We start from the raw sequence: 72,089 nt of genomic DNA on the forward strand, positions 1-72,089 counted from the left end.
ACTTTCAGTGACCACAAATTACTCTGGGGATTAACAAGCACGTCATCCCGCATTCTCTCCAAACCTTCCTAGTAATAGCTAGACTAGGCGTTATCACAAACCAAGCGGACGTGTGACAACTCCTCGCGTAGCCGGGTCCTGGATAGTCATGTCATGACAAGGTCATAGGAGGAGGTCGGTTTCCATTGCCTCAAAGCGGCGCTTAGTAGGGAAGCGAGGGACAAGCGGGAGCACGGGTCTTGGATAGTCATGTCACGACCGGCTATTGCTTGATCGGTCTCAGTCAACCTGGTCTCCAACTCATATGCCCGACTTTTCTCTCTGGATTCCCCTGCACGAGCTTGGGCATTCTCAGCCTCCAAGTCCTTCACCCTCTGAGACTTAGCCTTGAAAGAGTCAAACTTATTTTTCAAAGACTTGGAGAGCTCTGCATATCTCCCCTCCAGCTATTTATATGATCGAGCATCAGAGTCGTGCTGTTTCCACAGCCTCAAGTTCTAGGTCCAGAGCCTATCAACTCCTTCAACTGGCAATAGAGGGAGTCCTGAAAAGTGTCCCTCACTTCCATACTAAGTGCCGCTTTAGGCAATGGAAACCGATTTCCTCCCATGACCTTGCCAGGTCAGACTTGAGTTGGGCATTTCGGTGATGGAGCTGGAGTATCCTCTTCTACCTCTGCTGGCAACTGAGTTGCACCTTCATGAGGACTTCCTCTTTTCTCTCTCTCTCCTCCTTCACATGGTGCAAAGTCAATCATGCTAAGGATCAGAGTGCCCGATTCTCTCCTTCTAGCCCATTCAGGTCATCCATAATGAAGGTCGCCAACCACTCCACTCCCTGCCATGAAAGTTTTCAAGTTAGTACAAAAAGAAAATAAGCCGACAAGACTTAAAGAGGAATGTGATGAGTTAATAATTAACCCTGGAAAAGAATCCCCTGAGCATCCCAACCATCTCTTGCACAAGTTTAGAATAGGCCTCGTCTACCACCGACCTTGGGGCAGTATAATCCCTTCCCTCAGAGGGACTCCTGACCATGGCACCATCGCCCCCCGGTGCATCAGCGCCCCCAGGGAACTCCGTCGAGAATGGACCTCCCCAACCTTCAACTTCACTTTCATCTTTTCTGGCATGCTCAGGATCCTCTCCTACCCCTAGGCCCGTTGGAACTACTGGAGTCTCACAGACTGCAAACGCACTAGTGCCAAATCCGAGGAGAGTTACCTTGGTCTCCCTCGGCCCTCCCACCATTGCCTCGGCAATAGCTCCTGTCGATGCCAAGGCTAGGATGGTGTCAATGAAGGACAATAAGGCCCCAACGTCTATCAAAACACCCGGGACCTCACCAACTTCACCACTATGAGGATTTTGGTTGACAAAAGAAGCTCAACCAACATCCTCTTTTGGGACACGTTTATCTGGATGGACATTGATCCCAGCAGACTACAACCATTGCCCACACCATTCAAAGGGTTCTCCAGAGATGCAATACAACCCTTAGGTGCAATAACCATACTAGTCACAACGGGGAAGGGATTGTAAACCACCACCGCAATGACCGACTGCCTAGTGGTCAAAGCCCTCTCATCCTACAACACCATATTGGGGCACCCGTTCTTGAACAATCTCAAAGCAGTCACCTCTACCTTCCATTTGAAGATGAAATTCTTGATGGAGGCAGGAGTAGGAGAAGTCTGAGGCGAGCAAGCCCTAGCATAGGAGTGTTATGTACAAGAGCTTAGGTCGAAAGGAGCAGCAGATGTCCATACCGCTGACAAGCAAACTCAAGATGAAGGACCCCCTCCACCACCAGTCCTTCTTAACCGCAACATAGAGATGTGGGACTAACAAACTTGCTACAACTAGAAGCCAGAGCTGCTAGACCTAGTGACATTGCACCCTAAATGATCAGACTCCAACCCGAGGTCTGAGAGGCATAGAAGTAGTTGCTGGTCAAATATAGAGACATGTTTGCGTAGAGTCATGAAGTCAGTGTTACCACTCAGTATAGTGTCAGAAGGGCAATTTTATTTATTTGAAATAGTTAGAAATGCCAGAATGTGATATGGTCTACGCCATTAGACTTAGAGGAATATTTAGGATTTTATGGTGTAATAAACTCATTTTCAATTTTCAGATGAAACGTTGTGTGAAAACGCATTTTGTTTATTTTAAGGCACTTGGGGGTTGAATTTCGATAAACGAATTGCATAGTTAGTTTAGTGTTTATGTTTAGGACTTTTTAGTGGAAAGTTTAATTTTCACTTTCACGGAGTGAATAGTAACCTCAATAGTAGCACCTAGTAAAGTGCTTTCAAAATCACAGTGTGGAATGTCCAAATTAGGTTAGAGAAGTTTTGTTTGGAACCATGAGATGGATTGTGAAGCAAATCAAGGTGTGCGATCTTGCCACCTAAGCAAAACTATATTCCATCCAACCATCCAAATTGTGCCAAACTAAAAAAGGTTTCAACCCTAGTGAAACCCTAAATGTTTGGAATCCAATTGAAATCCCAAAAGTTTTGTTGAAACCGAAATCCTAAACGGTTTCCCCAAACCCTAAAGTTGGCCTCCAAACCCTATTTGATCTGATTTATAGCATTGTGTTTAATCACTTGATTAAATTATTTCCACATACTATTAATTTCTCAAATGCATGTTATGACATTATTATTCAACCATTTAAACTTTGAAAATTTGATTGGGTCAAGAAAAATTGGATTTGGATTGATAGCATCTCAAAACCTAACCAAACCCTCTTTAAACCCCGAATGAAGCCCAGTTGCATAAGGCCCACAAATTTTTTCGACCTTGGAAAAGCTTCTTGAGGAAGTTTCCACCCGCCCATGGCAGACCATCCACTGCTCCTAACAGCTCCAAAGTCGTGCATGATGTGAAGGCCAAAGGCCCCTTCACCACCACCTTTCTCTTAGAAGTTTCCTTGGCTGAAAACCACTCATTATTTGTACCTTTTCGTGACCTAATCATCATCCATCAAGGTGTCACTCATGCCCATACTTCCCTTTGTAGAAGTTTATTAAGCGTGCAAGTTACCCTTTCACTCACTTCACCCCCTTTTCATTTCCATTCGTGGAGAGAACACTTATAAGCTCTCTCGAGCAGTTTTCTAAGTCTTTTGGTGTGTCATTTTTGGAACCATTTTCAATATTTTCTCACTATGAGTCCTTCATAAAAGTTGTTCATTTTTTAGTCTAGTTTCATGGTCATTGGATTGGTCAAACATTATTTTAACCATGGAGAATTCAATCTAGGTGATAATCTAGATAGTGTGTTGTATTTTGGAGTTTTTGACTAAGCTAATGGATAAATCTTGGTCCGAAATTTTTATAGAGTATTTTAAACATGTTTATATGAATTTTTGTTGGAGATTATTTGCATGAATAAATTTTTTGATGAAATATTTTCTTAGATCTAAAAGGTTAGAAACTGGAAGAGGAAAAACAATTTCTATTTTAAGAAAGTTTAGATCTTTTGTGGTCTATTCTTACTCCAGTGGCTTTGATAAATTTATTTGTTGATTTTTAGTCTTCGATATACATGTAATGATGTTTGTTTGAAGATTTTAGGTATTGATTTGTAAAGATATGATTTTATGCAAGAGAATACTTGGTTAGGTCAAAAGTTTGATGTTTTCAGCTAGATCCATGTTTTGGTTTATTTTAGCCACATGATTTTAAATTTAATGCTTGGATCTACTTTTAAACTATATTATGTTGTTTGTTTGAAGATTTCATCAAGGTATGTCACAGATCAAGTGTTTGATCAAAGCAAAGTTGAGAAACAATTCTTTTCTTGACTAAGTGTTGGAGTCAAGTACCTCAAGTGAGATTTTGTGATTTTTGGTGACTTTTATATGTTGATTCAAAACATGTTAGCTCTTAATAATGTGTTATGAGCATGTTAGAAGAACGTTTTGAATTTTTGGAAATTCTTGGAGAAGTTTTGAAATTGGTCAAACCTTGGAATTCAAGAGTTGTATTTTTTGTCAAAAAGTTTGGATCTTTTTACTAAAGAGTTTTGTGGTTATGTGAAGTGGATTTTTGTTGGTTGGGTTAAGCATACTTCTAAGTATAGGATGTGATGATCTATGTTGCAATATTTTGGTTTAAGTATGAGTGTTGAAGTTGGATAAAATTGCAACAAAAATCAAAGAGAAAATGGCTTTTGGAAGTTTCGGCCCTATGATGTTTTTTGTAGTTTTGTTTGGTTTTAAATTTTTCTAAATTGATATTTGAGTTTAGGACAAAATTTACCTGAGGAATGTAAATTTTGATGATTTTTTAAGTTAAGATGTGAAATCCTTAAATTAGGGGTAATATGGTCTTTTCTCATATGTAGAGAGAAAAATGGTAATTTTACTCTAAGTTAGCATTTTTCATGTTACTAAGTCATACTAACATTTAGAACTCATACTTACAGTTTATTGTGTTTCGTGCTTTTCCTTATAAAACGCTACGATCACGGTAAGTTAGAAACTCACTTACTATTAGATTAATGTGTATGTATGTTGGTAAGGGAACTACTATTTATGTAATTAAGTTATCCTATATGTCATGCTACATCATGTATGTCTGTTATGCATGTTATATTCTATCACAACATATGTATCTCTCACATAATAAATTCTGTCATGCAATATTTATTTGTTTTACAATATACTTGTCACGTAATGTTATTTGTTACATGTTAACCCATGTCACGTAATGCTATTTGTTACACGTTATGTCATGTTACGTAATTTTATTTGTTACAGGTTATGTCATGTCACGAAATATTTTTCTGCTACATATTATGCCATGTCACGAAATGTTTATCTGTTATATGTTATGCCATATCAAGAATGTTTATTTGTTTCATGTTATGCCATATCATTCATCTCACGTACGTGTCAAGTTACCTAACGTCAAATCATCTCTGATTTCGCTTCATGTCACGTCATGTCTCGAGTACAGATTGTATCTCAAAAAACAATATTTTCACGTTTCTCAGGTCAATTTCAATTTTCAATTTCAGGTTTAGTTTCATGCAATGTTAATACATGTTCAATTCAAGTTTATGTTATCTGTTAATTTATACTATGGTCAAGGAATATACGATCTACCTCGTATTGCGGTTAAGGCATGTGCTCTATCTGGTACTATGGTGAAGGAGTATAATCTACCGTAATACAAAATGATACTCATGGTGAAGGTGTAGGAGCTACGTGAGTTCTCCCATTTTCTTAATTAGAATGCATAATTTTAACTACAAGAGCTAGCATTTCCAGTTCAGTTCAGTCCATGTTTAGTTCAGTTCAGTTCATGCTCAGTCTCAATTTAGTTCATGTTTAGTTCAAATTCAAATCATGTTCAATTTCACGTCCAACTTTATGTTATGTTTAGTTCACGTTAGTTGAGTTCTTCTCATGTCAGCTCAAGTCATGTCAGTACACATCTTGTTAAATGTCAAGTCACGTCAAGCTTATTCATGATCATGTATGCATTCATGCTTTTACTGTCATGCATGCATCTTTAACCTGTATGTTAAGTTATCTGTTAACTTGCTGAGATTTTTAATCAAATCTCACTTGGTAGTCTCAACTACCATTCCTCCGGAATGGTAGACGATGTGTCAGGATCTGGAGAACCCATGCATAGGAGATTGGACAAGGTCTAATAGAATGTGGAGCAAATAAAGAGTTGATGGAGCCTAACCCCATTTCTAGATGTCAGTTTGGATATCATAGTTAAGCTACGTGAACGGCTCAGCAAATTAGTACAATAGTTTGTATTTCACGACTGTAGTTATGGAGCACTATCTCCAATACTCTTTATGTTACAGATCTGTTGGACAAGTACTGTAACATTTTTGGTACTAGTTATCACATTAATTTTATGAAGCATGTTTATCTTTTGGGATATATTATTCCTAGAACATAGTATTGCTGAAAGAAAAAAATTATATGTTGTGAATATTGCATATTGCTAGATGCATTGCATCCGTAATTGTCATGAAAGGGGCAAGTAACCTTATGTTCCATGTTCTGATGCTTCAAATTCCGTCAATTCCCGAGCAGAATTTGGGGGCGTCGTATCACACCACTAGAACCTTGATCGACTATACTATACATCTCATAAGCCTCATTTGAGCCAAAACATTAAAACATGCCCACCTCATCTATTCTAACCTAAAGATGACCTATTTAAACTATGTTTGGCATAACCTCACATCAATGCCCAAAACAAAAATAGAAAATAATAACTGCAACAAAGGGAAAAAAGAGGAAATTCTTTTCCTCATTTTAAACTGCCATGTAAAGCTAAACACTAATCCACTCATGGCTGACACTCTTACATAGTCAATCGATATAGAAATCATCGATTGACAGTCATCACCCATAATCCTAACAATCCCTTTTAATTTGCCTTTAGCCTTTTCCTCTAGCAGCTAATTCTAGAAAAAGGTTCAGAGGTTTTGAATATAACGACCTAGAGCCTAGAGGCAAACTTATTCCTAGCATTGACTGATATTTTAAACTGGTCACACCATTAGAACCCCATTAGATTAATAACGGGAAATGTTGTACCATGTCATAATCAATAAGAAGAGAACATGTATCATATTTATACACAATCAACTTATAAAAAGTAAAAAAAAAAAAAAAAGTCAACATAAATATTAAAAAACATAAATTTAAAAATTATCACAAAGAAAGGGGCAGTGGGATGGCCACAAAGAAAACTGAGGATGACGCAGTGAATACAGTGGTTGAAAAAATACAGGATGTTCTATTTCTTATAGTGCACAGTTTGATTGATGTTTGGTTGTTGGATTCAGGGGCTTCGTTAAATACAACTTCACATCGAGAGATCATGCAGAACTATGTTATTGGTGATTTTGTTAAGATGCACACAACTATTGAAGAAGTACTGGATGTAGTGGGAGTTGGAGATGTGCGCATTACTCCCAAACAAGAACGTGTGGACTTTGCAGAAAGTCATACATGTTCCAGAGCTGAAAAAAAACATGATATATGTGGGACAACTTGACAATAGCGGTAATTTAGTAGTGTTTTTTGGAGAAGCGTGGAAGGTCACAAAGGGCATGTTGGTCTTGGTGTGTGGTAAGAGAAATGATACATTGAATTTAACATCAAGGTCCAGTGATGTGCAGGAAAATATAGATTTGTGGCAAAACAGGCTTGGTCACGCGAATCAAATGGGGAAGTAAAATAGAGTCAGTTTTGTTGTTCCTCATGTATCTGTATGCCTGGGAAAATCTCTAGAGACCACGATGTAGAGCAAATGTGTGAAAGACAAGGATAGAGCGTATGTTGATCCAAGATCATCTACACCTACAATTGCTGCTAGCAGGGTTGCCAAGACGACCAGACCTCAAGAGTGGCATTCACCTACCTTGAATTTTATCCTGCGTACTGAAGGTGGTGAACCACAAAATAACATACCTTGAATTTTATCCTGCGTACTGAAGGTGGTGAACCACAAAATAACGGTAAAATTTTGCTAGAAGGGAGATCCATCAAATGGGCCTTAGCTGAGAAGCTAATTGGACTTCCATCATGGGAGGAAGCAAAAACTACACAAGAGATGGGCACATTGACTGAAGACAGAACATGTTGGAAGCAAAAGGTGGGATCGGTCGCCCAGATCAGAGATGGGGACCTTAGTAATAGGTTCTCTTATGTGTGCAAGGGTCAGTGCAAGACCATATATCCCAGTGCAGTAGGAATTGTAAGCCGCCCAATAGATGTGTTGACTGAGGGCAATGTACATGACAGACTGAAGTTGTGCTCAACTTTAGTTCATCGTCTAGCTTGCAGATGGGAGCTATGAGCTACTGAGGTGATAGGACTTGTGCTCGAGACAGTGGCTAGCATGTGAGTGAACCAATCTCTAAGTGGGAGATTATTGGGTTATGGAGCCTGGTTTTGTGAGCTGAGAAGCGCTAGGCAGATTGTTCGCTCTACTCGGTGCTTGAGCGAACCACGAAATAACGGTGAAATTTTGCTAGAAGGGAGATCCATCAAATGGGCCTTAGCTGAGAAGCTAATTGGACATCCATAAGGGAGGAAGTAAAAGCTACACAAGAGATGGGCACGTTGACTGAAGACAGAATATGTTGGAAGCAAAACGTGGGATCGGTTGCCCAGATCAAAGAGGGGGACCTTAGTAACAGGTTCTCTTATGTGTGCAAGGGTCAGTGCAAGACCATATTTTCCAGTGCAGTGAGAGTTGTAAGTCGCCCAGTAGATATGTTGACTAAGGGCAATGTACATGACAAACTAAAGTTGTACTCGACTTTAGTGCATCTTCTAGCTTAAAGATGAGAGCTATGAGCTACTGAGGTGATAAGACTTGTGCCAGAGATAGTGGCTGGCATGTGAGTAAACCAATCTCTAAATGGGAGATTGTTGGGTTATAGAGCCTGGTTTTGTGAGCTGAGAAGCGCTAGGCAGATTGTTCGCTCGACTCAACACTTGAGCGAAGCTCAGACAGATTGTTCGTTCGAGAGTGGGCTCAAGTGAAACTCAACATGAGAGTTCGCTCGTGGTGCGCTCAATGGTTGGCTTGAGTGAACACCATACAAAGAGTTCGCTTGAGGCTCACTAGATAGGCCGCTCGAGCAAATGTTGGACAAAGAGTTCGCTTGACACTCCACTCAAGCTAATAATCCAGAAGTTTGCCACCTTAAGGTTTCTAGTGCCATGAGTATATATATGTTATGTTATTTGTTGAATGAGCAATATATTGAGAACAAAGAGAGGACAAACGGCGTTTTTGTGAGCATTCTTGAGAGACAAAGGCCCTAGAGAGAGAGAGAGAGAGAGAGAGAGTTAAGATTGTAAGTAAAGAGAAACTCTTGTAACTCATTGTGTGTTGTAAATCTCCTCTGAATAAAACCTCCTGCAGCTCCATGAACGTAGGCACGTTGTTGAACCACGTAAATCTTGTGTCATGTGATTGATTCCTATATTTCTGCATTTATTATTTCACTGTTTGTCTCATTATTGTTGTTTGTGGGTGTAGCGTGTTGTTATTTTTTCTCAACACAAGGATCATCTCTTAGGCAATCGGACAACTCAAAGTAGTGGCCACCCAGGCCACACCACCGCCCCTATTCTTTTTCTTAATTTTTTGTGTTGATAGTGCATTTTTTAATCTTTTTTATAAGCTGATTGTGTATCAATATAACACATATTCAATTCTAATTGGCTATGAAGTGACAATTATGTGCCACAACAGCATCTTCCATCACTGAACTAACAGATCAGATTTGACGGAGGATCCAATTTGAAATATCAGCCTAACCTAAAAGACCAGTTTGAAACTTCTTAAAGGATCAACCAATTTATAAAATGTCCAAACCCAAGGGATATGTCCCACCTTATTTTGTCTTAAAACTTTTCTTGTTAAAAATGTCCAAGCCCATATACTCTTTATATTCCCTTCCAAAGACTGGTTCAAGGCGGTTCTGATCCAAATGTAAGTATCGAACACCAAACTTTTGAAAAGGACCGTTGCATTTTCGTTAGAAGTTGAGCATTAGCATTGGATTATGTAAATATAAATATAAAATTTGTATAATTTTACATAATTTTACATTTGACCATTTTACTTAAAACTTATTCCCAAATTGAATTATCTATATATTAGTCAAAATAATAATAAGATATTATAAATTTAATATTTTTTTAATAATAAAATGTTAATGCTGGTGGGAGGAAATGAAGAGAATAACAAAATAATATTTTTTTTTCAATAATAAAATATCTCAAAATAATAATAAAAAAATATTATAAAGGTACATGGGTGAAATGGAGAGAATTTGTTGGCAGGAGGAACAAACCGAGGGAAGAAATCAGAGGGAAGAGAGTGTGTTCGGATGAAAGAAATAGTTTTTTAATAGATTTGGTTGAGCTACAGTGAAGGTCAAATATAACCACAAGAGTTTATTTACTGTAACTGAAAATCATTTTGGTTTACATTTGCATAATTCAATGCAGGCCATTTTTATCTTCTATTAATTAAAAATTATCCATTTCATTTGCAGTTGCATAATTCAATGCCAATGCTCCCGTTTGATTTAGAGATTGAACCAAGGAATGGACCACACGGTGCCGGCATGCAAGTGGTTCAGCCCTCGACTTCGACCTGTGAGAGCTCTCTCTCTCTCTCTATTGAATGATGAACAACATTATAGAAAGTGATTTTGAAATGAACCATCGTAGGGACACAGAATCTTCTGGCGTGGAGAGAGGCGTCTTGATTCTTTGTCCACATTTTGTGCTTTATTTCTTTGGTAAGGTTGTGCCTTTTATTACTCGAGAAAATAGACTTGTGTTTGCATTCCATCCTCAACTTTTGCGTTCCAAAAAGATCAATTCTCTCTCTCTCTTTCCAACCTCAAGCTCTAGCCCGATAGGTCTAGGAAAGCTCCTTGACACTTGACCCAAACTATGACATGATCCACATCATCCCCCTCCCCAAAAAAAATAAAAAAAGAATACTGAGTTCACCAAAACTTGTAGAAATGAAAAGCTCGAAATATTGAGATAGGGACAATGTAATAGAACGTTCATATTATTTTAAGGATCAAAAAAGATATTGCATAGTGTTTTTTGAGTCCATCATCCAACTAGTGAGACGTAGAGAGTTACAGAGAAGTTTCCGAATTGTAAAGGGAACTGCAACCGAGACAGCCACTCTTTCGTTTTCCAAGACTAACAAACAATCTTACAATGCCACTGAGTGCATCTATGTAATAACAGTAGGTGCAGTTCGGCCAGTGAATTCCTAAATCTTGGAAAGCTTCAGTGCAACCTCAACCTGTAATTGTATGGATTAGGGTCAGCGCAAATAATAGTACAGAGCATAGAATAATCAGAGGTATGGATTAGGGATATCTCACAAGCGGAACAAGTGCTTCTTGAGAATCTCGGTTGATTTTTGAGGGATCCTTCTGATCATATTGCTCAATGTATAGACGAATTGTTGCACCCTCCGAGCCAGTGCCTGAAAGGCGGAAAATCTGCATGTGCATAGGAAGGTAAAACAGGAATTAGTGTTGTAAGCAACATTGCAACTATTTCCACCATTGCTTTTGATTAAGACAAGAACAAATAAGTTTAGGGAGCTACAGTGCAATAGTGTCTATAAGAAACAAGGTATCAACAACAAAGACCTGTGATCCTAGTAAACCATCATTTATTTACAAGAAAAGACCATCTCGATTTCCTAAAAATATTTTGAAAGCCAATAGTGGAAGTCTGTCAGTCAATGTTTACCACAGCTAGTAATTAAAATGTTTCTTCTGATGAGGTAATAAACAACGAACAGAATCCGTCTGGGTGCAACTTAGTGCTCAAAGGGCAGGCTCAGGATGAGTTGTGAACTCAGAAATTTTGGGTTAGATTTGGCACTAGGAGTTTTCCTGGACTACTGAATGCACGATTCTGGTAAATAGGGTCACATATCCGAAGCTACAAGGATAGGTCCAAAGAACCCTACCTTGGTGGGAATCCATGTCATTAAAAAAAATAGAATTATAAATGGTAGCAGTACGAGTCAAGTTACCAATCGGGATCCATCCTCAAATAAATATCGAATGCCCTGGTGCTCTGAAATGGAGCCATCGATGGGATCTTTATATTCAAATTCATCAGCATGGACAACTTTTGACACATCTGAGCGCACTCCTTTGACAATCCTATATGAATAAACATTAAAAAATCTTCAACAGGAACCATGAACCTTTTATGATGAATAACTTTGGGATAATATCCCCAAAAATAATACTTACTTCAAGGTCAAGGATGAAATGGATGTGTTGTAACGCCCCAAATCCAGATGGCCTGGAGAATTACTACCTGACACTTAAGAACATATTTTCCAACACAACTAAAATAAAACTCCAAAATTTTATTAGCAAAACTCAATCTCAAGTACTCTAAATAACCACATTGAAACTCTACAAAGTTATTATTGCAGCAAAATAAGCTAAGGAGTCCAAAATCTCCCGGTAGTCATAACAAACCAAACTAATAACTTCAAAAGTCTTACTAAACCCAAGCCCAAGATATAATTAAATCTAAAAGACATAAGACATCAGAATTCCTTCTTCTAACATCCTCTCTCAGCTTAATCATGCTCACCAATCTAATCCAGGTCCTCAGTTGGACTCTCCACATCATCTGAAAAATATTATGAAGATAGGGGGTGAGTTATCAACAACTCAGTAAGCAGAAATCATATGCTAGCGTGTAAACATGAGCATTTACAAAGTAGATCATGCAGAATAAAATATTTTCCAGAGTTATCATGCAGAACAGAACATATTTTCAAAAGTAACAGAGCGATGGTTTTAAGACAAGTAAAACTCATAGTGCTTTGGCATAACATAAACTGAGTATCATCATCAGATCAAAACAGAGCATCAAACAGAGCAGAGACCATGTTTCACCCCCGTGGTAGGGTTGTGCTAACCCCGGTGGCCAAATCAGGCAGAGACAGAGGTGAAATCTTTCCTTTATTCTTCTCGGAGCCCCGAGTGTGCACACAGGAAAGACCACAATAAAACTACTTTGTTTCCAAAGTGGGTGCACTCAGAGACAGAGAAGTTGGTACCAACCCAAACAGAGCAGAGCATAACAGAGCAGAGCAGAGCAGAGCAGAGACAGAGTCAGATACGAAAACCAGTACACCATGCCAAAGGTTTTCAGATGTTATATCAAAATAATACAGAGTATCAAAACAGAATCAGACAGTTTAAACACACTGAACACAAAAGCCAGAATATCTTTTCAAAGAAATGCACAACTTTTCATATTCTCAATATCGCTCATTTTTCAGATTTCAGAAATCATATGACAGAATTTAGCTCATGTCTACACAATGCATGTCAGAACATATTTTTCTCTTTTTCGTACAGATTTCATGAGTATGCAAATAAATGACCAAGGTTGGTTTTGTTTTTCCCAAGTTCTCATTTCACCACAAAAATATGTAAAGTTTTCATAAAATCAACCTCAGTCTCAAATAATTCGTGTAAGGTCTAGCATAGGAACCCCGCTTACCTGACTCCTGCAGCGCATTATCTATGACTTGAATACGGTCTCTATCCGTCTCGTCACCTATTCATAAAAATAATATAAACTAAATATTAAAGTCCAACAACACAAAATTGGTCTAGACAACTTAATACCCAATTTCTAGACCATAATTCAGTAAGTTTAATCAAACTCAATCAGCCAAATAATAATCCGGACAGCCCACACTTCGACCCAAAATATTCTATACCAATCTCAATATTGTCCAATACAAGCATCAAAACCAATGTCAACTCAAATTCCAATAACTCACACTTATTCCTACAGTTCGCAGTCCCAAACAATTACTAACAATTTAATCAGGACGACACTACACACTACTCTCTCTCCGTTCACAACTCCACAACAGGAAAAAAAATATCTCAACACTTCTAGATGTTAAAAGGCCCCAACAAACCCTTCTAAACATTTCCAATACATCAAACCAATAATCCAAAAATATATCGTCACTTCCTAAAAATCATCAATATTCACCATGACCAACGTCAAACTCAAAACACCAATATTTAAACCCGAAACAACTAACAAATTTCATAGCATAAACCAATCTCACACAAACAACTCCATCATCCAATCTAACCGATCCCCTTACTCCTCGGACTCAGTCCGGCACCACCAATAAATTAACAGTAAATATGAATTAGGGCGTAAATACATTTAAATCTCAAAAGTTCTTTGGGAAAAATACTTACAATGCTATAATATAATTTTTGAGAGATCACGGAGGTGCTAGAAGCGGCAACGCAGCAACAAAACAGTGCCAAAAGCACTGTGGCCATGGGTCTCAAAAACCCACTTTTGAACGGGTGTAAACGAAGACCCGAGATTGATAGGGTAGGGCTTAGGGATGTCGGTGAAGCTAGTGGTGGTGGTGGTTGGCCGTGGGTGGCAGCGCAATAGGCGGTTGAAGTGCAAAAATACCCAAAACGGAAATGTTGATGGTGGGGCTTCACCGGTGACAGATCGGAGGTGGGGTTGGGTCCATTGGGTTGCTAGAAGGTCGAGGATGATGTGGTGAGAAGATGGTGGCCGGGGGTGGCGCGACGGCGGCGTACGGGCAAGAAGTGCCGCGGCTTGGTGATGAGCGTGGGAGCTAACGGCGGCGCGGTTGGGGCTGAGATTACAGGGGGGTGGTCGCTGGTGGCTGGGAAGGACAGTGGGCCGGGCGGTGTCGCGCACGGCAGCGCGAGGCGGCTGGGCTGGGTGGAAGAAGAAACGGACAGAGAGAGAAAGGGGGAGAGTCGTGCGGCGCACGGTAGAGGAGAGGAGAAAAAGAAAAGAAAAAGAAGGAGAAGAAAAAAAAAAAAAGAGGAAAGAGAAAATGTAGGGAAAGAAATGAGGTCCAATCCTCATATCTTGGGTCATAAAAACGATCCAACGGAAACGATTTTAACACAGCAAGTAAAATAAAATAATTCAAACGCAGTGATTAAAATGAAAATAAATAATTAAACCCCACAACAAGTTAATTTAATTTGAGAAGAAATTTAAACGCATAAAAATAATTAATTTAGAGAAAGCACTTCAAAAATAATTTTCGTAAACTAAAAATCATAAAAATAACATAACTAAAAATCCAACAATTTTAAAACAAGAGAATAAATTTTAAATTAATAACAAATAATCTTTCAATTAAAAAATACACTAAAATATGGGGTGTTACATGTGTACACGTTACCCATATATAATTACGGCAGATTCATTGTCTAAAAAAATTTCACTGTTCATTTTAAACTGAAATCTTGAACCTAAACAAATATAGTTTTAACAGAAATCTACACCAAAGTTTCAGTCAATTGTATGGCCACTAATATCAATGGAATGATTTTCCGAGGTTGTTTGGACTGAGACTGTAAATATAAGAAAAACGTGTCACCAGTGTACCAAGTGTCGTGACAACATTCTGGCTCGTATGTACAGTATTCCAGCCGGTAGGTCAATACTCTATAGAGCGCAGACCACATAAAACAATTGTGTAATCTCAAAATCAGCACACATCTCTATACAAAGATCAGAAGTGGACTCAAGAAACATCAGCACAGCCAATGATGAATGGGAGATATTTACATGTAAGAGGAAAGAAGGGGTCATTAACAATGAAACATTCAATTTGAAAACTGGCCTGTAACAAGAGGGGCATATAGCTTGAGCCAGAAACAAAACAAAAAAACAAACTATTTAAGAGAAATTCTAAATGGAAGGCCATACACCACACCTCCACCTAACTAACATATGATTTATCTTTTTTGCCCTTTTATCTTAATCCTTAAATGTGTGGTTAAATAGAAAGATAAATATGACGAATCGCATGTTGGTTAGGTAGAGGTGTATGGTGCAAAGCTTCCTTGTAGTATTTCTCAGTAAACAAACAAACAACAAAACCACCCGGGACTCTTGTTAGGCCATCTTCTACGCACAGGTTATGAAAGCCTTTCGCCAAGTGAACTGCAGCGCTTAGACCAGCTAGAATCTAAAATACTTAACATCATGTAGTTTTAGTATCTAAAGGCAGGCACCAATTCTGAATACATAAATACTTCACATGCAGCAACCATGGAGATTGAGTACGGGTTCATGATTCTGAAAATGATAAAAGCACTGAGACCACATCAGCATCCCCCTTTTCTGACTAAAATAGTGTTATCACTACTTGATGTAACCATTAGAGAAGCATGTACATCTCAGAAATAACGATTTTTAAACTAGCAAAATGAACATACTCATTAACTTCTGAAAGGGGAGATTGCAGTTTGACCAAACATGCCATTAGTTCCTTGGCCGCACCTGCATCCACGTTCTTTAAGAAACAATTTAAACTAGTTAGAAAACAACCCCAAAATTTCATATGGCTAAAATAGGACATAACGCAACTCATAGTCCTATCGAGCGTAATAGTGGTGACCATAAGTAGTCCAATGCTGGTGCACTATATCTTTATTAGAGCATGTGCACCTGCCTCAGAGGATAGCATCTCACCAGAACCTTCAAGAATAAAATTCCAATGGAATGCAAGCATCAATTCTGACCAATAGGATTACTTTAGCATATTCTAGAGAAGTTGTGATATCCTATAAATACTAAATAGTACTTAGCTGTGTGTAAGAAATATGGTTGAGAAATCAGTATTACGTTCTCTGTGTACATTCCATTTTGATGAATTCTAGTTGATGAATTTTATTGAATATGTTGTGTGCAGTGCCTTTTACTCTCTGTTTTGGTTTATTCAACATGGTATTAGTAGCCCGATAGGACTTACGTCCACCTTCTCTTCTCCGATTCATCATGGCACCACCCAAACACTCTTCACCTAATCCTTTTATCACTAATTCTGCAGCTCAACTCATCACCATAAACTCTCCACTGACAACTATCTTCTATGGCATGCTCAAATTACTACATTTCTTAAAGGAAATCAGCTTTTTGGGTATGTCGATGGAACCTTACCCATGCCTCCCAAAACCATCAATGACTCTCCCAACCCAGAATATACTCCTTTCTCGCTGGTACAGTGCTCTCCCATATATTGGATTGCACTACTTCTCGTCAAATATGGCAAACTCTCCATGGTCTTTATTCTGCGCAATCCACAGCTCACCTTATGCACACGAAATTTCAGCTGGCCACACTCAAAAAAGGACCTAACTCTATTTCTGTGTATTTTCACAAGGCTAAGGCTTTGTCGGCTTTTCTCAATGCCGCAGGTCATCCCCTTCCTGAATCAAAATTTATCATCTATCTTTTGACTGGCTTAGGGATAGATTTTGAGTCGGTGGTATCCTCCATTACCACTCGACCAGATCCCCTCTCCACTTCTTAGGTTTACAGTTTCCTTGTAAATCATGAGTCGCGCCTTAATCACCAAACACAGTCCCTTCTCTCTGTTGCTTCTTTCTCGGCTAATTCCACCATTACACGTCTCACAAACTAGTTTTCTTCCGCTCCACCTAACGGACATCGTGGTCGTGGCTTTCGGCGAGGTCGGGGTGGTCGCTCCTTCAATCCATCCTCTCCCAATTTTTTTCCTCTTCAACACACAAATCGTCCTACATGTCAGCTTTGTAACTGTGTTGGCCACATTGTTGTCTCTTATTATCATCGTTTTGATCATGCATATCAGTCCGCCCCCCCTCCCTCATCTTCTGCTACTAATTTTACGAATTTTTCAAATCCCTCAACTTCTTCTAATAGTTGGTTTCTAGATACAGTTACCTCCACTCACTTCACGCCTGATTTTTCTAAGTTCAATCTGGATTCCTCTCCCTATCAGGGACTTGATCAAGTAACCATCGGTGATGGCTCCTCTCTGGCTATTCAGAACTCTGGATTTGGCTTACTCCCAACACCTTCTGGCAATTTTCTCCTTCGTCAATTATTTCATGTTCCATTGATTTCTATAAATTTATTATTAGTCCGTCAATTTTGTTTAGACAATTTTGTTTTCTTTGAATTTAACTCATTTGGTTTCGTTGTGAAGGATTTACATTCCCAGGAGGTACTTCTTCAGGGCCCCGTTAACAATGGTCTGTATGTTCTTCCAGATAATCAAGCCATCTCTCTTCCATCTCAGCATGCTTTCATTAGCGAACGAACTTCACCACATATCTGGCATTCCCAACTTGGTCACCCCTCTTACTGTATCACCTCCTTCATTATACGGCATTACAACCTTCCTGCCAACAACACCTCTACCCAGTCTCCTTGCTCGACATGTCTCCAAGCTAAATCTCACGCTCTCCCTCATCCACCCTCATCTTCTCGTTCTATATTTACTTTTCAGTTATTATTTTTAGATGTTTGGGGACCTGTAGCTGTGTTGTCCTCTAGTGATTTTCGATTTTATGTTTCCATTGTTGATGATTTTACCAATTACATTTGGCTTTTTCCATTACATGCAAAATTTGATGTTTCTACAATTGTTTTTTATCTTTTGTTAAATATGTGAGCAATACATTTTCTAAAAATATAATTAACATCCAATCTGATTGGGGTGGCAAGTTCCGCCCCTTTCAAGCTATTTTGCAAAATCTTGGAATTTCTCACTGAATTACATGTCCATACTCTCATGCCCAAAATTGTAGTATTGAAAGACGTCATCGCCATATTGTTGAAACTGGACTTTCTCTTCTAACCCATTCTTCAATGCCAACCCAAAATATTGGGTTGACGCCTTCCAAACTGCAGTTTTTCTTATTAATTGAATGCCCATCCCTATTCTTCATTTCACTTCTCCCTTTCAAGCTCTTTTTAAATCTCTCCCTGATTATACCTTTTTACGTGATTTTGGTTCGGCCTGTTGGCCAAATCTTCATCCTTTTAATCATCACAAATTAGATATAAGATCTCAACTGTGTGTATTTTTAGGATACACTTCTAATCACAAAGGATATAATTGTTTGCATATCCTCTCCGGTAAAATTTACATCTCACGTGATGTCCGTTTTGATGAAAATGTTTTTCCCTTTGCTTCCTCTACTAACTTTTCCCATCAGGCGTCCTTTCCTTCGATCTCACTTCACCAATTGAGTCTCTCGACTTCTCTCCCACCACGGGCCACTCTTACTTCCTCTCCTCACCCCACGGCCCAATCTAGCCCACAAGATAATCCTTCACCATTTAACTTAGAAGAATTCACTCCCTCACAAACTCAAGCTCATCAATCCCTTTCTCCTAACCCTACCCGCACGATAGACTCTCCCGATTCTAGTTCCTCTACTGCGCCGTCACTCCCGTCTCCTGTAACTTCACTTCCTCACGCTGCCTCTTCAACTCCTATTTTTCATTCTTCCTCCAATAATCATCACATGATTACTCGGTCTGAAGCCCAAGTTATTCGACCTCTATGACGCCACGATGGGACCATTCCTTGGCCCCCATCGAGACACTCTACATCTCTAACCGAAGCCTCCCCCATTCCTGATGAACCCAACTCGTACACGGAGGCTTCCAAATTCACTGTTTGGCATGCTGCCATGGCTAGTGAGTTTGAAGCTCTCCTCAGAAATCAAACTTGGATCCTCATCCCCTCTCACCCGAATCAAAATCTCCTAGGCTCTAAGTGGGTTCTTAAGACCAAACGGTTTGCCAATGAAACCATTGAGCGACACAAGAGTCATCTTGTCGCAAAAGGGTTTCATCAACAAGCCAGGTTTGACTACTCGGAAACATTCAGCCCTGTAGTCAAGCCGGTTACTGTGCACCTATTGATCTCCATTGCAGTGACTAGACGATGGCCTCTTCGTCAGCTAGACATACAGAATGCTTTCTTGCACGGGGACTTGGAAGAGGATGTCTACATGCAACAACCAACTGGGTTTGTTAATTCTAATTTCCCTCAAGTTTGTAAATTGAAAAAATCCATTTATGACTTGAAACAAGCCCCTAGGGCTTGGTTTTCAAAGCTTAGTTCGAAACTCACAAATCTTTGTTTTCGTCCTTCACTTTTTGATTCTTCACTATTTATTTTTACCTCTGCTACTACCTCCATTTATGTGTTAATTTACGTAGATGATATCATTGTTACTGCCTTAGATTTGTCTCTTATTTCTGACTTTATCTCCTCACTGTCCAAATTTTTCCCAGTAAAGGATCTTCGCTTTCTTCATTTTTTTTCTGGGTATTCACATCAGTGGAACAACTACGAGTCTTTTTCTACCTTTAAACTCATTGCCTTCTCAAATACTGATTGGGTTGGTTGTCCAGATGATCGAAAGTCGACAGGTGGTTTTTGTGTTTATTTTGGGTCCCATTTAGTGTCATGGGGCTCCAAGAAACAACCAACAATAGCTCGATCCTCCACTAAAGCCGAATATAAATCCATTGCAAACACTGCTTGTGAACTTTTGTGGATACAATCTTTGTTGAAAGAACTAGGGATTTTTATTTCTGATGCCCCAAACTTGTTATGTCATAATATTGGTGCGACTTACCTTTCGGTTGATCCTGTCTTACACTCAAGAACTAAGCATGTGGATCATGATTATCATTTTGTACGGAACCGTGTCACTAACAAAACTCTAATTGTTTCTTTTGTTCCAAGTAAAGAACAGATTGCAAATATTCTCACTAAGCCACTCTCTTCAGCACGTTGTGCTCTCTTACGTTCAAGCCTCACTATTCACCCTGTGCCGCTTGAAGCGCGAGGGGATATTAGAGCCTGTGCACCTGCCTCAGAGAATAGCATCTCAATAGAACCTTCCAGAATAAAATCCCAACGGAATGCAAGCATCAATTCTAACCAATAGGATTACTTTAGCATATTCTAGAGAAGTTGTGATATCCTATAAATACTGAATAGTACTTAGCTGTGTGTAAGAAATATGGTTGAGAAATCAGTATTACGTTCTTTGTGTACATTCCGTTTTGATGAATTCTAGTTGATGAATTTTATCGAATATGTTGTGTGCAGTGCCTTTTACTCTCTGTTTTAGTTTATTCAACAATCTTCAACAGTCACAAGCTTTTCACCACCAAGATTCTCCTTATTTTTGTGAGCAAGAATGGATAGCCAAGCCAAAAATGCCCAGATTCCATCCTTTTCATGTTTATGGTATGAGCCTGTCTATAGACAAAACAAAAGATAATGCAACAACACTGTATAAGTTTCTCAAAGTCCCAAATATTAAAAGTTGACAAGATAAAGGGAAATGCTAAATACAAACCGGTTTCAAAACTTTCTTCTCCACAAACTGAACATAACCAAGCATCCATTAGATTGCCAAAGAATTTCCAGCCAGTTGGTACCTATCAATTAATGGAAAAATAGTATTCAAGACCAATAACAAAGGATGAAGACATTCAAACTTAAAACGGTGCCAGAATGTACCTCGAAAAATTTTAAATTCAAATGTTTAGCTACAACATCAAGGGCAGTTGAGGTCGGCATGCTCCTACAAGAGGCAAAATCAAAAGATGATATTATTTTTTATATATTAACCGAACAAGAAGTATGCACTTCAAAGCACCATTGTATTGCTTTGCATAAATTACTGAAAAGTGCAAAGAGTGAAGATCTCCAAGACAGTAATATCAACCTTAAAAGATTGTGTTCTCTATATTGAATTTAATAAAAAAAATTTGCAAGTACTCTTAATGGTTCATATACATTACGAAAGGAAGAAAGTAGCTCAATCCCACACAATGTTATGAAATATGTTTCAAGTAGAGTATACCTTTTTGCATGGTATATTCGAGATCCTTATAATATCCATGACAACAATTTAAGCAAGCAACTGGATTTTAAAATTCTAACGACCTGATCCAATATTATTAAAGATAAATTATAGATAATTTCTTTGGGCCTAATTTAAGTTAATGGGCCAACAATTATAGAAGTCCAATTGAGGTTTATTAGATTATTTTAGATAGGCCACGGACCTGTAATTTATTCAAACAAAGTATGAAATTTTAATTAGGCTCAATAAATTAGTTAACACCCATTTAATAGAACAAGGGGGCCCTAATTAATTAGTAATAGCTCAAGAACCTTTCTAAAAGCTCATTACCTTATCTGATCGCACTCTTTATCATATGTGCTCCCACTAATCACATATTAGGAGTGACTTAATTTTACTAAAAAAAATTTTAGTGAACGGCATCAATTCTCCGTGACTGGAACAATAATCCATATCCCTGTCACAATTGACAACTTCAGCCGAATGCATAACACATGTATCGACATGCGCTGAATTTTCATTAAGTACTTCCTCTAGAGGCTATTCCTGAGGTTTTCCCTAATCACCTTATCAACGACTTTGTAAATGATTAACCGTTTACTTGGGTAATCAAATCAAATTTCACTAAAACTTTAGTTAATGTTACTGAATTTTCGTTAAGTACTTACTCACCTGAGTCTTTCCTTAATCACTTTATCAGCGACTTTACCATGATCAACCTCTTGCTGGGTTAATCAATCTGCACTGAAATTTCGTCAAGTGCTCACCCTAAAGCCATTCCTGAGGTTTTTCTTAATCACCTTAGTAGTGATTTTAGAAATGACTGAAATTTTCATTTGGGTATTACCATAACTCCAATTTGCTAAGCATCTCCAAAATTTGCTGAGTTCTGCATGTCGACCATGAGATTGCTTCACCTAGGTTTCTCTCAATCCCATTCTAGTCACATGTTCTCTGAACTTCTCCAGAGATTAACCTTTGGTCATCGAATCTGCTACCATCTCGGTCGAGGAAATAAAATTAACCTTGACCTCACCTATTTCCACTATATATAAAATATAGTGATAATGCACAATGTGTTTTCCCTTGAAATTCTATGTTCCACTTTTTTTCAATGAAATGACAGACTAATTATCACAAAACATATTGATTGGTTTTGTGGATGTACCCAAATTCAAGCTTTCAACAAAACATTTTATCCACACCGCATTACTCACTGTAGTACTAAAAGCAATATACTCTACTTTCATAGTAGACTTAGTGACATAGCCCTATTTCTTACTTAACCAAGAAACTGCTATTCCACCAAATAGAAATATATATCTAGTTATAGATTTTCTATCATCTACATCACTTCCAAAATCAGCATCATTATAATCGATTAATTCTAGATCACTATTTCCAAAATACAATTTCAAATTTTTGGTAACTTGTAAATATCTTAATATGTGATTCAGTGTTTGACAATGTTCTTTACCTGGATTGGATTGAAATCTGCTTACCAATCCTACTGCATGACAAATATCTGATCTGCTACTTGTCATTGCATACATGAGGCTTCCCACAGCTTGAACATAGGGAACTTTAATCATTTCACTTATTTCCTCCTTATCTTTTGGGCACATACTTTTATTTAAAATATGAGCTTTGCAAACAGGCATATATAAAGATTTATAATTTTCCATACCAAATCTTTTAAGTACTTTTTCTAAATATTTTTTTTTTTATCTAAATACAATAGATTTGAATTTCTATCTCTAGAAATTTTTATACCAAGAACATAGACGGTTTTCACCCATGTCTTTCATTTTAAATTTAGATTTCAATAACTATTTTGTTTCATGCATCATATCTAGACAATTACCTGCCAGTAATATATCATCAACATACAATGATAATAATGTTAATTTATTATCATTTTTCCCATATGTATACATAATGATCTAATGGACTCATTTCACATCCCATTTCCAAAATGGCTTGGTGGAATTTCAAGTACCACTGTCTTGAAGATTGCTTAAGTCTATACAGTGACTTTCTCAACTTGTAGACTTTCTCTTCATGTCCTTTAATTTGGAATCCTTCTGCTTGAATCATAAAGATATCCTCTTTTAATTCACCATTGAGAAAAACTATTTTTACATCTAACTGATGTAATTCCAAATTCATCCTAGCAACAATGGACACGATGATCCTTATAGATGTGAACTTCACAATAAACGAATATGTATCTATAAAGTCTACACCTGGTTGTTGAGTATATCTCTTGGCCACTAACCTTGGTTTGTACACTACCATCAACTTTAAATTTTCTTCTGAGAACCCATTTACAACCAATAACTTTTTTATTTTTTGGAAGATATGTTAACTCCCAAACATTGTTTTTGCTTATTGACTCTATTTCATCTTTCATGGCCTCAAGCCATTTATCTGAATCAATACTATTGACTGCCTCAGAAAAATTTTCAGGATCATTATCTAAATTTTCCAAACTGGTATTTAGTGTATAATGATCTTGAAATAATATTGACGATTTTCTGGATCTTTTATTCCCACTGTCTCCAACATCAATATCGGAAGATTGATTTTCATCTGACTTTCTTTTATTTCTATTATTTTAGATTTGACTAATATCAGAATTTTCATTGTCAAACTCTGTAGAGATCTGTTGATTCTCTAAATTATTTAATAAATCTATCTGATCAACATGAGTAATAAGGTTCTTATTTTCCAAGAAAACAACATCCCTACTTTCTATCAATCCTCTTTCAGAATGATAAAATCTGTAGGCACTTCCGTTTTCTACATACCCAATAAACCTGCATTCTCAGATTTTACCTTTTAATTTATCCCTTAGTGGCCTTGGAATAAGAGCTTGTGCCTTACAATCCCACATTTTGAGCTTACTTAAGTTTAGTTTATGTCTCGTCCATAACTCATAAAGTGTAAGAGGTTTTGCTTTAGTTTCAACTATATTTAATATATATATAGTAGTCGATAATGCTTCACCCCAACAATGTATTGGTAGATCAGCATATGCCATCATCGATCGCACCATATCTAATAGAGTTCTATTTCTCCTTTCTGCAATGTCATTTTGTTGAGGTTTATATGACATAGTATAAATATGTCGTTTACCATTCAATTTGCAGAAATTGTCTAAAGCTTCAAATTCTCCTCCTCTATCACTATTCAAACTTTTAATGGGCCTACCCAACTGGTTTCTACTTCTAGTTTAAATTCTTTAAATTTCTCAATTACCTCAGATTTATACTTGAGTAAGTAGATATACTCATATCTTAAATAATCATCAGTGAAAGTAATAAAGTACTCAATTTCTCTATGGGTTTTTGTTTTAAAAGGTCTACAAACATCAAAATGTATAATTTCTAGTAAATCCGTAGATTTCTAACTTTTTGAAAAAGATTTACTACTCATTTTTCCTTTGATACATGGTTCACATATATCAAATTATCTGAGTTTATTTGTGATATTAATCCACTTTTATACATTCTGATCATCTTATTTTTATTTATATGGCCTAATCTTAAGTACTATAAATATACACAATCTGTAGACACATTCAAATAATTAGAAATAGGTACTTTATTAATACCAACATTCAGTATATACATATTGTGATCTTTCACGCCTTTCACTAACACATTGCCCTTACTTATTACAACGGTTCTAGACTTAAACTCAATTGTGTAGCCTTTCTAATCTAGTACAGACATTGATACTAAATTCCTATGAATACTAGGTACATATAAAACATCACTAAGTAAAATAACGGAACCATTCACTTTTAATTTACATGTACCTTGCCCCAAGACATCGTAGTATGTATTTTTGCCCATATACACTATGTGCTCTCCTGTTTGTTTATCTTCAAGTTTGACAAACATATTTTGATCCTGCATATATGTCTTGTTGCTGTAGAGTCAACCCACCATGAATCTGACGCTGGTTCCACTAGCACTACTTTTGATACTGTCATCACAATTTCTTTGCTTTCTTGTGCTTTTCCTTTATTAGGACATTGTGATTTGTAATGCCCATTCTTTCCACACTTAAAACAGTTTCAAGAAAATGATTTTTTCTGTTTCCTTTTTAACCATTTCTTTTTCTTAAACTGTTTTGGTTTCATCTTGTTTTGTATAAAACGCTTGTCCTGAGCCATCAACAAATTAGATAATCCACTATCTTTATTCCTTCTCTTCATCATTTCTCCTTCAAGGACTAAAAGTAGTGGAAGTGATATCATTGTTATTTCATTTTCACTGTGTGCTAAGGACGTAACAATGTGATCCCAAGATATAGGAAGACTATTTAGTATAGTTGTAATTTGCATTTTATCAGCGAGAGGATGACCATCATCATGTAATTATTTTGCAATTAACTCCATTTGAAGTACATGATCGCCAATATCATCATTCTCTTTCATACAAGTCCGTTTATACTTATCCAATAATAACTATATATAAGTATCCAACAATAACTATATATAAGTATCCAACCTTAAACCATACTTTGCTTCAACTGTATCCATAATTTCTTTAGCAGTTTCATAGTCTTCAAATAAAGGAATAATGTGATCACTCATGCAATGCAAAATTAAAGCTTTTGCCCATGTATTGTGTTCTATCCATTTATCTTTATTTGAAACGTTGCTCCCACTTTCATTTTTACCACTTTCTACAATTTCTTCTCATGGCTTTGGTGTTGTTAATGTATATAAGGTATTTTCATGGATTAGAAGAAAATTTATATGCTTTTTCCAAGCCCGAAAATTTCTTCCTTTCTATCCCTGAGGGATCTATACTTTTCTTCGGTACTATAAATAATAAACCTTAAAAAATTAATCAACAAGAAGAATGTAGAAATAACAAATGTGTACTATTTAAATACAATAGTTCAACTGTGAAAAAATTAAAATTATTACAAACTTAATAGTAATACTAACCCTTGGATTTAATCCTAGGTGGCATCTTAGAAATTCTCCTATTATATTTTAAATAAGGAGAATAATGAAAGTAACGCCCCCATCGAGGATATCCACGACCTTTCCTTGATGTTTCACCTCTTTCAAAGAACTTATGGCGATAATTTCAACCAACAGGTGCTTTGTAATGTTTTGGCTTGAAATTTGGAGCATAACGGCTTTTGAACGGACCAAATTGGGCTTAAAATGATCTCGAACGGCCCGATTGAACAAATCTGTCACAAACCGGTTCAGGAAATCGAGTAAACCGGTTCAGCCAGTTCAAACTGGGTTCTAGAGAAAACCTGCAGTCGGCGGCTCAATCAACGGCTCGGTAAGTGGCTAGGCTTGAAGGTGGCAATGTCGTGTCTCTTCAATGCCGAAAACGACATTGTCGTTCTTCTCTTTGGGCTAAATGACAATGTCATTTAGCCCATAGGAAATTTGAAATTCCTGATCATTGGACAAAACGACATTGTCATTTGGATATATGGGCTGAACGACGTTGTCGTTTAGTCCCTCTCGAATTTGAACTTGATGATTGTTAGACGATATGGTACCATTTCATCTAAGGTCGTCTTCAACCTCACGCAGGGACTTTTCAGAATCTGTGAAACTTGTGTCTTCACTTCTTTCTGACCAGTTGGTGACCGGCGACGAAGATTCCGACGTGCTCTCGAGGTCCACCAAGTCTGGCGGCAGTGAGGGGCTCTGACGACGGGCCGAAACAATGACAGTGTGTGCAAATGGGCTAGATAATTCATTGTTTCTTTGTGTAAAATAATGCCAATAATTTTCTTCAAAATAATAAGAACTTACAAGATTTTGAAGGTTTCCAATGTACTCTAGACCCCCCACCATGATCTGAAAAAGTTTCTCTGTCGAATTTTCAAGCAAGCGAAGATAATTATAATATGTTAGTGCGGTTGTCAAACCAAGCACTTGCATATTTATCGTATTCACAATGCATGATAAAATTCCCTCTAACATGACCTTGCTCTTGATAACACTATTAATTTGGAGCACAACAGCTTTTGAACGGACCAAATCGGGCTTCAAATGGTCTCGAACGGCCCGATTGAACAAATCTGTCGCGAATCGGTTCTGGAAACCGAGTAAACCGGTTCAGCCAATTCAAACCGGGTTCTACAGAAAACCGGCGGTTGGCGGCTCGATAAGTGGCTCGGCTCAGAGATCGACTTGTGGCTCAACTTGCAGCTAGGCTTGAAGGTGGCAATGTCGTGTCTCTTCAGTGCTGAAAACGACATTGTCGTTCTTCTCTTTGGGCTAAACGACAATTTCGTTTAGTCCATAAGAAATTTGAAATTCCTGACCGTTGGACAAAACGACATTGTCATTTGGATATATGGGCTGAACGACGTTGTCGTTTAGTCCCTCTCGAATTTGAACCTGATGATTGTTAGACGAAATGGTACCGTTTCATCCAAGGTCGTCTTCAACCTCACACTAGGACTTTCCAGAATCTATGAAGCTTGTGTCTTCACTTCTGTCCGACCAGTTGGTGACCGGCAACGAGGATTCCGACGTGCTCCCAAGGTCCACGAAGTCTGGCGGCAGTGAGGGGCTCTGACAACCGGCCGAAACAATGACAGTGTGTGCAAATGGGCTAGATAATTCATTGTTTCTTTGTGTAAAATAACGCCAATGATTTTCTTCAAAATAATAAGAACTTACAAGATTTTGAAGATTCCCAGTATACTCTAGACCCCCCACCATGATCTGAAAACGTTTCTCTGTCAAATTTTCAAGCAAGCGAAGATAATTATAATATGTAAGTGTGGTTGTCAAACCAAGCACTTGCATTGTAATATCCCATATTTTTTTAGCGTATTTATTTATTTTATGTGGAATATTTTTTTTATATAATTAATTTAAATATTATTGTTCTTGTTTTAAAAATTTATCGAATTTTTCTCGTTGGATTTATTTTATAATTTTTAAGTTGTGAAATTTATTTAGATGTGCTTTGGTGTTATTATTTAATGTTTGTTTTTAAATTTGCGTTTTGCTTTAATGAATAATTTTATTGTTGGACTTTAATTGTTATATGTTTTATTTTATTTTTTTCTTTTTCTTTTTTTTTCTGTTTTTTTTCTCCCACGCACGGCACTACACGGTGCACGTCTAGCTCTTTTCTTTCTCTAGGGTTTTCTTTGCACCCGTATATTTTTCACACTTACACCCTAGACCTTCGAAACTACCCTGTGCCGTCGCTCCACCAGCCTCCAGAGTTCACCATCGTGCAGCCCCTCCTAGTTCAACGTCAACTTCCATCTCCACGCACATAAAACCGATGCCACCGTTAGCGTCCTTCACCTAGGCTCAACGCCTCTCTGTGCGCCATCGTGTCTGTCTCGGCCTCAGCCGCAGCAGCATGCCTTTACCGTGAGAGCGTCCCGCTCATACAAGGAGGTCAGCAACCGCGGGAAACCATTGCACCACGTGAGACGCTGAGCAAGTGGATTGCACGGCAAGAGACTAGCCCGCGCACGGCCAAAAGCCATCCTGCATCTTCACGGTTTTATCCAACCGTCTCCTGGAAAACCGCAGCCTCCCAAGGGAGTCAAGTCGCCGCTTGCTCCTCCTCAACGCTGCCATGCGCCGCCACCGTAACCCAGCCGTGAACCCGTAGCCTTCGATAGCCATCCCGCAGCCTCTGTTTTTCACTCCCGAAACAGAGGATGGTTCTCCTCCTACCGTGAGCCATTGCAACCTTTAACCACCGTGAGCTTCTTCACGTTGCGGCTCCAGAAACCGCCGGTGAAGTTTTCCGTCACCCCAGGTCCGCCTCTTGCCGCCCCGCCGCACGGTATCTCCCTCTCTGTTTTCTGTCTCTCACGTTGGTTTACTCTCCCGTAAGCTCTCTCTCACCGTGCATCTCTCTCTATCTTTCTCGTCCAGTGCATAGCCACTGAGTGCACCACCTCCCGTCGCACGCTGCACCATCGCACTTCACCATCTCGGTGAGTCCCTGCTGCCGCTACATGTTTTTCGTTTATCCTGTTGTTTGTTTATCGTCTGTTTTACGTATAGGGTGCTTATATATATATATTTATATATATATATATATATATATATGTGTGTGTGTGTGTGTGTGTATTTATAAGTAAAGTTTTAACTTAGGCACTTACTAGTTTTAACCTAATATATATTAGGAAAGTTCGCGGTTTGAGTTTCGGTTGAGAAGAAATTTTTGTGTGTTGAGTTTATATTTAATTAGGATTTTGTTTTAAGTTTTAATAAATATTATATTGTATTTTGATAATATTGTTAGTTAAAGTAAGTAAATTTATTTTTCATAAGAGGTGAGTTTTTCATGAATTATTTTAGGAAAAGTTTAGTAATCAATGAATTCTTTTTATTTATAAAATATTGTTGGTATTTTAGATATTTTGAATATTAATTTTTAATGAGTTCTATAAGTATCATAATACTTTTTCGATAAATTTTCTTCTCCAGTACGATTTCGATTAAGTGAATATTATTGGTCTTAGAAAATGTTGGTATTTTAGGTATTATGAGAATTTTAGGTTTTGAGGTTCTTAAAATAGGTTCTTTTAGCATTTTTAAGTTTTAATATCGAAATACGTGGTTGATTAGAAATTTATGGAAGTTACGTAATTATTTTATAAGTGACGATTAATATTTGTTCAGTATTTTTGAGGAAAGTTCTGAAAAGCTAAGAAGTCTAGGTAAGCGAGGTTCCTATGCTAGACTTTGCATTAAAATAAAATGAACTAAGGTCCTTCTTGGAAAATGTGCATGTTTGGTTATGAAAAGAAATCTGAAAACAACCTCAGATATTTGTTCTGCATTACTCATAAGATTCTGTTTAAGAAGAAAGTATTTTCTGTCATGACTGGTGTAGACATAAGCTTATATTTGATATTCTGTTTCTGAACTTTGAAAAAGAGAGCGAATATGAAATTTTGTGCATAAAGTATGTTTTGTGATCTGATTCTGTTCTGTTTTGTACTCTGTTATGATGTGGCATCTGAAAAACCTTTGGCATGACTTTCTGACTCTGATTCTGACTCTGATATGGTGATTCTGATTCTGTTTTGCTCTGATATGTGGCCCTGTCACGGGATATAATAGTGACCTCTGGCCCTGTCACGGGAGATAATAGTGACCTCTGGCCCGCCACGGGATATAATAGTGGTTTTCTGTTCTGAGTGCAATCGCTTTGGTAACACGGTGATTTATGTTCTGCTAGGCTTTCCGCAGGATGCACAACCCTATCACGGGAGTTAAACATGGTCTCTGTTCTGATATGATATGATAAGACGAAGTTGTTCAGTCATGTTGTGCCAAAGGAGTCTTTGAACATGAAAAGTTGGTTTCTGAATATGAAATATTTGAGAAGTCGCTCTGATTTTCTGATATAACGTATTTGTTTGAGATTTGCATATTGATACTGAAATGTTTTGGTTCTGCATTCCGAACTCTGTGAAAATGCTCATGTTTACACACTAGTATATGTCATCTGCTTACTGAGTTGTTGATAACTCACCCCTTATCTCTATTCATTTTTTAGATGATTTTTGAATAGACCAGCTAAGGATCAGGATTATGGAGTATCGGTGAGATGATTTTTAAGCATAGTGGATTACTCATAGAAGATTTTTGAGAAGTGGCGGATTTTATTAAGAGACTTTGTAGTATTCTGATGACATTATATTTTGGAGTCTATAAATTTGTTGATTATCAGGTTATATGAGTTAACTCTCCGGACCCTCGGGGACGGGGTGTTACATGCATATTTATTGTATTCATATTGCGCGATAAAATTCCCTCTAACATGACCTTGCTCTTGATAGCATTGTTAAATAATGAAGAACAAATGGAAGCAAAATTTTGGTAATATGGTGACACTTTTATGAGGGTATTTGTCCCACAAATTGGTGATCAATAAAGAGAATTGAGTGCATTCATTTGTGCACCAATGACCCCTATTTATAGGTCATCATGCACCGATTAGCAAAGGGCACAACTATTGGTAACCCAAAGGGCACAACCTTAAGAAGTGACACAACCTTTTGACTAAATCAAAAGGTTGTGTCTATTGACACTTCCTTAAACATCAACGTCAAAATACACTCACCGTAACCCTCCTCTGCATAGCCACCGTGAAACCCACTGCACAAACAGTCCCGTTTCACACCACTAATCATGCACTAACACCCCAAACCCAAGCCAACCACTATCGCACCACCCCTTCCTCTCCACGCCACAATCCACACATGACAACCAATCGCACCCCTGTTTTGCACACCCAAAAATAGAGAACTGGGCTCTCCAATCTTGGGCCACCGAGGAACCACCCAACTACGCCCAAGCCCACCATAAGCCACGGATAACCCTCACAACCAAGCTGAAAGCCACGCCGCATGTCCTCTCCTTCTATACCTCTCGACCAAACTCTCCGATCTTCCTTCGGAAGTTCTCTCTCTCTCCCTCCTGACGTCAATCTCTCTCTCTGTTCCTTCTTATCATGTATGATTGTATCATAATATTAGAATTTAGAAGATGGGCTGGCCACACTCAGTGTAGAGGTTGCAAGTTCGTCTTTGGAGCGTATCACAACTATGCTTGTTGTATTTTTGGGATGCTATATGAATTTATGAGCACTTTGACCCATGATAAGTTGGAATATTTTTAAAGTAATCAACGGATATAGGAATATCATAATACCGTTTAACATTCATATTTTTATATTTGGGGGGCCAACACGTGCTTGCACAGATAGAGTTATAAGATCAAAATATGGAATAATGGGATTTTAGGATTTTAGGATTTACTCGTGTAAGATTATTTGGAGGAATTTTGTAAAAATTAAAGTATTTAAGAGGTGACAAAATTTTAGGATCCCGAGAATTTTAGTTTTTTTTTCCATGTTTTAATAATGAAATAGGTGAGTAATTAGAAATTTACGATAATTTCTAGCATATTTTTAGGTAATCAGTTGCCCAGAAAATAGTGGATTAGCACTACGATATAAATAGCATGATTGTACCTTTACATATATTTATGGTAAACAGTATGTCTTTTATAAAAGTATTTGCATGTAGCCTTTCATTGGAAGCCTCTCTTTAAGTACCCAAGTCATGATAAAATTATGAAAATTCATGATTTTACGTAAATAATTATGCATCAAAATATTTATGAAAAGTCATGATTTTATGTGAGAGTTATGTATTAAAATATTTTGTAAAAAGTCATGATTTTATGTGAAGAATTATGCATCAAAATATTTATGAAAAATCATGATTTTATTTGAAGAAACATGTATCACGACATTTTATGAGATATGCGATTTCACTTGAAATTTATGATATGACAAGTATGCAATTATGATTATGATGAATTATGAATAATAAGATATGTAATGGCCTATGTTATGATATGAAGATGGTACCATATGTTATGAGCATATTGTATTGTCAGGTTGTACATACTGGTAGTGCACCTAGTGTGTCTTCCTTATATATGGATCCCACAACCTGTACATATGTATTTACGTATGTATTTATGAGTATGCTTATTTTTTAAGCAACCTTATGTTTATTATGTTTACTGTATAATATGTTGTTTATTGAGTATTCGACTCATTTTTGTATATTTTTATGTTTTAAATCAACCCAGGTGAGGATTTTTATGAGGTTGGAGCCGCATGACAAGATTTGGCCTTGGGAGGCGAGGCAGAGGCCTAGACAGTTTATATTATGTTTAGTTTTATGATTTTAGTTTAAATAATTTATTTTGATAAGCATATGATACTTTTTTTTATTTTAAATAAGTAATTCTGCAGACTCTCTTTTGGATTTTAAGTATTTAATAAAGATTAGATTTATATATTATAAGGAATCTTTGTACCTGACGCTTCGTTAAAAGAAAGGTTTTTTTTAACTTCAAGTTTAGTAGTACACCGATTCTCCAAAAATTTTAAAAATGACTTCATTGAGAAGCGGAGTGTTACAAAAATATATCATTTATAGTCTCAAATAAAACTGACTAATGCTACTATACACATGCATGTGTGTGAGCGTGTATATAAATTGAATGGAAAAATGGACTCGGAAACTAGTCCATCAAATTAATATTTAGAGGTTAATAACTTTACAATGCTGGATTGAGGCATTTTCAGCATAATTTGGATATAAAGAGTGATCAACCTTACTTCAAAGGAAATAATAACCTGAAACTGATTCATAACCATATCTCCATTATCAAGATTTGAAATATTTCAAGAAGTTCAAATATAAATTTTACAAAAAAAACTTCAGCTCTAGATACAATAAACAAGCAAACGTGTACTAATATCTTATGCTCAAGAATCTTGTGCTACTATATATATATGTATATATACGTGTGGACGTGTGTGTGTATATATTGTATGGAAAAATGGACTCTGAAACTAGTCCATTGCATTAATATTTAAATTCTTATCCAAAAATAGAAAAAAATCTCTTCGCAGCAGTAATGCTATGGATTTACGTGCATCTAACACATCAGCACCTCATTTAGTTTCGATGGGCACAAATTGAAATGTACTGCTCAAAGAAGAAGCAACATATAACACCACCCCTGCACACACTTGGAGACGGTAGAAGTAAAACGTACAACGCAATATAGAACCTGGCAACTCCCTTTAGACCAGCAGAGAAGTAGGGTATGGCTTCAACTGCATTTGCAGCAATGATGGCAACAGAATCCGGCGGAGTAACAAAGAACCTAAAAAAACAATAAAAGTTGCCAATTGCTTACTGTAAACAAAAGAAAAGAAGACAAATGTTGGTGATCCTACCTTTTGCCGAGAATCATGTTACGATCTGCATCACCATCAGCAGCAGCACCAAATTCTGGGAGTTCGTCTTGGGGATTAGATTTTCCCAGTCCCATTCGAGCAACCAACTCCTTTGCATAAGTGAGATTAGGATCTGGATGCCCTCCACCAAAATCTTCCTGTTTGCATTAAATTGCACATGAATCAGCAAGTGGTAAATATTTTAGGATATAGGGAAAACAGTTTTGTCAAAAAATGAAAACCTTGGGTGTGCAGTTCGGTAATGAGCTTTCTTGTGCACCAAGCTCTTCCACAAAAATACGTTTTGCATAAGCTCCAGCGATTCCATGTAGTGCATCATAACTTTCAACATGAAAAAGAGATACAAGTCATACAATTTACCAGAGCTTGTTTTATATAATGCAAATTTTATTAAAGGAGCAAGGGGCATATCCCAAGAAACAGATATTCTCGGACTACTTCACTACTATTCACAAACTATTCACGATTATTTCACTACTATCACAAATGATATGAGATACTCTTAGCATCCAAACGGAGCCAAAGTATACAAAAGGATACACCCAACTAGCAAGATGAAGAAAAAGTGCAAAATCCCTAAAAGTCTCATTAGCTGGAGAACTGGGAATTGTGAGCAATAATCCAAGCATACAAATTGTTGAATATTATGGCTTTTAATTCTGGCACAATTCTCTCACGGCCTTCAAAACATTGGCCATAAAACACATTGTTAAGCACTTAAGGACCATCCTTCAAACATCTGAATTTTTGTGACCACCACGAGGATTCCACCAAAGTGCAACCAACTCTGCCTCCCTTTCGGGCATAACCCATCAATCCAAAGTGCTACATATCATTACATATAAGCTCCTAGCCAGCTCACAATACAAGATCAATATTTTTTCTACACTACCCCAATACCATAATATGCCTCTTTCTCAAATTATCCATAGAAATATGCATAAATGCATTCAAATATGCTTGCATATGTGTGTCTATACACCCACAACCACACACAGAATAATACACTTACGTATCTGATGTTCTACTCATACCCACACATAGTATGTATGCATGCATGTATATTTGATAAAATGATAATGCTCTGCACAAATATGTAGATCAGTAGCTTTCAACATACCAAAATGTAAACTTTGAAGATGAGAGTAGCTTCCTGATTGAGTCGAAATAAAAAATGGACCTGAAAATTTGAGAAATAACAATTGGACATTGCTTTCAAGAAACAGAAATATTAAACTGTGTGTAGAGATCAAAGACAGCAAGAATAATGATTAAAAGATTCTTAAGCAAGGACAAATGGCTTTAACATTCCTAGGGTAACCGAAAAGTGACAAAACATAACAAACCCTACTACCATGAAAGCAAATTTCCTGAGGAATAGTGCCCTTTAGGAGGCACTGCATGATACAGCATTTGGAACAAGAAGCATTATTTAATAAGACTACAATGAATGGAATAACCCATTGTCATCTGTCTTGCTCATGCAAATATAGGAGAGAAATGGAGATCCTGTAGGGAAAACTTACTTCATCAATTTTAAATAATCATTTGCTGAATCAAAAACCTCAACATCAAATTGTCCTCAGGCCCCTGGAAGATGGTTACACCTACTGTAGAGATATCCACCTATATGCATATTTTGACATGTCAGATAAAAACATGATAACTGAAACTGCATATGACAGTCTAATAACAACATCACAGGGGGAGTAAAAAGGAAACTCGGGCCGCGTAGGAAGCAAGAAATACATCAGGTAGATTTTCTGCATTGAAGTACTCCTTTATTGTTTTTGTATTCTCATAGATCTTATCGGTGATTCCCTCTGGAGCAGGTCCACCATTTTCCATATTATACTTGATCCCAAAATCCTGCAATCAAACAAGAGAATGTGTAGAGTCTATACTTAACTGAAGTTTCAAAAGGAGCATCCAAATAGGAAAAAAAAAAAAAAAAAGAAAAAAAAAAAAAGAAGAGGAACATTTCAATGTTCTTTCAACATATACAAATGTTCGTTCTCAATCTAATTTGACTTTCTGCATGTAACATAGTTTGCTCTTCCAATAGATATGTTTGATGCATCAATGTTTAGTAAATGCGTATTGCTTAGTATATAGTTCAGTTCTAAGGATTGTATGAAAATTCTCTTGACTTCAGCATTTTCTAGGAATATGCTATTCCACGAAGACAGATGATAATATAACTCACCCAATGAAATCTGAGGATTTTGACCTTTCGTCACACAACCCACAGAGAAGGGTAACAAGAGTGAGAGATAGAAGATTTGAGTCAAACACATAGTGATACACATGCTAAAAGAGGAATGCATCACATATAACAGGTGGAGTTAATTGAGACACTCAAGATGATAGTGCGCAAAAATAATATTTATATAAATTAATAGCCCAGAGATGGGCAATAATTCAGCTTTTTGATGGGTAGTTGTAACTCCAGCTTGACAGTACATAATTAAGGGAAATAATAATAACAATAATAATTTCACATGTTCAAAAGACAATATGGCTTGGATGCTGATACTGGCAGGATTAATTCAAATTGGAGTAGGAAATGAGGAGGGGGATGGGATGATTTTGTAAGAGAGGTTTTTTTTTTTGTGGTTGGATGGTTCCAGAGTTCATTTTTGGCATGATCCATGGTGTGGCGGTAGGGTTCTTAGTGCTGTTTTTCCAGATCTCTTCCGTTATCAATATCCGGGTGCTTCGGTGGCTGAGATTTTGGACTCTTCTAGTGGTTCTTCCCATTCGAATGTTCTAGTTTCTAGAGCAGTTAATGACTGGAAAATAGAGGCTGTTTCTCAATTGTTTGACTTTACTGTATGCTACAAAGCTTGGGCGGGATGCGAGTGATAAGATAGTCTGGAGGCACAGTGGTAATAAGAAGTTTTCAGTTCGTTCTTTGTACAAGTTGCTGTCTAGGCTGAATGGGGTACATTCCTTTCCTTGGAAGAGTGTTTGGAAGAGTAAGGTGCCTTCAAATGTGGCGTTCTTTAGCTGGTCTGCTGCTTTAGGGAAGATTTTCACTTTGGACAATCTCAAGAAGAGTGGATTAATTGTTTTCGAGTGTGCTTCTCATATAAGAAAGCTGGTGAATAGGTGGATCATTTATTATTACATTGTGAGGTGACTAGGGTATTATGTCATGAAGTGTTTAATAGAAGCGGAATGGCTTGGGTGACACCTAGGAGGGTGGTGGATCTTTTTGTTTGCTGGAGAGGTTTAAGGGGTATTTTGCAAATTGCTGCTGTTTGGAATATGATTTTATGCCTCATGTGGTGTATTTGGGATGAGGGGAATGGCCAATGCTTTGAAGATAAGGAACGCTCAGTAGATGAACTTAGACGTTTTTGCTTTAATACGTTATTTCAATGGGCTTTGGCTATTGTGTTTAATGAACTAGTGTCCATGATTTCCTTGTTGTTTTTTCTAGCTAGTTTTTGACTTGTAACTAGGTTCAGTTTTTGTACACTTCCTGTGTACTTGCCTTAACCTCGCTACTTGTCTCAATAAAATTTCTTATTCATCAAAAAAAAAAAAAAAAAAAAAAAAAATAGGAGGGGGATGAGTGGGGATGAGAAAGGACAGAGATCCACAGAAAAGGTCAAAACATTAAACAGAGGCCAATGGGCAACTAACAAGAGCAATTGTTGTCAATACAGATACTCAGATGCAAAAATCACTCATTAGACAGAGGAAGTGCACTTTTGAAAGTAGTCAAGGTAGAGGTCATCTCTACTTATAATAAGTTCCTCTCAGACAAGCGACAAGAACTGGATAACTAATAGGAAAGACAACCTATGCTCACTAGTTCAATATTTAAAGCCATCAAGACCTTTGAGCAGTCAAATCCACATTGTCACATCTCTTAATGCAGAACACAAAGAAAGGCAAGGGAATAACCATTAATCTAAACCATATCCAAATATAACAAGATATAAAGAGATAGACCCTACCTCATGAGGACCACCTGGATTGTGACTTGCAGTCAATATAAATCCTCCTGATGCCCTGGATCCCTGTTATCAAATGTTACAATTAGAAAGTTACTCCACTGTTTTCCAATGAACAATGCAGTTCTGCAAATATATTTGAGATGGAGAAAAAGGATAGATATATGCATTCAAGCAAAAAACTTACATCTATTCCAACTCTCACGAATAACTGCCGATACAGCAGGGGTCGAAAGCAATCCATTTTGACCAACCCAAATGCACCTTACTGCATTTGCAGCAGCCATCTTAATAATGATCTGCCAATTTATAATAAAGATTAGAAGTAGATGATGGGATAATGTCGTTAAGCACCATAGACAAGATCTGAGCAGACAAAATCAAACTTAAAAAGCAGTAAGCACCAAAAGAACAAGGCCAGGGCTCCAAGGATCTGTAATTGGGATGGTGCAGATGATTAATGCAACCACAGATCTCACCAAGCCCAATTCACCAAGCAAGGATTCATGTCCTAGCGAAGAGCAATGCAAGCAATAACCTTGGACCACAAAGTTAGAACATAATTGACCTGGATCATCCCTAATTAAATATTATTTCCTCTTTGTCATGGACTTATGGTTTAGCCAATCTGCATCATGGGCTGTTATTTAGGCCTGCAGCGAGGCATTATACTGGCTGGAGACATCCTCCAAAATCCCAGCGATTTACTCTTATACCACTGAATTAACCAATATTTCTATATCCTCCTAAGGAGAAAATAGTACAACCCTAAATATCATACACAAAATGACTCAGGAAAAATCCATATTCACAGTAGCACGAACAGCATTGTCTACTACAAAATACATTGAACCATGGAGTCATAATTTCCACCATGATTCTTAACAACTAGAAATAATGAAATAAGTCATAATTAACATAATAAAATTTTGGTAGAAAGACAAAACAAGATATTAAACATTTACAATAAATTGGACTCACTGCCAACAGATTTAATTTAAACAATTTTTAGTTCCATGGGAGAACGGTTATATAAACTCTTTTTTATCAAACCATTCCAAAATAACCTTCTTTTGAGATCTAGGATCAAAGAACCAGAACTAAGTTCTCATTTTCTTCCATAACAAAATTCCATACTCTCACTTAGCAGATTATGTGAAAATAGGGCATCTTCTACCTTCTCTATGTATGCATGCATGTGTAAAATTCAGATGTACCTAGCACATTCAGAATCAGTTGATTTATAATGTACCTGAATAGCATCTTTTGAGTAGTAGCGGCCATCACCCGAGACAACTAGTGTAGCACCTAGATGAAGGATAGCATAACATAGAATTAGATTAGAAACAAATGAAACAGCATTGTATTAGTGGATAAAATCTCATTTAAAAGGAAAGATTGTTGAAGAACTGTGCAACTATACAATGATGTCATTTGACAGGGGATATTGATGGCCACTATAAGAACAAAGGACATTACAACATTGTTGCTGAAGGCAAAGAAAACTTAAAAAATGGGGGAGCCGAATGGATAGATAACCCATGTTATAACACCATATAGAATAATTGAAGTTTGCTTCCTTTTGAATTCAACCAAACAGTTAAGGCTTAGTCTTGATTCAGTTAAGTTGCGCCCCAGCCATTGACTTGTTTTAGTTCTAGTGCACTTTAGAGGATAGGTAAAGCTTTTTAACTTATAGAATCTCAGGTAGGGAAACATTCCAATCAATATTGGACCATCTTTTCAATGCTCAGTGCACTAGCAGAACTTTGGCAGGATGAAATACGAGTGACAAACTTCAAGAGGTGAGCCGTGCAAAGACAGGGATGACAGGATGAATTAAGGATCTTTGCTTTAGGCCCAAGAAAGTACTAGGAACTGCATTGGCCTAAACCCTAAGTGGACTAGGAATTCTAATCTACTTAAGATAAGTCAAGAAGCACTAGAAGCATCTGCTGACCAACCCATTGGGTAACTTCTTCCCCACTAGGATTCTGTCCTGGGTGACTATGTTTTATTTTTAATAATGAGGAACCTAGAGACTATGCAAACGCAACATATGATCTTTTACTCGGTTAAACCCCAAACCCATATAATGCGCCCACACTACATGGGTGAAGTAAATCATTGACTTTTCACCAATGGGATGTGATCCCAAAAAATTGTTTGCACCCAAGGGCTCGAACATGAGACATGGAGGGAACATACCCTCAAGACCAAGGCCCTTACAATTTAAGCCAACCACTTTAACTAGCCTCAAACCAGGGGAAGAACCCAAGCTTTTCCCAACACACACTCTGTTATACACCAGAAAACTATATCCAGCTTTATGCCGCTTATTCTTCAAGCTTTTCTAGACAAATCTTGAAGGAGATTCTCCCAAAATGCTTCTAGCCACTTTAGGTAACTCAAGGGTTCAAGAAACTTAGTTTACTCTCTCATATTATGATGGTACACCATCAAAAACTCACCAGCTCATTGACTGTCCAGGTTATACCAGAACACATTGCTAGCTGCCCTAACTTCACTGCTGCTGCATCCTAGGTAGTTTGATGTAGCTGCTTACCGAGTATTGAACTCATGTTTTATTTTCATGTGTTAGCCGTCCGAGATGGACTGTGAGGATGATGCTTCTAAACAAGACATGGCTAAGGGAGAAGAGGCAACCATTCATGAAGATTTTATTTTATGTTTCATGAAAATTAATAAGTGATTTAGCAAATGACTTAGAAAAATTTTAATTATACTTGTTTTGCGTCCTATATAACCTAGTGCCACCACACAAGTTCAACTAGGTATGCAGTCTCTACTTCCTTTTATTGTTGTAAAAATATAAACATCAGCCGTGTGCTGCGGTTAAACCAAAAAAAAAAAAAAAAAATCACGAGAGTATGCTGCAGCTGTAGGCTGATGTATAGAATGGTTCTTTATTGTTTTGTATAAGCTAGTGTCACCATAAGTTCAATTATGTATGCGGTCTACATAAGATCATTTCAGCATTTAGTCTCGGCCTTTTTCCTTTTGTTCTGCATAGATTGGTACAAAAAAGGGACATCCAATCTATCCCTAAACCATCCTAGGGGATTCGACCTAGAGTATTGTGGATTTCAACTCTGACTTCCATATTTTTTTTATGTTTGAATGGATTAAGTACACCATGTAGTCAACCCAATACTCATTTTAACTACACAATTTGAAAAAATAAATGTTTATGTACTTCACTAGGAATAATGCTAGGAACCATGATAAATCTATGCTAAAAAATAGGATGGATCACATAAAGCGAGATTAGTTATAAGATAGAAATTCAAATGTATGTTGTTTCTCATAATATATATATATATATATTATATATACAGAAGTATTACAGCCACAAGGAGATATTAGAAAAGTAAACCTACAAACTGACATGACTTCTTATGATATGTTAGATTTACTTTACAATAAAAGCAACCTTATAATCTAATGTATCACATCAAGCCACCTCAATTAGTGGTTTTATTTTTGTAGAATTTCTTTATGGCTAAAGCATTTCTCATACATATATATATATATATATAGATTTGATAAATGATACAAACATTTTCTAATTGCCATCCATAATCGTTATGCTAACTTTCCAAAACCACCACAAGGTTTGTCATCTTATTTTGTGTTGATCAAGCATGGATAGTTATGTGCATTCACACCTGGATTTATGTTTTCTTGTAGGAAAATACTCTTCCATTGATAATAGATATCTAATTGTAATGACCCAAGGAAAGAACAAGTCATATATGCGTCTTTACTTGAAAAGGACTACTCAATGTTACAATAGTGTCCCATTGGAATCATTATAAAGGGCTTAAACTTCTCTTTCTTAAGTAATGTGAGATCTTATGCATTCACCATTTTCATATGCACAATCCAAAGTATTGTAATCTCTCTCTTTAAATCCCCAACATCTTCATCAGGCCATTCCATCATATAGGTGACACAGCTCAAGTCCCACACTTTTGGTTTGGTTTGGGTCAAATATCATTTGTAAGAATTCATAAAAGACCCCAGCCACATCAGGCCCATACTCCAAAACGACTAGTCAATGTTACAATTGAAACCCCTAAAGATCATTATAAAAGGCTTGAACCTCTCCCTCCCAAAATATGTGAGATCCTCCTTCATCGCCTTCCTATACACAATTCGAGGTACTACCATAATAATGAAAGGATACTCGCCATCCAAAATTTTTTACCATAGAGCAACAAGGACAAAACAAATTTGTATTACTTTCACTCATCACATAAAAGCTTGATTGAGCTCACTTTTGGAGTGTGGAAGAATAGATGGTGAATTTTAGGACAATGTCATCTTATCTATTTTTTTTTTCCCCCAAACATACATCCTAAGTATATTGATATGTCCTCACTTTTGTCGGAAGAATACCGTGTTTACAAAGATACCTTAAAGGATGCACAACTAAAGATCTATAGTATACACAAAAAACACTATAGACCTTTACAAAAAAAAACCTTTACAACAACTTTAACCAAAAAAAGCTCCAGGCCAAACCAAGGTCACTAAACCGATAACTACCTTAATGAATGCGCAAATAAGGAAAAGACATTTTATCAGTGCGAATTAGGCCTCTTAGTTGCCTGGGAGCCTGCTGAAGAGGATCTCCAACAGTGATTAGTGCCTTGCGCACCCAAAAAAAATCTCTGTAGTCATGTGGAAAGCTATTAATAATTGTTTTGAGTGTAGATGATAGATTGAGAAGAGTTGGGATACCCATAACCTCTAAATGTGATTGTTGTGAGTTAGGGGGTTACGAAGACTTAAACCATGTCCTGTTTGCTGCAAATATTACCTCTAAGGTGTGGAAAAAATTCTCGAATCTCATGGGTCTCCCTTTTGATGGCAACAGAACGTGGTATGATACGGTAAAACTATGGTACCGGAGAGCTTCCCGAGCTTCTCAAAATGGTAGCATTCTTGGGATACTGCCGAGCCTTATTATCTGGAAATTGTGGCAGCGTAGGTGCAAGGAGAGAATGGAGGGGAGGGCTGATTTGGCTGAGGAACTATGGAGGTCAATTCGGGGTTGCTTGGGTAAGATGCAGCAAACTCAGTCAAAATTCAAGAAACTCTCTCTCTCTTGGATGAAGCCAGGCTGAAAGACTTAAACATTCCTACTGCACCGTTGAAGAATCATCAGATTAGTGTGGTTAGTTGGCATAAACCGCAGTATGGCCGGTTCAAATTAAATATAGACGGGAGCTGTTTGGGCAATCTGGGTCATTTGGGTGTAGGTGGTGTGATACGGGACTCTAATGGGGACTTAGTCTTGGCTTTTTCGAATTACCTTGGGGATGGTTCTAACAATGGTGCGGAGCTAAGAGCCATGCTGATTGGTTTAAGACACTGCCATGAGTTGGGGTTACAGGGTGTTGATGTGGAATCGGATTCACAGGTGTGTGTCAACTGGATCCGAGGACAACGATCCGGGATTTGGTATCTAGAAGACTAGTGGGAGGAGATTATGGTGATCCTACAAGTGTGCGATTACACTGTCAACAACATTTATCGAGAAGGTAATTTTCCCCATCTCGACTAAAGATTAGAATTTCTAGATTAGAATTTATTTACTGACTCCTTGATTTATGATAATTACTTGTCACATGAACGGTTCACTTTCATAATCATTAAACCTCGTATCCTGCCTATCATGTACTCAAATAATGAATAACCATGGCAGCAATGACAGTATTTTTGCTTGGCAAATAGATAAGATGACATTATTAAATTTGTCTCAGCTCTCTCTCTCTCATCTTTTGGCGCTTGCGAGTGAGTTTGTGAGCCCCATGCCTTTCTTTTGGTTTTTTTGACTGAGTCATTTCCTCAAACACTATGCATCCCCCCTTCGAATGGCAGCAGGGGGGACTGGGGGTCCTGTGCCAACGCGTTCCTTTGCTGACCCTTTTTCAGTAGCCCCACATCCTATTCCGGAAATTCAGATGGCGATGAGGGCTCCAAAGGTGATGGATGGCCAAGTGTACTTCCTCTTCTCAAAGGAAGAAATACAAACATCTGCCGAGCCCTTTAGATTTTCCTTGGTGCTTAAGTTTTTGCATCAACGCCCTTCGCTTGATGCGATTCGCCTTTTTATCAGAAACCGATGGGGTCTAGCTGATGTAGTGGTGGTTTCCTCCATGCGCAAGCATCATAACTTCTTCGTTTGCCTCACGTCGGAGGAGGATTTCAACAAAGCTTTTTCCCGTGAGGCTTGCAAGGTGGATGGTATTCCATACAAGCCTTTCCATTGGACACTTACTTCAATGAAGAGGAGGAACCTTCGGTTGTTCCGGTCTGGGTATTTCTACCAGGATTGGCACCAAATTTTTTCCATAGTTCTATCCTGCGTATTCTCACGGCACCGATGGGAAGATTCATTCATAGTGATAACTCAACACGATGTGCAACTAGGACAGATGGTGCTCGAGTTTGCCTGGAACTGGATGCTGCTTAGCAACCATTAATGTCTTTCTGGATTGGGGCTCCTTCAAGTCCATCTAGCCGCCTGCAGGAGGTAGTATATGAGACACTTCCAGCCTTCTGTATTAACTGCAAACAATAGGGGCACAATGTAACAACGTGCAAAAGAGGGCAACCACGAAAAGAAAAGGGAAAGAAAGTAGTGAGGCAGGAATATAGGGTGATGCAGAAAAAAACAGAAGAAGCTGGTCCAGCCTTGTCTAATGATGAGGAGGTGATTGTAGAGGGTGATATAAATTTGAAGGACCTGATTCTCTTGGAGGATTCACAAGCAGCAAGGGATGGAGTCTTCATGCAGCCTGAGAGGATTGAGTTTGTATCTACTCAGGAGGGGACGGACCGAATCATGGTGGAAGATATTGTGGCCTCAGTACACACTCAGGAGGTACAATTGGATAGTGAGAAGCTTGGTGATGACAATGTCACTATCGGTTTAATGGTGAACCACGTGGAACAAGTTCAAGTCTTGACTCACTCATCTGAGATGAAGGGGGCTCATCAGGATTTTGTACAGAAGGCTGTGGAGAGAGAGGAAGGACAATTACATGGAAGTAACTTGGTATACACAAGGAACGTTCGGGTAGAAGATGTAACGGAAGTAGAGGAAACAAAGGACTCAGAGGAAGTAGAAGAAGAGAAGGAGGTCCTAGCGAGTATGTCTTTTTTTTTTTTTTGATGAAATAGCTCATTCCATTAATCAATCCAACTGAATACAGGGAGGAAGATCCCCCAACATTACAATATGATCATAATTGGATAGAGCATCTTTTGCTAACAACTGAGCTGAAGAGTTACCATTTCTCCTAACATGAAAAACCTCCCACTTTGCAAAATTTCCTAAGATCTGTTTTGCTTCATGAACATACATACTAGAGCTGTTGCAGCCTTCTTTGTCCCTTTTAAGGTTGTTGATGACTTGAAGGGAATCTCCTTCAATAATAATCTGTGTAAACCCAAGCTCCAGACCAAATTGCACCGTTTTAAGAGCACCGAATGCCTCAGCTAGTAATGGATCAGGATAGAGGTGTTTCTTGGTTCTCAAGGTTGCTATGATTCTTCCTGAACTGTTCCTCACTACCACTCCCACACCAACTAAACCTCTAGCTTTGTCAATAGCACTATCCCAATTCAACTTAATCCAGTCTAATGGGGGACCCTGCCAAGTCTCTGCTGAAGTGCAGATCATGTTGGCTCGAGCACCATGGTTTGAATTTTCCTCATCCAGCACGTCCAAGGTGGTTCTTGCCTCATGCATAATTACTTTCGGGTGAGCAAAAACACCTTTAAAGACTAAAGTGTTCCTTCTCCACTAGATCTTGCTGGCCACCACAGCAAATTCTTGAATAGTCTTGCAGTGTGGCCCTTGCATTTCTATACGTGGGAGTCTGGGGCGCCACATAAATGCAGATTTTCAACTCCTTGCTCATTATCTGATCTACTCGCTAGACTATTCAAGAATAGTCTTGCTTTCTACGAAAACCAAGTTTCATTAACAAACATGATCATGCGTGCAAATATGCAATGTACATGAAACGTCTCATTATCCAACAACCAACAATTCACAACACAGTCCAAAACACACAAACAACTCCATCCTCCAATCCATCCGACCCCCTTACTCCTCGAGCTCAGTCCGGCATAACCAACCAGTTCACAGATAAAATGAGTTAGTGCAAAAATACATTTAAATCACGAAAGTTCTTTGAGAAAATATTTACAGCACTATAATATAATTTCCAAAGGATCACGGAGATGCAAGAAGTGACAGCAGAACAACGTAACAGTGCAAAATGCACTATGGCCGTCGGTCTCAAAAACTCACTTTTGAATGGGAACAAACCAAGATCCGAAATTAATAGGGTAGGGTTTAGGGATGTCGGTGAAGCCAATGGTGGTGGTGGTTGGCCGTGGGTGGCGGCGTAGAGGGTGGTTGAAGGCTAAAATGTCCAAATTGAAAATGTTGATGAATGTGCTTCACCGGTGGTAGATCGGGACTGAGGATGAGTGCATTAGGTTGCTATGAGGTCAATGATGAAGTGGTGAAGAAATGGTGGCCGGAGGTGGCGCGACGGCGCCGCGCGAACAAAAGAGGTGTCGCAACTTTACATCGTGCGTGGGGACAAACGGCGGAGCGAGAGAGACTAAGATTGGAAGGTGATGGTCGCCGACCGGTGGGGAAGAGAAGGAGAGGGGCGGTGAGGCACACGGCGGCGCGCGGCAGTGGCTGGGTGGAGGAGAAGAAACGCACGGAGAGAGAGAGAGAGAGAGAGAGAGGGCCTTCACGCACGGGAAGAGCAGGGGAGAGAAATGGGAAAAAAGAAAAAAGAAGAAAAGAAAAAAGGAAAAAAGAAAAGTGAGAGAAAGAAATGAGGTTCAATCCTCACATCTTGGGTCACAAAAATGATCCAACGAAAATAATTTTAAAATAGCAAGTCAATTAAAATAATTTAAACGTAATGATAAAATGAAAATAAAATAATTTAATCCAACAATAAATTAATTTAAAATGAAGAACAATTTAAATGCATAACAATAATTAATATTAAGAAAACCTATCAAATTTAATTTTCACAAATTAAAGATCATAAAATTTAACGATTTAAAAATTCAACAATTTTAAAACAAGAGAATATATTTTTGAATTAATAAAAATAATCCTTTAATAAAAATACACTAAAATACCGGGTGTTACAATTTACGCTCAGAGGTATTCTTTGACTCAGAAGTATTGGACAAAGTGAAGCAAAAAGAAGACGAATTGGTTACTAAGACTCGAAGCAACAAACGAGTAGTCACCCGTCCCATTAAATTAAATTTATGATTGGTCCAATTATATATTGGAATGTGAGGGGTGTAGGTACGTCAAGAGGAAGACTCAAGAAACTAGTGAGGAAACACAAGCCAAAAGTCATGGCACTAGCTGAACTCTTTTTGAATGAATCTTCTATGGATTTATTGAAACGGGTCCTAAACTTTGATTGTTGTATCTTGAATGAAAGCCGTGGAAGGAAATATTTGGATTATGTGGATGCAAGAGATGACAGTAAGTGTCCAAGCTATGAGTAATCAGCATATTACTGTCCTCATCTCTAATGGTTTGATCGAATGCAAGACATCATTTGTCTATGTAAAATGTAACTATGAGCAAAGAAGGGATCTCTGGACAACTTTGGAGAATGAAGGTCCCACTAATATTCCCTGGATCATTACGGGAGATTTCAATATAATTGCTAATGACATGGAGAGAAGAGGTGGTCGGCCTCGCACCGCTATGGCCATGGAAGACTTTAATATGTGGAGCCATAACTGCGGTTTAATAGAGATGAGACATCAAGGAAATAGCCTTTCCTTGTGTAATGGACACCTTGGTTTATCTCCCATTTGGGCTCACCTGGACCACACATTCATGGACCAAAATTGTGTGGTATTTATCTTGCACCACGTCTGACCATGCTCTTATGGTTATCTCTTTAGCCAAAAATGCTACATTTGGGCCTTCGCCCTTCCGTTTCCAACAAATGTGGGTGGACCACTTAGATTTTAGGAGGTGTGTGGAGGACTCCTAGAGTCAAGAGACCCACGGCATTGGTCTTATGAAGCTAGCCTTAAAAAATGAAACACCTTAAACAGACCCTAAAAATCTGGAATAAAATGGTCTTTGGTTGGACAGAAAAGCATATTCAAGAGTTGGAACATCGGATAGAGGAATTAGAAGCTCGGCTGCAGGAACATCCAGAGGAAGACATGGAGCTAAATTTAATTACCTCCAAGTGAAAGTTAGATACCTGGCTTCATAGAGAGGAGGTTCGGTTGTCTCAATGTGCTAAGGTGCAATGGTTAAAACTTGGGGACCAAAACTCTCATTTCTTTCATGCCTTGCTCAAAATGAGGAAACAGTCACAGGTAAAGGAGATGAAGCTCCCTAATGGTATGGTTTACAGCTTACCTCAAGAGGTCCACGAGGGGGCTATTCACTACTTTAATGAGTTCTTGGGGAAGTCCAATAGGGTAGTGCTCCCTGACTTGGGGGAATTTATCGACACAACCATTACAGAGGAGGACAATTGGATCATTCATTGCCTTCGGAAGAAGAAGTGAAAGAAGCAATTTTCAGCATCCCCATGGAAAATAGCTCGGGACCTGATGAATTCGGATCCGGCTTTTATCGCTCCTGTTGGGAGATCATACACACTGAGGGGGTTGATGCAGTAAGGGCTTTTTTCAGTGGTGAGTCACTTCCTAGATTTTACACCGCTTCGTATCTGGTCCTTATTCCAAAGATTCCCCAACCAACTGGCTTTGAGCATTTTAGGCCAATAAGTCTTTGCCCAGTTTTCTACAAAATATGCACGAAGATCTTAGTGAAACGCCTTGCCCCTTTGCTTCCTTCCTGGATTTCTCCTGAGCAATGTGCCTTTATTCCAGGAAGAAATATTTTTGATAATATCAGTTTAACGCAGGAAATGGTCCACTCCATCAACAAAAAGGTGAATGGTGGTAATCTTATTTTTAAAATTGATATGGCTAAGGCCTATGACAGGGTGGACAGGGAGTTTCTTTTACATGTTATGGCGGCTTTTGGTTTCTCAAACTCGGTATGTAGACTGATAAGGAATTGTATTTTGTCCCCATGGTACTCTATTATGATGCGTGGCACCTCCAGGGGTTTTTTTCCGGGGGAAGAGGGCTGAGGCAGGGGGATCTCCTCTCGCCTTACCTTTTTATCATTATGGAGGAGGTTTTGTCTCGGCCAATAAAGAAGCAATTCATGTGTGGCAGGATTAAAACTTTTTCCCAAGCACGAGGTACGCCTCTTATCTCACATCTCCTATATGCTGATGATGTAATTATATTTGTGAATGGAGGAAAGAATTATGTTAAAGAACTGATGAAAATCCTAGAGATTTATGAGAAGTGGACAGGGCAAAGGGTGAACAAGGATAAATCAGCGTTGTATTTTGCGAAGAACATCTCTCCTAGGCGGAAAATAGCTCTCCTCCGCATCACTGGTTTTGTTGAAGGGACTTCCCCTTTACATATTTAGGGGTGCCAATGGTATCCGGTAAACTCACTAAGCGACATTTGGAACCTCTTATTAATCGGGTGAGGGATAAAATAGGAGGTTGGAAAATGAAATGCCTCTCCATCGGAGGCAAACTCATATTATTAAAGCACGTAATGGCAAGCATGCCCATGCACCTGCTCTCCATGCTTCAGTTGCCTAAATCAGTTTTGAACACACTCAACCGATTGCTTATCAATTTTTTCTGGAGAGACAAGGATGGGAAGGCAAAAAAGAAATGGTTTTCTTAGAAGAAAATGTGTAAACCGATTGAAGAGGGTGGAATTGGTCTTCAAAATTTTGAAGAAGTCCAAGTCTCACTTTATATGAAATTCGCTTGGAAGATTCTTCGAGATGATTCGTTATGGTCTCGTTTTTTCCGTGCGAAATATATGGCCGATAAACACGTGTCCCTCCTTAACCCCAAGAAGGGAACACGTTTTTGGCGCATGATTGTAAAATGTGTACCAGCTGTATTGGATAATTCGAAATGGAAGATGAAGGAAGGGAAGATCTCATTTTGGTATGACATCTGGATGGAGGATGGGCCCCTTGCTGATTTGCTCCCAGTTGTTGAGAAGTCGAAGCTTCAGGTATGTGACTTGAAAATTTCTAACGGTTGGGATATAGATGAGTTGGAAAGGTTGGTAGGATTGGAGAAGGCGGAAGAAATTCTCCATTACCTTGGCTCTCATAAAACAGGACAAGATGTCTTAATATGGACCAAAAATATAGATGGAATTTTTACTATGAAAAGTGCATGGAAGTGCATCTGGATACGTGCCCCAGAAGTGAGTTGGTCCTCTCGAGTTTGGCATGAATCTTTGCCAAAAAAAATATCTGTACTCATGTGGAAAGCTATTAATAATTGTTTGAGTGCAAATGATAGATTGAGAAGAGTTGGGATACCTATAACCTCTAAATGTGATTGTTGTGAGTTAGGGGGTTACGAAGACTTAAACCATGTCCTATTTGCTGGAAATATTGCCTCTAAGGTGTGGAAATATTGGCACCGGGTGTTCCTGGACACTTGGTGCCAATAAAATAAATAAATTCTAATCTAAATTATAAAGAGAAGATTATTGCTCATTTACTACAAGAAATCAGGCATTTTTCAGCACTCAAAATCGTCGAAAATACTTATAATAATCGCTGCCTTTGATCATTTTTGACGATTTATAAATCGCTGCAGGTTTGACGAAATCCTAAAGTAGTTTTTTTTATCAATTTTAGCGATTAGAAAAAATCGTCACAAAAAACTACTATTTTAGACGATTTTAGTTTGTCGCAATTGTCCCAAAAATGACGGAAATGACCTTTCCATTTATCATTAAAATCGCTAAGAAAGCTCAATTGTGGTGAAATAGTTCATCAGGAAAGGTTAAAAAAAGGCCGCAAATAGCTCAATATTTTTCCAACGATTTTGAATTATCGTCGCAATTACTATTTTCCAACGTGAAGTTTCACCGCAAAAAGTTTTTCCAGCGATATTGTATCGCCGCAAAAACATAATGATTTTTTCAAATTAATATAATACACATCCAAATTATATGTTCTTGCTCAAAAAAACAATTATACAAGTGAGAAGTACAAAACCATACTTACAAATAATCTAAAAACCTAAAAGAATATGTTAAAGTAGCAAAAGAAACAAAAGAAAGGAATGAACTAACCCTCTTGGCTTTAAGAACTTGCTCCCTTTTGGTAGGTTTTATTCCTAATCCTATGCATGAAACTAGGACAAAGTTTGTTTCTTGCCCAGTCTGCAAGACATCAGTTATCATATTAAAAAAATTGAAAATATATCTATAAGTCATTCTCTCAATATAAAGCTAGCCCAAAAAGCTCCCATTGCAACTAATTCTTTTGAGAGATTTCACAAATATGTCTAAACACATCCACAGCTCATACAAATGTTATAAGAGCCAACTTAATAACTCCATGTGCCTTAGGGTGCACACAATGCATATTCAATTGAAGATGTGTTAAGAAAAAATAATTATGACAAAAGCAGAGGGTGGATCATTTTTAATTTATGAAAAAATGGATTTTATAAAATATTTTATCATATAACATATCACTTATGACTTTGGATTCTTAGATAATGTTGTCCTAGTAAAAATTACATGCAGAACATATTGAAAATGAAGAAGTTATGAGAAGTAATAGATATAAGATCCAAGAAAATCACAAGCTGTGTTCATGCAAGATAATGATTCAAGCTTTCAACCACCAAAATGAAGCAAATCCCACCCTTGTACATATTCATCAAGTGAAATAAATTGCATGACAAAACCATCACTGGAAAATTGCACTAGCAACCAGGGAATCAAAATTAAGAAGTATAAATATCGATTGAGAAGGCCAAGGAAAAAATAGTAATACACCCCCATAAACACACAAAGCATGATGGAAGTAAACAAAATAAGTAAAAAGGTGACTCCCTACTTCAAAACATTGTAACTGTTGTGACCTGAATGGCAAAAATCAATTGACACTTTGGTTTATGAGTTAAAGAGTTGGGTTATTTGAAGTAGGGGCAACACAGCCTCACTCTCCACCGCACTTATGCATGGCCCAAACACTAAAGAAGCACTAAATTCCCTACTAGATAAATAGTAGTACCACACAAGCTGAAAAAACCATATATACTCTATTTTCCCAAGCAATATTGAGACAATGCAATGTCATCATCTTAAAAAAAATATTGCTTATAGAAAAAAATCATTTAAAAATGCACTGCAAGTCATTAGATTAAAATTCATGAGCAAAGTGAGTATGGCTAGCATCCCAATATGCTAGCGATACCATCCACATTATTGGGATGCTAGCCATGCCATCCACATTAGAAACAAAGGGGTGATACTCCAATAGACATGAAGACATTAGAAACACCTGAGTAGAAAATAAAAAGAAAAATATTTTGACATTGTATAATCACTATGTGCATTTCCCTTCCAGTGAATTAGCAAACTATAATCACATTGTAATCTAGGAAACTATGATAGCATGCATGGTGAAAGGTAACTTTCACTATTTGCTATCTTTTATTTATGTACCAATCATTTAAAAGATGATATATAAATATCATTTTTCCTTACATTAAATACAAATCATGATTCTCTACTTGTAAACATGTTGACATTAGTTACTAAAAGTAAACTGAGATACCAATTTTCTCAAAACATATATCCCAATTTTCCATAGGCAGAAACAAGCCCAAAGCATGTCTGCCTGCGCAGGTATGCATAGAAGATGATAATCCATAGACACTTGCAAATGTGACACACAACAATGACAGAATATAACAGTTAAATAGATTCATAACCAGGGCATTGGTCAATGATTTAAAAAAGTCATTTAAAAATACAATGCAAGTCATTAGATTAAAATTCAGTATAGGATCATCGCTAATAAGGTTCAAATGAAATAAAAGTTCAAACTTGAAAGTTACCTTATCTGTGACTTCTAAGGACTTGCAATAGAGCTCATTAGATGGATCCTACAAAGACAGACAAACATATTGATAAGTATATATTCCTAAAACATTGACAACCACATGCAGTACTACTTGAGCTCTCTCTCATATATATAGATATGTTGGCAGACATATATATATATATATATATTTATATATATGATGTTGATAATCCTAATCCCAGAACAAGTCTAACAACCAAAATTATCTTTGTTTTTTCCCTATAATTATATTAAATGCTGCAAATAAAGATTAGAAAAAAGGAAGAAGACAAACAAAAAATTAAATGCCACTGCACTAAAACAGAACCACATAACAGATGAAGTTTGTGGTGCATGCAGTCACAAAGGCGAGTACAATGCACAAAACACAAGCCGAACAAAGTTTCAATAAAAATGTTGTCAGCAGAGAAAGAAATGACAGCACACAACTTATGTTAATTCACAAAGTAAGCAAGATACCTTTTTCCAGAAAATATGGGAGGGCTATAGCATGATCCAAGTGAAAGCTGAAAGCAAAAGCATCACTTTAGGTTAAACAAAGAGGCAAAACTATACATTACATTAACATTTGGTGGTAGTGATTTTGAGTTCTCTGAGATATGTACTAATGACCATATAAAGGCAAAAAGGGAAACCACTTCGCCCCTACATAGAACCCAAGAAATCAGAATATTATTCCAAAATCCCCATTAAAACCTATTAAAAGATCCCAATTAAATTTATGCAAAACCAACCACTCATTAAATAGTGTCAAACATAAAGATAAATATTGGAATTTTTATGGATCACCATCTAAGTGGTTCCTCCAGAATCAATGATTCTACCTCACTATTCTGCTGCACACAGTCACCATTTGGCTTTTACCTCGATGGTATTCAAGGTGATAGCCTGTGAGTTTTAGATCTTACTTCCTGTATATCTAGACAGATTGAGCTGGTTAAAGTATTAACATTAATATGATATCCTTGTTTATAAAAAATAAAAATAAAAAACACAAGTACTAACATTACTGCAGAAGACAACTTTGTACAAAACATACAGGAGTAAAAACTAAGTGGAACTAACCCAACAATAAAGGCACTTTCTTTCAACTTGGCATGAAAGAAAAATCTAAGAAAATACAAAATATAATGCACAAAACCTCACAATATAAATCCCAAACTATTTAGGCAGCACATTCTGCTGCAACGACTCAACAGAAGTCAGAAAAGATATTCATTCCACTCAAGCATTTTCAGGACCAATAAGTCCATCAACATTCTAGAATATTGGCTTGTGATAGAATGAAGAATATTGGACATATGTCATGCAGTGAGTGGAGAGTAGATTTGACTCAGATATTAGAAGATGTCTATAAATATGAAAATGGATTGTAATAGTGCAGTAAGAGAAAATGAGAATAATGTCAAATATCATCTTCTAATATCAGTGTGGCTTTTATGCAAACAACTTGAATCCTCTATCTCTCTTCACTCTTAAACACAAACTGATCTTACCCAAGTTACCACTAGGAACCTAAGTACAGTAAAGATAGACAAAGGCAGCAAGAGAAAAGCAAAGTTGATCTCCCCCTCACCAGCCATAAAACAGAATGACAATGAGAGGATGCTCCGTAGCAATTAGCACGGATGGCAGGGCTCACTCTCCAAGACCCTGAAAAGCTCCACAACATTTTTAATTTTTTCTCTACAAAAGAATATTATACAAGACAAATGATATATACAATTTCTAGAGGCTGGTTCACGCAAGGACTTTATAAAAAAGTGAGTCTCATCATGAAAAAATGTTAAAAACTTACTTTTTCTTGATAGAATCTACATTTTACAAGAATTTTGTACAAGACTGGTACATTTACAACTTATAACTAGCATTACTCTCATTATAAAAAAATTAACTATAAGCTAGCTTTAGATGCCATATTTCTCTCACATCTTTCTCATTCATTCAAATGTTGACAGTCTTCCATTCAATACAGTTTCAAACCAGCACTTTTTCAGACACCACCAAAGCATGCACATGATCATAAGGACCCAAAATTTAGATAAACAGGAATTCACCGACTTCTCATATGATAGAGGGAAGAAATAACAATTCAAATGCATCCCGCATGCAAAATTCAAGAAAAATAATATCAATAAAAGAATACAATAATCCATTAACCTTGGTGAGAGGAAGAGAAATGAAATTATTAACATTTATCAAACAATAACTATCCCACCTTATAAATGCAGATCAAATGTCAACTTTCAAGTCAATGCCAGTTATTCCAAGATTCAAAGAAAATCTTAAAACACAAAAGACACCATCTGACTCAGAGCAACCTAAGAACTAATAAGAATTTCTTCTTGGATACACAGGCCATAGCTAAAACAATAAATCAAGAATTAAAAAAAGAACCCATGCTAGAAATCGTACATACAGTGAAACAAATGCTCCGCAAAGAGTATCATTAGGCATGTACTCAGCAACCAGCAACCTCTCATCTCTATCACAGCAATACCCAATCAAATTGGCCAGCCTTGGATGTCTCATCTGCCCCACTCCCTGCGCCTCCTCCTCATTTGGTGGCAATAGGTTGCAAACAGAGCAAGGGAGAGAGAGAGAGAGGGCCTCGGGCTGCTAGACTAGGCATAGAGGAGGAGGGGCTTCGACGAAGGACTAACGACGGGGTCGAGGTGTGGGTGGTGGCGAATAGCGCCCCCAGAGACGGCGATATCGAGAAATCCGAGAGAGAGAGAGAGAGAGAGAGAGAGAGAGAGAAAGAGAGAGATTGGCGTGGGGGTTGGGGGAGAAGGAGGGGGTGGCCGTCGAAGTGAGGTCTCGGTGGCGTGCTGGGGCTGTTGGTGACGGGTTGTGCACAACGGAGGCTTGAGGGAGAAGAGGGACTGGGGAGATTGAGGGGGGAGGGGGGGAGACGGCTGGAGGGAACGAAATGAGGGGAAAACGTAACGCGGGGTATAAAATTTTATTAACTTTTCCGGCAATTTTGATTCGCCGCTAATTTTATTAGATTTTTCGGTGACATATTTTTACAGCAACAATGTTCGCCGTAAATAGTATTTCTTGCTGCGGTTTTATTTAAATTGACAGAAATTTAATGCTGCTACAGTTAATAATACTTTATTGCAACGACAAAAAATCGTCGCAAAAGGTACAAATGTCGCCGCAAAAAGTGAATTTAAAATTTTCCTCCGTGATTTCCCTACTTCGCACTGGAAATTAAGCGGCGACTTGGAAATCGCTAGAAATAACCTCTATTTGCGGTGAGTTTTTTTGCGACAATTTTAAAATTATTGAAAAATATCTAATTTCTTGTAGTGATTATAGATAGCGCAATCCTTTTGTGGCACGTTAACCACTACTAAATACATACATTGTTCGTAACTGTACTACTTTATTTTTGTAATTTAAACGTTGCATATGTATTAGATTTTAATTGCTAGACTTTTTCAAATTATCCTTGCATGCTACTTGAAAGGGGAATTTTAAAAAAATAAAACATAATAAATATTTAAGGAATAATACAACTATAAGAAGAATATAAAACAACAATGATAAATAAATAATAATTAGGCCTTGTTTGGTTAAGCAGTTGAAATGAGATAAGATAAGTTTTTTTATTGAAAGTTGAATAAAATATTATTATAATATTATTTTTATTTTAAAATTTAAAAAAATTTAAATTATTTATTATATTTTATATAAAAATTAATAAAAATTATAATAATTATACGAGATTAAATGAGATCTAATCAAACTAACCTTTTAGTATTTCATAGTAGTGATTCTCGTTATAGCCATAAATTAAGAATGCCCAAAAAGCTGATGTGCAAGCCCAGGGCATGCATGCTCCGTACAAGCCTTCTAAACAAAAAGTAGGATCCATCTGAAAAAATTTATTTTTTATAATAGATTTCACTTTTTTTTTTAAATGACTGGCATGAAGCTTGTACGTCTTACACTTATCATTACTTGCCCAAAAAAAAACACAACACAACCCCATCAAACAATATTTTCTTCTTATTCGGCAAGTCGGCCTTCAGATAGCACTTTCAGACCAATGTCAGAAAAACACTCAGAAAATCCTGCTGATTTACTGATGATTATTTTTAAGATTACATTTGGATATTAAATTGAATTGAATTGAAATTTTAAAATATTATTAAAATATTATTAAAATATTATTTATTATTATTATTATTATTTTAGAATTTAAAAAAATTAAATTATTTATTATATTTTGTATTGATATTTTAAAAAATTATAATTATAAGTTGAGATGAATTAACATTCCAAACGAAGCCTAAATCAGTTGTTATTGAAACTGCAGATTCTTCGAAATAAAGCATTTGCAGACAATTCTATCAAGCAGATCCTTATAACCCAAGAAAACAAGATAATATGACACAGATTATTTATTCTTTAATGGGATAAACCAATTTTCGCTTGAAACAAATGCAACCAAGTTGGTTCACCACCTTAAAAGAAAATCATCACATCTTTGTAATGCATTCGGTACATGCAAACTTGTAATATAAGTTAGTCTCATCAGTCGGGACGTATGTACATCCAAGGTTGTACTTCAAAATGCTGTCTTTTAGCCTCACCTTATGGCCAATATAAAAAATAGGCCTTAAAAACCGTTCTTTTTGCAAGTATATTTTAGACTCTCCTTGTACATCGAGATGCGAAAACTGTTAAATATTTTAGCATGAACATTAATAATTAGATCTTTAATTTTCTATGATCCACAATAATAAACAACAGCAATAAAAAGACGTACTTTTTTCCATCTGTTTGATGAAGAAATTAATTTGATCATGAGAGAAGGATCACCCTAGCAACTTAGTCTCACTAGTATCTTCCGATGGCTAGAGGCACTCTGATGTTGTAGATGAGAACCCTTTAACCTCTCAGTGCTATTTATAGACTTCTGACTATCAAGAAATCTAAGACTTTGTATTTGACTGTGATTAGAAATATAGAGTTAATCTTATCTCTTAGGAGTTTTCTTATCCCATTATAACTCATCTATTAATTGATAAGTTTTGAACTATTCCAAACTCTATCAAGATGGGTGTGTGGAACATTGAGTTTAAATAAAACTCTTACATTCTTTCACTTGACTCATACGCTCATAAAATAATATTTTCCGTTCATGGATTTATCATAAGAAATTAATTAAGATAATTAAGGCTAATACTGTAATACCTTGGGTTCCAATTCATATCTATTGTAGACATTTTCTTGTCATCATTTATCCATACCATTCAATGTACATATAAAGTGGAAAGACAAGAAAACAAAAACAACCATAATAGATATCTTTCAATTTTCTAGTAACAAAATACTCAGCATATCAATGATCTCTTTAACATGTTCACATCATGAGTATAAGCATATGACCCATCTTTTCAACATGCCCCTTAAAGTATAATCATTACTACAATATTGTTATGGATATATTTGTTTTTGTACTTTCTCTATAACACTTATGTATTTAAATTTTCATTAAATACTTATCATTCTGAGAAAAATATTCTGAGGAGTTCTTACTATACTTTCTTAGCAGCTTGGCTATAAGTCGACAATTCCAAATCCTAAGATAAATTTCCTCAATCAAATACCATACATTGTTACCTCAAAACATACCACAAACTCAGTCCATATTGCACATGAAGCAGAAAGAGATTTGCCTCATACTTTTCCATAAAATAACTCTACTAGATAGCAAAATACATAACTATAACTGTATTTTTCATCATTAGAGTAATTCCACAAAATAGGGTATGAATATACAGTTACCTTGAGAGTATCAATTCTTCTTAAAGTAACAATATAGTTTTTAATTTCTTGCAAATAACATTGCACTATTTTCACAGCTTTTGGGTAAAATATACTTGGGTTACTTTGGCAACAATCAAGAATGTCAACTGAAAAACTAACATTCAATCTTATATAGATTTGTGCAATTATCAAATTTATTATAACAATCATATACAAAATTTCCTTAACAATCTAATCATTTTGAGGACATTGTAAAATACTGAGCATGTCACATTTTATTTTTAAAGCATCTATTGAACAACAATTCTTCATGTAAAATCTTTCAAAACTCTATGCAACTATAATAAGACAATACTAACAATCATTGTCTTGGCATTAAAATTCAATCTCAATTACGAATGATATCTCATTCATGAATTTCATTTTTAAAGTTCTTTAGAGACATAACTTTAATGTCATATTACAAACCATAATTCATAGTTACCAAAAGTCATATACAGGCATGACCATAAATACAAATATACTCTCACTGACTTACAGATATATACATTAACAATATTTTTCTTAATTCAAAAATAATATTGGTATTATTAAATTTCAGATACCAATTTTTCAAAACATCTGTTACATTTCTAAGTAATCATTTTATTTGTTTCTTATAGACTTCAAACTTACATTCTACAATTGTTTTCACATTCATTTGAGATAACTTTAGACCATAATGAGCTACTCATGCCATAGTGATTCTTAATGAGTTCTTTCAAATTTATTAGAAATCTCTTTCTAATCAATGCTCATTTCTGAGTGAATCCTTGATTACTAGTTTGACTCTATATCATTCAACATTGCCTTTAAAGTCAGGGTTTTATCTTCAACACCCATTTACATTCAACTTTTTTTTTATACATTTCAGGCAATTAGACGAAATTACAAAATTTACATTGATTCATTTTATTCATGGATTTCAATCACTCTTTTATGCATCGACCTTTTATAAAATCACTTATTTCTATAATTTGTGAAAACATATACGAATCTTCATTTATTTCTATATCAAATTCAAATTTTGAAAATACACTACCCAACCTAACCAAAAAACAAATCAAGAAAATCATATGAAGTTACCTGTTCTGATGTCTCCATGGCCAATTCTTCAGTGATGTTTCTCTGATGAGGTAGATGATCATTTGCTTGTTGTTCCATGTTATATTAAGATAATCATAAAATGAACTATAAGCATTTTCGAAGTACAACAATCACATTTCTAGTTTCTATACTCCCACTGATTTTGTCAACCATAAAGAATCTGACATTTCAATTCCCTCAAAATTCAAACTATGAATAGAGACAATACAACCTAAATCATTTGGATCTCCATGAATAACTAATAACGTACCCATTAACTATTATACGATCTAACTTTCTTTCATTTGGATTGTAAAGTCTTACTTTAAATTGACTATTCATACAAGTATAAGCCTTAAATCAAGTTCCACAACTCAAAAGTCTTTGAGACTACTTATTGGGAACGCAATTTAAGATATATACCATTGTCTTTAATAATTTTACTACACATCTTTTTAAGAAATTACCAAAATAGGTCAAGGTTATAACCTGACTCATAATATTTTTTTTGGCACTTACTACTTCAATCCAATCCGATAATTTTCACCTTTCTACCTAGCTGCATTTCCTCCCCATGAGAAGTGCCTCAAGAATTACTAATGGCTTGAGACTTCTCATGTAGCAGATAGATACATCCATACTATGAAAATTGTGACGCCTCGACTCCCACGTATGGAAACACGGGGAATCGTGATGTTGGGAAGATGACAACACGGTCACACAACCCAATGATAAGTGATTAAGTGTGTGCAATATGCAAAAGTTCATAATAAAAGTCGCAGCGGTTAATATAAATAAGTCAACTAAGTACCATAAATTTAAATACAAATATCCAAAACAAATTACCTTTAATGAGTTATACAGTTATCTCAAAATATATTACAAAGGCAAATACATAAACAAGTGATAAAACAAATCTCGACACACGAGAGGAATCCCAGCTTACTCCTCCAACGGAGCCAAAGCCTAAGGCTCGTCATCCTCATCTGCATCAAAATCTGCGATACCATAAAACGGTACCGCAGGTAAGTAATAATCCAAACAACCATTGGGATAAAAACGCATTAATGCAACCAACAAATAGATCCCAAAACCTCATTTTCTCCGAAAATGATTATTTTTCAACACACGCCAAAAAACCCCATTTGACCGTAAACACACCATTACTAATATCCATCATTTTTCCAGAAAATGTACTCGTAACCATTAAATCTTGAACCGACAACAAAATCATTTACTGGACACTGTAGGCGGGAATCACAGGCGGGACTATACCACTATCCCTGCTTACCACCATCCCTACCGAGTGCACCGTAGGCAAGAATCACAGGCGGGACTATACCACCATCTCTGCTTACCACCATCCCTACAATTCCTTTTCACACAAGAAGTACTTATCAGAGCACTGTAGGTGGGAATCACAAGCGAGACTCTACCACCATCCCTGCTTACCACCATCCCTATAGTCACTTTTCCTTTTTCTCAAACCAGTCAATCCAATCATTTCAAACATACTCAAAATCATTTCTCACATGAAAACCCAGTTTTCAAATAAACACATGAACATGTATGCAATCATGCGAAAACTCAGTTTTCATTTACAAACATGAACATGCGAGCAAATATGCAATGTACATGAAATGATGCATTATCCAACAACCAACAAATGTCAACACAATCCAATCACACAAATAACTCCATTGTCCAATCCATCCGACCCCCTATTCCTCGGACTCAGTCCGGCATAACCAACCAGTTCACAGTAAAATGAGTTAGTGCAAAAATACATTTAAATCATGAAAGTTATTTGGAAAAATACTTACAGTGCTTTATTATAATTTTTGAAGGATCACAGAGCTGCAAGAAGTGGAAACACAGCAACAGAACAGTGCAAAATGCACTGTGGCCGTGGGTCTCAAAAAATCACTTTTGAACAGGGACAAACCAAGACCCGAGATTGATAAGAAATGGCTTAGAGATGTCGGTGAAGCTAATGGTGGTGGTGGTTGGCCGTGGGTGGCGGCGTAGAGGGCGGTTGAAGTCCAAAAAGCTCAAAACGAAAATGGAGTTGGATGGATTTCACTGGTGGCGGATTGGAGCTGAGGATGGATGGGTTAGGTTGCTGGAAGGTTAAGGAAAATGTGGTGAAGAGATGGTGGCCAGACGCTGCGCGACGGCGGTGCAAAGACTCAAAGAATATCGCGGCTTGAGGTTGCGCGCGGGGGCTAACGAAGTCGTAGGAGGAGTTGGGAATGGAGGGGGGTGATCGCCGGCCGGTGAGGAAGAGAATGGAAGGGGCGGTGAGGCATACGGCGGCAGAGAAGACTCACAACCCGAATGGGTTCCACAGGGCCAGCACAGAGAGAGAGAGAGAGAGAGAGAGAGTGTGGGGAAGGGAAACTGGGGTGGGGAAGGTTGCCGAAGGGTAGGGAAGGTAGTGGGTTGGGCGATGTCGCTGGACGGTTTCACACGGCGGCGCTAGCGGTGGACAAAGAAAATGGAAAGGAGAGGGAGGAAGGCTGTCGCATGCGAGAAGAGAGCATGGGAAAAGAGATGGGGAGAAAGAAAGGAAGAAGAAAAGAGAAAAGAGAAAAAGAAAAGTGGGGGAAAGAAATGAGATCCAATCCTCACATCTTGGGTCACAAAAATGATCAAATAAAAAAGATTTCAAAATAGCAAATTAAATAAAATAATTTAAATGTAATGATTAAATGAATATTAAATAATTAAATCCAACAATAAATTAATTAAAAATAAAAGCAATTTAAATAATGAACAATAATTAATAACAAGAAAACACATTGAATTAACAATTAAAAAATCTTAAAATAATATAAGGTAAATCATCTAAAATTTAAAACAAGAAAGCTCATAATCTTAATAAATGCAATAATTTACTTAGTCAAAATACACGTAAATACAGGATATCACAAAAATCATGTATAAAAGTAATGAAATACTTATATCTATCAAACATTATAGAGAAAATATTTAAATGCGTCTATATGCATTATCTCAATAAACACTCTATTCTTTGTACCATCTTTTCTTAATATGTTTGATTTGTTTTCCTTTTATACAAACCAATACACATCCAGAGATTAGAAAATCTAAATGCGGAAAATATTTTATTTACTAATCTCTACAACTTTTCTTGGAGATATTCTTCAAACTTTTATATCACAAATTATGTTTCCATTCTATGCCATAAATTGTAAAAAAATTTCATGAATCATTTTTCATTTGGTTCCAATACATGCCTCACGTATGAAAATGAAAAACTTTTAATAAAAACACTAATATGAAGGCATAATATTATTCGAACAAAAATTGGAACAAACATAAATGAATTTTGAAACAATTTAAAATTTTGAACATTTGTGCTCGAGTTCAACCACTAAAATAAGTATCAACATTTATAGAATTTGATTTGAAATTTATACAAACAAAATACATATGAACATTTACACTTAAATTCAATCTAAAAAGAATGTATAAATATGTATACGATATGATTTGAAACGTATATAGAAAAACAGTTTACTCTTCCCTTCGAATCATATCTCATGCTTACGGTACATAAACCTTCATGTGTTATTGTTTCTTTTAATTAACACAATTCTTATATTTTCATCACCATCATTTCCTTCCTTTTCCAAAAGATACAAATGATTTTTCATTCAAATTAGCAAAATAAATTTGTATCTAGTTAACAATCATGTTACCAATTTTTTCATATCTCATTATTTTAATGAAATAATAATCCCTCTGAAGTAAACCATTATGTACAAAACTAAGAAATTCCTATAGTTTGATATGTAGTAATTAATCCAATACTCTAAAACATTTTTTCTGACCCTTATCACTATTCTTAATAATAATTTATGTAAGACTTAAATAGATAAACCAGGGTCTAAAACTCTTAGTATAAATTTGACATGCTCATGTTTCTCTATACTAGAGTCAATTTCGTACAGAAAACCTTGTAAATATATTCGTATACTTACTGCAAGAAAATCATTTTAATCACATTAATGCTTTGAGTTCGACACTAAAAAATACTAATCAGAATTTAATCAATTATGGATGAACTAGTAGTGTCATCAAGACCCTCATTTGGGAGTAAATCTTAATACACAAAGTGTTCTCACTAGTATTAAATTATGTGGATGAACTAGTTGTATCATCAGAATTCTCCTTTGGGAGTAAACTCTGACATACAAAGTGTTCCCTCAAACTTTAAATTATATGGATGAATTAGTTGTATCATCAGAATTCTCATTTGGGAGTAAAATCTGACATACAAAGTGTTTCCTCCAACTTTAAATTATATGGATGAACTAGCTGTGTCACCAAAATTCTCATTTGGGAGTAAACTCTGGCATATAAATTGTTCACCCCAACTTTTACTTTAATGGATAAACTAATAATGTCATCAAAACCCTCATTTGGGAGTAGATCTTGACACACAAATTGTTCACTCTAACTTTATCCACCTTACTATGGAGTTTAATGATTTTTTACCAAAATTAAAAAAAAAAATCTTGTACCTTTGGGCAACCAATCTTTTTTTTTTAATTTTGATGTAAATCATACATGGCATGATAATGAGAGCCAAAATAAACAATTCATACATATATTTAATAATAACATATACATAAACCTTAATACATGTATTTAACAATAATAACATGCATAAAATTTAATTTAATACATGTATATACTAATAATAACATGTATAGAAAACTTAATAAACCTTAATACATGTATTTAACAATAATAGCATGCATAAAATCTAATTTAATACATGTATATACCAATAATAACATGTATAGAAAACTTAATAAACTTTAATACATGTATTTAACAATAATAACATGCATATAAAAGAAAAATAAAATTTCAGATTTTTTGTAATAAATAAATAATATTAAAATAATAATATTATAATCTGACCGATTCGAGTCTGGACCGAACCGGTCCAGTAACCCAGGCAAAACCCGATTCATTAGTGAGGCCTTTGGCCAACAAAGACCACAGTTTAGGCCTTCTGTACAGGGCCTACAGCCCGATTTCAAATTTGTTGGGTTTTTTTTTTTTTTTTAATGTTCTTTTATTAGGCTAGGCTACAACAGTAGCCCGTTTGCTTTTCATTGGTCTTGGAATGGGCCAGAGCCCACGGCCCAGCCCAGTAGCCCATCCCTCATTGCATAATAGAAACCCTAATCACATCTTCTTCAACCTTCAGCCACTGCCACTAATCCTTTCAAGTTTCAGCTGCCGCAACCTTCAGCCATGGCTACGGGCATCTTCGGCGTGGAGAGGACGACATCCTCCTTCTGCCGCCAACCCCAAGGTCACTTTTTTGTTTTCATTCATACCATGGAACCGCCGCGGCAGTGGGCTTTAGAGCCCTCTACCGTCGTCACAGAACCGTCACGAAGGACTTCCTCTCCTCCTCCCAACGCTGACCTCACCGTACGTTCAATGAGAACCTCAAACAAGTAGAGGCAGCACCCATTCGGGACTTCACAACCCCTTTGCGCCGCCCCTCAAAGCCACCTCCTTTATAGTTGCGTGTTGAGCCACCGACCACCACACACGGCACTCTACCCCACATCCAGCAGCTACACAATACACGGGCTACACAACCACACTGCGACGATTCACATGGTTCTTCTCTACAGGCATATCTCAACCTTTCCCCTTTACAATACGCAATACAAAACACACAACACAATCTAAAAACCCACACATCAAAGGGGGAATATATATATATATATATATATATATATATGAAACAACAGCAAGCAAATGCACAACACAGTATTCAGAACTTCATAGCAACACGTGCATTATGTCAGTGCGTGGTCTTTCATAAAAGACAAACACAAAATAGATGTTGTGCAAGATCATCGTGAATTTAATTTGCCAGATAGAAAGGACAGTGTTTTCAACCTATCACGTGATAAAAATCAGCATGTATAAAACCAAATAGACATTTATTCACCATACTTTTTATTGAGATCATAAAAAATCTATAACTTGGCTATGATATCACATGTTAAATATTTTAACATGAACATTAATAATTAGATTTTTTATTTTTTATGATCCACAATAATAAACAACAGCAATAAAAAGATGTACATTTCTCCATCTGTTCGATGAAGAAATTAATCTGACTATGAGAGAATCATCACCCTAGCAACGTAGCCTCACTAGTGTCTCCCGATGGCTAGAGATACTCTGATATTGTAGGTGAGAACCCTTTAACCCCTCAGTATTATTTATAGACTTCTAACCATCAAGAAATTTAAGACTTTGTGTTTGACTGTGATTAGAGATATAGAGTTAATCTTATCTCTTAGGAGTTTTCTTATCCCATTATAACTCATCTATTAACTAATAAGTTTTGAATTATTCCAAACTCTATCAAAATAAGTGTATGAGACATTGAGTTTAAATAAAACTCTTACAAAAACTCCATATGCAGCATAACCTATAATTTTCTCCTTTAATAATTCCACATGTAATAGAACCGTCTCATAAAACATAGACCCAAGCCACCCATATCTCTAACCGTTTCTGGAGTAAGAGCATTGAATGTTGACTGAACAAAAATTTTCAAGTAATTAGGTTGTACAAAAACTTTCACCTGAAAAAGGTCACCGACAATGATGCTCAATTTAACAAAGTTAAGTTTAGCAAATAGGTCCAAAAACTCTTGGAAAATAAATAAATATTTTCAGGCGTACAATCTCCCATCTCGTTGTGTTCAATAAATATGGCGTTAGTAACTACTTTCTTCGTTTGAACAGCCGAGAATTAAGAGCAAAACAAAAAAATTGAAGTTCTAGATCCTAACGACATGACGTATCAAACTACCATGCATTAGATCCACATACTACGGACAAAAACAATAACAGAACCCATCGATCCAAACATAATAAGAAATAAACAAATCTGGAGAGGATATCTCAACCAGTTAGCCCTACAATGGGCCTGGGTCCTTAGCAACAACTAAAGCCTATATCATAACCGAGGAGCCCAGCCTAGTACAAAGGAAACCAGCCCATGGCCAATAACGACTGGATAAGCTAAATACCAATGGGATAGCTATCCAGTCAATGGTAAAAGATAAAAGAGGTTATTATTCGAATTTGCTAAGAGATGAATCCTCATCTCCAAATTTGAATTTGAATAAAGGATAACCATTATCCACGCGGGAACAAAGATAAGTCATGGATCTCTATATAAAAGAAAAACCCAAGTTGGCAAAGGGATCGATTTATTGTCATTATTATTATTATTCACAAATTATTGACTTAGGTATCGGAGGCGTTTCCTTGGACCCTCGTGCTCTCTACACTTTGGTTGTAGGTGATCGTGAGGTGGTGGCGGTGATATGAAGAAATCTATAATGTAGAAAGGCCCGTCAAACAGCCCCGAGTACAAGGATCACCAACGATATCTTTTGATGAGGAAGATTGTCGAGGAGTTGTGTACCCCCATGATGATGCTTTGGTGGTAACAATGTTGGTGGCAAATTTTACCACCAGGAGAATACTGATTGACAATGGAAGTTCGGTGGATATTTTGTTCTGGGATGCTTTCAGCAAAATGGGAATCGGCGAAGAGCAGTTGAAACCAGCACCAACTACGCTGAAAGGATTCACTGGAGACGCGATGCAACCAATGGGCTCCATTACATTGCCAATATCTGTAGGCACAAAACCTTATGTCGCCACGGCGATGACTGAGTTTTTAGTAGTGAGAACTCGTCGGCATATAATGCGATCATTGAGCGGCCCACTTTGAATGCATTAAAGGCCATTACCTCAACCTATCATCTAAAAATCAAGTTCCCAACAGGTGAGGTACACGGACCAAGGGGAATAGGCGAAGTACGCGGCAAGCAGGTTTTGGCTAGGGAATGTTATGTGCAGGAGCTCAGACAAGGGCAAAGGGCGGTCAGCATGGTAGATTCTGAAAAACACATGATCCTCCCACTGGCACCACAGGTAATGGCGACGGAGTTAGACACTAGTCATGAAGATACCCTAAAGCATGGAGAGGCAGATGAGCCTCTAGAGTTGGTCACCCTTGAACAGAACCATCCCGAAAGCCACGTGAAGATCAGGACAAAATTGGCGTAGGAAGAGAGACAACAACTGATATATTTCCTCCTAGACCCTAAAGATGTATTCGCATGGAGTCATAAAGATATGCCCGGGATAGGCAAGAAAATCATCGAACATGAGCTGAACGTAGACTCAAAGATACGCCCAGTAAAACAAAAGAAGAGAAACTTCAGTACCGAGATGTACGAAGCAATCGCAGAGGAGGTTGATCGGTTATTAGCAGCTGGATTCATCAAAGAAGCACGTTATCCAGAGTGGTTGTCTAATGTGGTGTTAGTAAAAAAGTCCAACAGGAGTGGCGAATGTGTATAGATTTTACCGACCTCAACAAATCTTGTCCAAAAGACAGCTTCACATTACCAAGGATAGATCTGATAGTGAACACAACAACAGGGTAGAAAATGCCAAGCTTTATGGATGCCTACTCGGGATACAATCAAATAAGAATGAACAAGGCTGATCAGAAGAAAACCGCTTTCATAACTGATCGGGGATTGTATTGCTATAAAATGATGCCTTTCGGCTTGAAAAAAGCTGGGGCAAGCTACCAGAGGTTGGTAAACAAAATGTTTAAAAACCAGATCGGAAGAAACATGAAGGTATATGTCGACGATCTACTAGTAAAGTTTGTGGATTTTGGCCAACACATAGAAGACCTTAGAGAGGCTTTTCAGGTCTTACGTGAGTACCAAATGAAGCTCAACCCAACAAAATGTGCATTCGAAGTACACTTGAGAAAATTCCTCGGTTTTATGGTGTCAGAGAGAGGGATCGAAGCAACTCCTGAGAAACTTAGAGCAATAATAGAGATGAAGTCACTCAAGAACTTGAACGAAGTACAAAAATTGGCAGGAAAGATTACAGCTCTAAACAGGTTTGTATTCCGATCAACGGATAAATATCTTCCTTTCTTTCAGGTGCTTAAGAAAGTGCGAGAGTGGGACTCCAAGTGTGAAGAAGCCTTTTCTCAGTTGAAAGAGTATCTAACTAAGCCACCATTGCTCAACCACACCAAGCCAGAAGAGTCATTGTCATTGTACTTAGCAATAACTCCAGACGCAATATCTATTGCGTTGGTACGAGAGGAAGGAAAGGAGCAAAAACCGGTGTATTACGTAAGCAGGGCACTGAGAGGAGCAGAGACGAGGTACCCAAAGGTGGAGTTGGTCACCTTCGCAGTGGTAATAGCAGCAAGGCGATCACGACCTTATTTCCAAGCCCATCCAATAAAAGTAATCACTTCGTCACCCCTACAAAAGGTGTTGCAAAAACTAGACACCTCAGGACGGTTGGTCAAATGGTCAATCGAACTAAGTGAGTATGACATTAGCTACGTACCAAAAAGCTCTGTGAAAGGGTAGATACTAGCCGATTTTGTAGCAGAGTTTTCCAACTTCAAAGAAGAAGTCCAAAAGCCACCTGAGAAGAACCCATAGCAAGTGTATATAGATGGGTCAGCCGATGGAGGAGTCGGGGTGTACATAGTAACAAGTAAGGGGAAAGAATCGAACCACGCTACGATTGGAGTTCAAAGTAACAAACAATGAAGCTGAGAATGAAGAAATACTCGCTGGATTGGCGATCGCGAGGGTACTAGGAGACGAAGAAGTCGAAATGAAAGCCGATTCACAAGTGGTAGTCGGGCAAATCACGGGGGAATATTTGGCGAGGGGATCCAAGCTAATAAAATACCTTCACCAAGTACAGGAACAAAGCAAAGATCTCAAGTATTTTTGAATCGAAAAGATATCTCGTGGAGATAATTTCAAGGCTGACCGATTGGCGCTCACAGCTTCAGCAAAGCAAGAAGAAACACTACCATGGAAGGTTGATTTACAAGCAATGGCTAGACCAGCTGTAGGAGAAGAAAATTTGCACATTCAGGAGAACACACTAGGATAGGCAAATGATATCAAAAAATATTTGGAGACAGGTGAACTTCCCTTATCTAGGGAAGAGGTGAGAAAGTTAAGAAATAGGGCGACTGGGTTTACGATAATTGACAAAGTAGTTTACAAGTGGGGTTTCTCAAACTCATTGCTGCGATGCGTAACAGAGGAAGAAGCTGGATATGTAATGAAAGAGGTACACGAGGGGATTTGTGGGAGTCACTCAGGAGGACGATCACTCGCCGCAAAGATTGTAAGGGCAGGGTACTATTGGCCAAATGCACTCAAAGATGCAAATGAGTTCACGAAAAAATGTGTTCAATGCCAGATTCATGCGCCAATCTCAGGTGCACCCGCTGAAGAGTTGCAGTCCATAACATTCCCATGGTCGTTCGCCCAATAGGGGTAGACTTGGTAGGCCCTATGCCCCCTAGCAAAGGAGGAACAAAATTCATCATCGTAGTTGTCGACTACTTTACAAAGTGGGCAGAAGTAGAGGCGATAGCTACAATAACTACTCAAAGTGTGACAAAGTTCTTATGGAAGGTAGTAATATGCAGGTTCAGGATACCTCAATGTATCATTTTTTATAACGGAAGACAATTCGACTCCGAACATTATCGTCAATAGTGTGCAGAGTTAGGAATCAAGGCCAAATACTCCTCCCTAGGCCATCCACAGACAAACGGACAAGTGGAAGCAACTAATAAAACCATCATGGGAATAATAAAAAAGAAGATAGGTGAGAAAAAAGGGCTATGGGCTGACAAGCTCCTGAAAACTTTTTGGGCTTACAGAACAACAGCAAAGACCTCAACAGGCCAAACACTTTTTTCCCTAACCTATGGGAGCGAGGCGATGGCACTAGTAGAGGTCGGATTACCGAGCTATAGAAGAAAGAATTTTGATCCAGAAGTAAATGTAGCAGGGTTAGAAGAAAACCAGGACCTATTAGGAGAGATAAGGACAGATGCAGAAGTCAAAGTTGCAGCTTCTAGGAGGAAAGCAAAGCAATATTTCAGCAAACGAGTGAGGCCCAAGTCATTCAAATTGGGCGACTTAGTGCTGAAGGAAACAGGAGTGACTTCGGGGGAAGAATGGAAACTAGGTCCTCGATGTGAAGGACCTTACGTTGTAGTGGCAAGTCACAGGCCGGGGACTTACCACCTCAAGGATGCCGCAGGACGCCAGCTACCTCATCCATGGAATGTAGAGCACCTACGACAGTACTACGTTTAAAGGAAAGATATGTAGTTTTCTTTCATTTCATTTGTTGATTTATGTAGGAATATCATTTTCAATAAATGCCAGCATGTTTTGTCTGCTTTTTTCTTCTTTTGTTTTGTTCCTTTTGGCTTTGCAATAAGTATCCAAGGTTAAAAACTCAAAGGATAAAACGGTCGAGGAACTCTCCCGTTAACACCTTCACGCTAAAAGGTGAAGTGGTTGAGGAACTCTCTCACGTAGGGCTAAGCAAAGATCCAAAAATTCGACTCTGAAGAGTCAGAGTCAGAGTTTTTTTCCCCTTGCAAGTTGGACTCGGAGTCGTTGATGAACTAACTCTGGCTCTGCACTGATCCAACTCCGACACTCCGCCTCCACCTCCGACTCCGCCTCCGCCTCTGACTCCGACTCCGCCCTCCGCCTCCGACTCCGACTCTGCCTCCGATTTTATACATATTTTATAAAAATATATGTATTTTTCTATATATTAATCATTTAAATTTTATACAACTATATCTTATATAGTTAGTTAAACTCAATAATATACTAGTTAAATAATATATTTATACTATAATATATATAGACTAAATTGACTAATAATAATATAGTATATGACTATATGTAAACATCATACTATTAATGCATAAACATCATACTATAATAAATATAGACTAATTTTATACAACTATATCTCATATTATGCATTTTAGTGTTTATAGTATATTATATATACATTAATATTAATATACATTA

At 37.2% G+C, this 72,089-nt stretch overlaps 1 protein-coding gene and 1 pseudogene across 1 annotated transcript; both read right to left on the bottom strand.

The window, feature by feature from the left end:
- Window positions 1–10,584: 10,584 nt before the first annotated feature.
- Window positions 10,585–11,903, bottom strand: LOC121255181 (phosphoglucomutase, cytoplasmic-like). The gene is made up of 5 exons (XM_041155458.1): window positions 11,887–11,903; window positions 11,594–11,750; window positions 10,929–11,048; window positions 10,753–10,846; window positions 10,585–10,713 (listed from the first exon to the last, which is right to left on the bottom strand). The coding sequence occupies exons 1-4, from the start codon at window positions 11,901–11,903 to the stop codon at window positions 10,814–10,816; spliced, it is 327 nt and encodes a 108-aa protein (XP_041011392.1). The 3' UTR covers window positions 10,585–10,713; window positions 10,753–10,813.
- Window positions 11,904–15,995: 4,092 nt separating this feature from the next.
- On the bottom strand, window positions 15,996–38,393 carry LOC121253888 (annotated as a pseudogene).
- Window positions 38,394–72,089: the final 33,696 nt, after the last annotated feature.

The sequence above is a fragment of the Juglans microcarpa x Juglans regia genome, chromosome 3D (assembly GCF_004785595.1).
Source record: "Juglans microcarpa x Juglans regia isolate MS1-56 chromosome 3D, Jm3101_v1.0, whole genome shotgun sequence".
Lineage (NCBI taxonomy): Eukaryota > Viridiplantae > Streptophyta > Magnoliopsida > Fagales > Juglandaceae > Juglans > Juglans microcarpa x Juglans regia.

What these genes read in the sequence shown, in the direction of transcription:
- LOC121255181 (XM_041155458.1), bottom strand. An exon ending in TTGAGGATGGATCCCGATTG is followed by an intron (nt 11,049 to 11,593) that starts GTAACTTGACTC and finishes ATGCACATGCAG; the next exon opens with ATTTTCCGCCTTTCAGGCAC. An exon ending in AAGAAGCACTTGTTCCGCTT is followed by an intron (nt 10,847 to 10,928) that starts GTGAGATATCCC and finishes ATACAATTACAG; the next exon opens with GTTGAGGTTGCACTGAAGCT.